The 72,089-nt window shown below is 40.6% G+C and overlaps 3 protein-coding genes across 3 annotated transcripts in view; 1 reads left to right on the forward strand and 2 right to left on the reverse strand.

Moving 5' to 3' along the window:
- The window catches only part of LOC143299636 (intraflagellar transport protein 122 homolog), a 40,513-nt gene extending 33,246 nt beyond the window's left edge, over positions 1-7,267 (reverse strand). Inside the window, exons 1-10 of the mRNA XM_076612936.1 lie at positions 7,122-7,267; positions 6,264-6,494; positions 5,808-5,884; positions 5,351-5,484; positions 4,497-4,576; positions 3,914-3,989; positions 3,174-3,365; positions 1,814-1,952; positions 902-960; positions 1-103 (exon numbers count right to left, since the gene is read on the reverse strand). The exon at positions 1-103 is cut by the window's left edge and continues 41 nt beyond it. Of these exons, the coding sequence (XP_076469051.1) occupies positions 1-103; positions 902-960; positions 1,814-1,952; positions 3,174-3,365; positions 3,914-3,989; positions 4,497-4,576; positions 5,351-5,484; positions 5,808-5,884; positions 6,264-6,494; positions 7,122-7,180 (1,150 nt within the window). The 5' untranslated portion in view covers positions 7,181-7,267. The remainder of the gene's footprint in view (positions 104-901; positions 961-1,813; positions 1,953-3,173; positions 3,366-3,913; positions 3,990-4,496; positions 4,577-5,350; positions 5,485-5,807; positions 5,885-6,263; positions 6,495-7,121) is intronic.
- A 6,248-nt stretch (positions 7,268-13,515) lies between these two features.
- LOC143299416 (uncharacterized) lies at positions 13,516-40,048 on the forward strand. The gene is made up of 23 exons (XM_076612599.1): positions 13,516-13,587; positions 16,241-17,034; positions 17,938-18,164; positions 18,971-19,090; positions 19,638-19,891; positions 20,935-21,051; positions 21,617-21,750; positions 23,647-23,735; positions 24,121-24,297; positions 24,781-24,895; positions 25,153-25,380; positions 25,573-25,750; positions 26,095-27,012; positions 27,532-27,650; positions 28,500-28,603; positions 29,549-29,648; positions 30,099-30,304; positions 30,893-30,966; positions 31,867-31,968; positions 32,580-32,740; positions 33,412-33,545; positions 34,099-34,356; positions 37,348-40,048. Exons 2-23 carry the CDS (start codon positions 16,286-16,288, stop codon positions 39,927-39,929), a joined length of 7,146 nt encoding a protein of 2,381 aa, XP_076468714.1. The 5' UTR covers positions 13,516-13,587; positions 16,241-16,285; the 3' UTR covers positions 39,930-40,048.
- A 21,359-nt stretch (positions 40,049-61,407) lies between these two features.
- LOC143299392 (ras-related protein Rap1-like) overlaps positions 61,408-72,089 on the reverse strand; it is an 11,175-nt gene continuing 493 nt past the window's right edge. Inside the window, exons 2-8 of the mRNA XM_076612566.1 lie at positions 70,140-70,230; positions 69,624-69,692; positions 68,910-68,966; positions 67,868-68,008; positions 67,385-67,525; positions 66,557-66,663; positions 61,408-65,964 (exon numbers count right to left, since the gene is read on the reverse strand). Coding sequence (XP_076468681.1) covers positions 66,571-66,663; positions 67,385-67,525; positions 67,868-68,008; positions 68,910-68,966; positions 69,624-69,692; positions 70,140-70,196 — 558 coding nt within the window. The 5' untranslated portion in view covers positions 70,197-70,230 and the 3' untranslated portion in view covers positions 61,408-65,964; positions 66,557-66,570. The remainder of the gene's footprint in view (positions 65,965-66,556; positions 66,664-67,384; positions 67,526-67,867; positions 68,009-68,909; positions 68,967-69,623; positions 69,693-70,139; positions 70,231-72,089) is intronic.

Genomic DNA, 72,089 nt, shown 5'->3' on the forward strand with positions numbered 1-72,089 from the left:
TACACTCAAACTTCTTGTTGATCTTTTCCTTGACGCGGTAGTGCATGTCTGCCATGTCATCAGAGTAAAGCTCGTAGACAACAATCCTGTCGGGCAGTTGCACCTGCCAAAAAAAAAAAAAATTATGGCAATGTTAAGTGAGGCAACTTTGCCTTTTTGTAACCTTGTTTCATCAATAGGTTTTATAGCTTTGAAGGAAATCTGAACTCAATTTCAATGTATACGACAGTCAGTCGTGTCCGACTATGACCATCAGAACAGCAGAGAAGGCAACTGCTGTTCCGACATTTGTTTGGGCTAGAATTTGATTATAGTGGAGAGTGTCTTGCCCAGGTTACATCCCCACTCTCTTGGCGAAGAGGCTTTTAGGACAGTCGGCGTTGGGATGGTTCCCAGATGCCAACTAGCACCCAAGGCTGCAGCACTAAGAGCCAGTGCAACTTTGCCTCCTAGTTTGAGAATCATAGTCCTTCAAAAAAGACTTAAGCTGTAAATGATTTCCCACTGACTGGAGAAACCATTGATAATACAGCTCTCACTTTGCTGCTGGCCCAAATGTAAACTTATGTCAATCTGTGATACAAGCCGAGTGTTGGTGCCTGAAAGCCAATGTACTGGTCTTAATTCGAACAAAATGCAATGCAAAAACAACAGACAAAAAGTGAAATGAATAAGAAGGTTAAAGTAACCTGAGATTTATCACTTTCTGCTGTCAAGAAAGCACACACATATACATAAACATGCACACACACACACACTCACATACACACACAAGTAACACACACACACACACACACATCCAACTTCACACAGAGAGACACATGAAATCTAAGAGACAATGATGGACCAAAAGCGAAAAAAAAAAAAAAATGGAAAGGAGACAGAATGTGAGTGTTCATACCGCCAGTCTGTTTCTGTAGATGGCAATCTTCTTCACCAGATCTCGACACTTGATCCGCACTGCACATTTCAATTACAATAATAAGAATAACATGCAGCACATTTATAAGAAAGTATTCAATAGTCAGTCACAGAACTGATGTACTTGATACTCTATTCTTTTAAGACAGAATGTTAATGTTAGTCAATTCAGAATGTCACAGCATTCCTGCAAAAAGATATAAAAAAAGGGGGGGGGGTGAGGGGGAGGGGAGGGGAAGACTGCATACAGTAAACAGAAAGTAAAAAGAAATAGATGTTTTGCTGTCTTATACTGATGTCTGTTTTTGCTTTGGGGGGTTTCCCCCCTTTCTTTTAGGGGCAGGGAGGGAGGGTGGAGGTGGAGGAAAGGCTGGGTCTATGTATGGAATAGAAGAGGGTAAGAGTTCTTAAAATTCATTTCCTTTTGGTTTGGGGTTGTTTTGTTTTGTTTTTATCTTTGAATTTAACACACCTCCCTCCATTCCAGCTCCCTTCCACCTTACCCTTCTTTTGATCCACCACAGCAGGTCGTTCCTTCTTTTGTTCTAACAGTAACAGACAGTTGTTCCTTATTTCTTTTGTTCTACCACAGTCTGCAATTTTTTTCCTTCCTTCTTTCGTTCAACCATAGTCTGCAGTTTCAGTAGCTCAAGGAGGCGTCACTGCGTTCGGACAAATCCATATACGCTACACCACATCTGCCAAGCAGATGCCTGACCAGCAGCACAACCCAACGCGCTAAGTCAGGCCTTGAGAAAAAAAAAAAGAAAAAAAAAATTAATTAATTAGTCTGCAAAGTATTCCTTCTTTCTTCCATTCTACAGCAGTCTGCAAGTCATTTTCTTCCTTTCTTTAGTTCTACCACAGTCTGTACAGTCTGGTGCACCCTTACCTTTCTGGTCGGTGATGAGGTGCTGGATGATCACATCGGTCATGTTGTCCCTGTAGGCGTAGCGGTCCTTGTACAGGCCATGCACTGTGCTGAACATGAGCTGATAGAAGGCCAGAGTTCCATCCTGGCACCCCACCGCCTGTCAACGCAGATTACAAAAGTAGAAGATCGCCTCTTATTCATTACTTACTTCCTACCCAATATGCGTGTAGGGCAGCAGCAACAAAGAACCGCTACTCTTGTTTGGTTGGGCCAGTATCTGAATAGTACCCCTAGTGTGTTCCAAGGTCTTGAGTTCTCTTTCGATCATGACCAGTGCACTCCCCCCCCCCACCCCCCCCACACACACCCTCCCCCGCACCCTCCTCCACAAAATTATGACAAAAGGGACTTAATGAATGTTTTATTTCCCCCTAATACTTACCCGACTACAAATTTAAAAAACAAGAATTTTGTTTCGAAAAAGGTCAGACAACTGTCTAAACAAGTCTGTGAGCTCAGTGGCGAAGGCTGTGGTATGGGATGTTATTCCATCTGACAGACGAGAAGAAGGAGGCTGTTATTCAGGATGAGTCTGGACTGCAGTTGAACCCCCAGTTTTACTTTTCTTTATTTTTCCCCCCATCAATTAGTTTGGTTCTCAAATGGACTGAGTGTTAATGGTAGAGTGGTAAGGTAAGAGGTTACAAAATCATTCTTATGGTGATTTACAACCTTCCTCAGTTTTAACGCTGCATGAAATCACACACATACACACACACATTCACAAACATGCACACATGTACACACAAACATGCAAACTCACGCCTGTGATCACTTCAAGAAAAATGCCAATGATGAATATTATCACAATTTTTTTCAGTTTGACTGGTTTTAGAAAATACACCCATGAAGCAATACATTAATTTGAATACTTGTGTCTTAAGTGATTTTTTTTTTCATTCGGCACTTTAGCTTCCAATATTCTATTACTTTGTTTTTTTATCCAAAAGATATTTTCCTTCTGAAGTTTGTGTGTGTGTGTGTGTGTGTGTATGTAAAGAGAGAGGGGAGAGAGAAAGAGAGAAAGGGAGGAGAGAGAGGGAGAGAGATGGAGAGAGAAGGAGAGAATGAATTAACTTTTTTTTTCAAGGGAGGAAAACAATAAGGGAAAATGGAAATCAAAAATCTTCTTTTCATCCTGCCCTCATAAGATGGGGGAAAATATAACAAACATTGATTGGGCCCTGCCGTCCCGGTTCTGTGTGTGTGTGTGTGTGTGTGTGTGTGTGTGTGTGCATGTGTGAGTGTGTGTGTGTGTGTGAGTTTGTGCAAAACTTTAAATCAATAACATAACTTCCCATTCTTTCCCCTCACTTACCACACAGTTGGCGTCCGGCTTGACGGCACAGCACCACACCCACGACAGCTGTTCCCCAACGACACCCAGCTTCACACCTTCCTTTGTGTGAAGAGTGCACTGCTTGTTGGCGCCCCCTACCACCACATACTCCCCCTTGGAGAACCAGTTGAGGCAGGTGGGGTCGTAGCCGAGCGCTCTGTCTTTCCCGATCTGAAACGGAAGGTGTGCATTGATTGCTTGTTTAAAGATGTGTGGACTTTGGTTTTGAACTTCTGTGTACATTCGTGTGTGTGTGTGTGTGAAGGGGGAGGGAGGGGAAAACGGGCACTATTTGTGCATAACTATGTTTGTGAAGTCGTGTGGTGCACAACTGCATTTTGCTTGTACATGTGTGTGTGTGTGTGTGTGTGTGTACACCTGGGTGTGTGCAGATACGTGCTCACACATGTGTAATGAGCGTGTATATGTGTATGTTTGTGTTCAAACGTGTGTGTGCTCATACACATGCAATGAACGTTTATAACACAAGTACACTTGTGACTGTTTGTTATTGCACACAGATATGATGAGCTTGTAACTGTGTTACAATTTTCTGTACTGCAAACATGTATTTTGTGAAGATCTTTCAATGTATGCAAAGCATATGTATCACCTTGACCTTGTCAAAAGATCATTTCTGCTATGATCTTTTTTTTTATAATTTCAATGAAAAGAAGCCCTCCCCGTGACACACACACAGACTGACACCTGTGACCAACCTGTTTTCCTGACAGCTGGTAGAAGGACATACGCTGAGCCCAGTCAGCCACTGCCAGCACATCATAGGGCTCGTCCCTAGCAAGGTGAAAACAAAACAACATGTACCAGAACTCATTCCTCTTCTGTCATATTCACCACCAAAGACTATTTGATAAAATATTGCTTGCATCATCAGCAACATCAACTATGGTTTGCAGCATGAAGAGAGAAGTGTGCTGGAAACTGCTTTTATCAAAACTGTTTGGACAGTTGACATATGCTGTGTATATACGTGAAAACATAAAAATTTCCATTACCAGCTTTAAGAATTAAGACTACACTAAGGTCACTTTCTGATAAACTGGGGGGGAAATGGACAAATGGACAGATTCAGTACCTTGTTTAGTTGTCAAACTGAGAAACCAGATCTACATTATATGCATTATATTATTCCTGCTCCACAACAGCATAAAGTAATATTAGTACAAGAAAAAGGACTTGCATTTTACCAGAATAAGTTCAGATTTCCAGAGGCAAAAAATGAATGAAGATCGTCCACAAAACAAAATCAAGCAAATACCAAAATACAAACTGGATACACACTTGTTTGGATTCCAGGAAAGAGACCAAATGGGAGCCAGGTCAGCCTGAGGTCGCTCAATCTTCACTTTCTCCTCTCCAGCCTGAACAATATAACCAAAAGGAGGAGTCTGTATTATGCTCCATGTTTGGTGATACATATACTTACCATGTCAAACTGATGCTAACTAGGCCTATCGGTTTGCTCTGCTTGGCCAAATTTCGCACAGCTAACAGTGAAATGACAACCCGTCTTGCCCAGTCTGCTCTTAGTCAATCAAATGCCTCTAAAAATGACAAGCGCTGAATCATTCCTTTGGTAAACTTATATGTTTCTGTGACAAAACAAAAGAGATGAAATACAGGAAAACCAAACAGATAAGTGTCATTAGTCAGAACATCCATGACTAACTGTACAACAGACTGCATATCAAGCAAGCTTTACAGTAAATCACTAAATGTCACTGTCATAATATCTTTTGCATAGCTGTTTGCTGGATATGTTCCTGTTTTATAACCTGCCAAACGCTGATACTGATTATTAAACTGAAACATTAATCATGTGCTTACATACATATACGCAGATGATTGACACACAAGCATAATATGCGAACACTTATCTCAAAAGTCTTTTAACCAGCTTTGAACTGTTAGCATTCAAACAAGGGACATCACACAGCCTGCATAAAGAAGTTCAGTGTCCAGCCCATTCGGTTTTTGTTCCCATTAAAATTTATTGTAAATTTGATCCTCACACGGACAAGATCTCTCAAATACAGACATACAGACATAAAGCAATGACAGCTTTCTTTTTAAAGGACATATAATACAATAACAAAAGACTGAACATGGATCAAAACAACCACAGGCAAACACACCTTGTTGCGAATGCTGACCAGACCATTGTAGAGGCCCAAAGCCAGGTACTGTCCATCGTTTGTCCAGCTGCAGCAGGTGATGCGACTGCTGACCTTGTGTTTGGACACAGATTTCTGTTCTGGGGACCACAAACCTACACAGAACACAGCCGCGTTACACCACAGTCAACCAACAGTTCTGAAATGGTGCTTTACAGAATACTGAAATGCTGCTGCTATTTTTGGCAACAATGATCTGTTAAAAGTTCCATACGTAATGTCTAATATAGAAGATTTCTTAACAAGGGAGGCATTAGCAACTGGAGAAGATAGTATTTCAGAATGTTATACAGTCTATCATTCTAGAAAATGACACACAAAACTAAACAACAACAAAACCATCACTGTTGTTGTTCGTGTAATTGCAAATAAACCACCAACAAAAATTAAAAGCAAATATGTTATATCTAACACTCACCAAAATCACTGACAGCACAGCTGGCCAACTGATGAGTCACTGGGTTGTACGACAAGCACTGTATGGCATCATTGTGTCTGTAAATGAAAACACCAAGATATTGAAATTACCATTTGTGAACAATAATCTAGCAAGTAATCCTTTTCAATGAATTCCTTGATATCAAATGTATGGATGAAAGTTTGGTCTGAAATAAAAGTCTCATAAACAGAGGGGGATATGATATTGTTACAAGTTTTAGATACTTGAAAATGAAAATACACATCAACTAGAGTTAAAGGAGTATTACCTTGTATTTGACAACTTATTACCTTTCAGCCAGAAATATTTCTTTTAATTATAATTCAAATAAAAACTGGATAAAAGCTGAAGAAATGTATGTTTCACCCAATGATACATAGAAGAGACCAAACCCTTGCCAGCATCATACACCCCAACATGATCAACATGTCTTACGTGTACTTCAGAATGCCCTCAAGCTTGTTTGTCCAAATGATGACGCTTTTGTCTGCTGAACCTGATGCAAAACGTTTTCCATCCTTGGCGTAGGCCACACAGTAGACAGTCTCTTTGTGCCCCTTGAGAGGCTGAACCATAGTTCCATCATTAGCATCATAGACAAGCACTCGGTTCCCAGCAGCAACTATCAGCTGACTGCCATCTGGTTTGAAGCACATTCCCCACACACTGAAAGAATAAAGATTATTGGTCATGATTACGTCTCATCCAAAAGATTATTTGATCTGTATGTTACTTTGGTGATGCAGTTTTGTGTGACAGCTTTCAAATGTGACGAGTGATATAAGTTAGTTCAAGCATATTTCAAATGCAAACTCAAAAGATGGTGGTTATTACTGACAAATGTGTGTGTGTGTGTGTGTGTGTGTGTGTGTGTGTGTGTGTGTTATGCATACATATGCATACAAGTTGTGCCCATCATTTTTATACTGAAAAAGCCAAGCAGCTTTATGATTTCTGTCAGTAGTATGTGACTTGATATATATGTTTCTTTTTTTTCTTTTTTTTTTTTTTTGGTTGATAAATACAATGTTGGAAAAATACCCTTCAATATTGCAGGATCTGTGACTGACAAAATACTTCTAAACATAAATATGCGACAGCAACTCATCTTGTAAAGGAGTTGTGATTGGAGAAATATTATGATGATCTGATTAGGAAATTTTGACAATTACATATGTTCGCAGATCCAGTCGCTGAAAAAAACCATGATCAATGCAGTGATTGAAGAAGAGACCAAAATGAATGATTTTGTCAGAACATAAACTATGTTATGATAAAAAGTAATAATCATACCATTGATCAACTTTATCCCTGTCCACCACTTTGTCCACCCAAGTAAGTATGGCTTTCATTGCGTTGATCTGGTTCCGTAAACAACAAACTATAACTGTTCGATCAGCACTTGGTTACTGGCGGCGTTCTTAGTTGATGGAATTTACCGGAAGACGGCAACAAGGCATGCGTCAACTGCATCAGAAATGTGTTGTCTTTTCACTGGAACGAAATCGAATTACATGTTTCCGGATCTGGATCTGGTCACAGACACTAATATCTCATTCTAGTGTCTGTGATCTGGTAGTGTACGTCGCAGACGCCACTTCTGGCGATATAGACGCGACGGAACCAGGAGGAAGCATGTACCTAGCAGAAAAAAATAGGCAGAGAAGGACCTAAAGAAAACTGCCGGTCAACCCTGCCGTCGGCCGGTCAACTGACTGATTAACTAAGACCATCAAAACACCCGCGGTTCGGTCCAGGCCCCACTTCCAGAAGCAAGATTATTGAGAGAAAAAAAAAAAGAAAAGAAAGAAAGAAAGAAGAAGAAGAAGAAAATAAAATTTTAGTGGTTGCTGGCAATAGGCTCAGATGGTGATCTGGTCAGCGCTGATGAAAATGCGCTGACGGAGCCTGCGGTAAAAGTGGCCTCACTCAGTTGCCGCCGGGGCAGTTCCACTGATGACTGTCCTTGTTTTAAAAACGAAACCCACCCCTCTCAGCCTCAGCACAAGCAAAAGAACCCACGGCAACTCATAGGTTGTCGCTGACTAAACTCTTTACAAAAATTCACTTTGACAGTAGATCAAAAAATGTATGAGGGGGTAGTGGTAGAAGTAGACATAATAAGACACTGGAGTGTAGGAGCCCTTATACGCCAGTTCTTGAGTATGTTGTTGTTCTCTCTAGGCTGATGTTGTTTTCCCGTTCTCGACACTGGCTGTTGCGTTTGCAGTGGTTTCAGTTCGGTGGTTTGCACTGTTCACTGTCTGAATTAACTTTTCATTTTTTGGTCGAACCGACGGCGAACTTGAAGTCAGTAAACTGGTTCACTTATCAAACTGCAGCCGAGGTTGCATATTCAGATCGTTATCGACAAGATTTTGACTGTGATAACTGAAAAAATAGGTGCAAATTTCATCAGTATGTTTTGTTAGTTAGATTATCATAGTCCCAGTCGTCGGATAAGCGGCCGAAAAAAAGTGAACATGTGATGCATATTACTGATGCCCTTCCACACGACCCCATTAATAGGCTGGCCTATTCAATAGTTTTATTGACTGTACTGTTCACTGAGTATTTGTTTTATAGTTTCTGAAGATAAATAAATTACACGGTTTCGCTTCTAATTGGTTAGTTTTGAAGCAGCAGGTCACAACCGCCTCATTCAGTAGACTGTGATTTTTTATCCTTTAAAAAAAAAAAATCTTTGTGTGTGCCGTGTGTGTGTGTGTGTGTGTGTGTGTGTGTGTGTGTGTGTGTGTGTGTGTGTGTGTGTGTGTGTGTGTGTGTGTGTGTGTGTGTGTGTGCGTGCCGGTGCGTGGAGGTGGGGCGTGGGGGTGTGGGGGTCAGTTGTCATCTAGTTCGTAAGCTTTAACTTTCGTTTTCAAGTCAAGTTAGGCGTCACTGAGGTTGTCAGTCGTTGATTGCTATCAACTCGCACCACAGTGACCAAAGAAAATGGAAATGGAACCACGATCGGTTTCTATTTTTCTGATAACATCTTTTCTTCAGTTCATAGTTATACTTTTGAATTTGATAGAAAACATTTGTCGGACTCGGACAACTGAGCATTATAAACTACATTTTTGTCCGTATGACATACATTCAAATCAAACAATTTTCCACCAAACTTTTATTTCAATAATGACAGATGATTCAACAAACTTACTGATAAATTGTTTACTCTTTAAAACGATCATCTTACCCTAGCCAAAATATACATGTTGGCATTAATTTTTACTTCAGTATTCATTTGATTTTTGTGTACGCTTTAAAAAAAAATTAAAGCGAAGACGTCTTCAAAGTTTGCAGGTAAATATACAGTTTGATATTCATTGTTGTGTCAATACTCGTGTCTCACGTCTCAATAACAAAATAAACAAACCCGACTGAAACTTTGATACTTGAGTGTCACAGTGGAATGAAGATGATTTACTGAGGTACAAAAATAACTTGAACAAACGGCAGTATACCAGTTTTTATACTGCACTACACAGGTCTATATCAGCACCGATATTCAAGTTATTGCGTGTGGCCAACTGAGTTTTAAAGTAAGCTTTTTTTTCTCTTCAGTTTATGTTATTGCTTTTTGAAAGCTCCTATTTTGTTAACTATTCATATTTGAGAAAATGTATGTAAAGCATCAGTCCTGTATTGAATCTTGGGAAAATTGCTTTCATTTGCCTGATCAGTTTTCATGCAGTTTTGCCAATTTTTGAACTAGTGTTGGTCACTATGATGAACTTGAATCGGCATTTATGTTTTCAGTTTCAATGATCTATTTTATTGTGTAAATTCCGATATCCTGCCAGAGTAAACTGAGGGGTTATTGTGACGTCATCCGACCATGAACTCAGTGATGCGCATTTTGAATAAAGTATTTCAATTTTACACACACACGCCGCGGCCGGGCACACGCCGCGGCACTACTGGCAGAACGCACGCCGGCGCGCGCGCACACACACACGCACAAACACACACGACACACACACAACCACCACCACATGTAAACATCTGATATCCATGAAAGCAGATTTGCTTGGATGTGTTTTGTGACCGGATTTGGAACTGAGACTCAGTGATTTTGGTTCAGCATGACTGACGACTGAAACTGTTTGGAAAGTTTATCAGTTCCAGGTGATAGGGTCGTGATATGACAAGGCACGCTGTCCTTGTTATCCATTTCAACTATGTGGGATACAGAGAACATGTGCAGACGGTCAACGTCACGACTCAGTGCCATGGTGCTCATATTGTTGACTGGCATAACAGGCTTCACATCAGACATACAATATAGTTCATTGACATACTTTGTTTTAATGCTCTCTTCTAAATACCTAGTAGGTATAATTTCAGTGAAAACCACAACCATGTTTCAATGTATGGGGTTATGCTTTCTGTTTTTGAGATAACGTAAGCGATACTTGATTTACTGCGTTCAGAGCTGCCTGCACCGGTTCAGGCTGTCACAAAATTAAGGGAGGTTACTGCGTGCACTCCCTCAGAACATGCTAACTCATTCATCGTTGAGCATGTAATACTTATTTTTGTTTTTTGTTGTATTTTTCAAGCGCGGTGTGTGCGCGCGTGCGCGTGTGTGTGTAGCGTGTATATAGTGGCGTATGTGTGTGTGTGCGCGCGTGGGTGCGCCAGTGTGCATAGGGACGTGCATGTGAGTGTGCATGTGTGCATGTACCAGTGTGCATGGTGGCCAAGGCTAGTCAATGCAAAGAACAAAAAACACCGGCATGCATGAAGAAACATGTGTTTTTTTTTTCGAAATCAAGATTTTGTTTTTACAATGGTAGTTATACTCATGCACGTATTTAGCCTGTATAAATGCTCGTGCGTGAAGAAACGTGTTTTTCGAAATACAGATTTAGTTTTTACAACGGCCAGTTCATGTAGAAGCCTAGTTTGCTCAGTTTTTCTTCTTTTCTGTTCATTTTATCAACTGAAGATGCTGTGTTTGGGCAAATAGTGCAAATCCGTTGAATATTTTTTGTAGCAAAATCCACCACTAACCCAGTCCCCGCTTTCTTCTTAGTTTGTTAAAAACAAAAACAAAAAAACATCATTCCTTGTAAGGTCGCGGGTTTTCAAGTGAAACCACTGATGCTTTTTAGCCATATGGACAAGTCAGAATAACTGTTGGTATTTGCCGGTGTGATAACCTCATGCTCAAACAGTGACCGTGAAGAACTGAACTTGAGAAAGATACTGAAGAAAAAAAAAAAAAGGGGAGGGGGGGGGGGGGGGGGGGGGGGAAGAAAAAAAAGAAAAAAAAAAAAAGAATAGTTCTTCCCTGTCCGATCATCAACATGAGAATCAAGAGTTTCGATTGTTATCAGTTTGCTGGCATCGCTGGGCTTAATAAAACACCAACAAGACATCATCCAACGGGAAAAAAAGCATTATCAGTTTCCGGCAGCTGTACTGCCGGGGCCAGTGTATAGTGCGTGAACAGTTATTCGGATGGCTGAAAACGAGTTCAGTTGTCACACAATGTAGCCCGTTGTTACACACTGATTTCGTGAGCTGAACTGATCGGAAAATGACCCGGGTTTGGGCGGGCCACCTAGTGCAGCCGGTTTTCGGACACCCGGTGGCACTGAGGCTACGCTTTCAACTGACTGAACTTGACTGAGATGATGACTTACCCCCGAAAACGGGGTATGGCTGCCCGGGCCCAACATGGCGGGGTAAAAACCGTGGTCCAGTGCACTGAGTGACGTAAAAGCCCACTCATCGTTTACATACAAGACGACGGACGGCGGTAGTTGCAGCCCACGCACTGACGAAGAAGAAGAAGGTTGAGACTCGGACGTGAATGCCGGACGAACTTGAGAACGCTAATCATTTAAATAATAGAAACAGTAATTAGATGGTAATAACAATGCCGATGATGATATAATACATGATGTGCGTTTTAGTGGTGCCTAACTTGAATTGGCTGCAGTCGGACTCAGTGGTTTTCTTTCAGTTGGGCCAGCCGGAAAAAAAATCACTCGATCACTGACTCCGGACCCTGCCGGAGCACCCACCCTTCAAAAAACATAAACAAAGCATAATCCCCCCCCCCCCCCATGCCCCTCTCCCCGTTCCTATTCAGTGCGGCGTCAATGTCACTGAGTGCCACTGACGCCACTGAGTGTCCTCTCCGGCAACCCGGGCCCGGCTTTTACCACTAGCCACTGGTCAGTCAGTGTTTGCTCGGCTGTTGTTAGTTCTCACCACTGAAAGGCGGTCATTGAAGCCTGTGCCTCAGTCTCAGTCACTGTGCTCATGTCCTCATCAATTTTTGTCACGCATAGTAGCAGCCTCCGGGCAGTACTGCCTCGTTAGGGGACTGTGCACACCTCTCTGAGTCACCGTTGGTGAAGTGAAGAGGCACGCCCTGTCTGTCTAGGAGACTGATAGTCCAGGAATATTAGTGCAAAAAATCGGCTCCTGCAGCTGTCCATGCAGCGGCGGTATGGCCTGTATCAGTCACCGCTGCTGAAACTGAAACAGTCACGGCCGTGCAGTGGGGTCCGATCTGACGCCGGGATCAAGTTGATGTGGACCGGCGGTGGACCCGGCCGCCCTGACTCAGTCGGTGAGGATGCGAGACGCCGCCGCCCCGGGACTGAGAACAACTTCAGCAGCACAGAAAAGAAGGGGGGAAAAAAAGAAGGAAAAACAGAACTCGAGGGGAAAAAAAAATCAGAAGCGGCAAATCGAGACTGATGTGCACACGCTCCACTGAGGGTCGATCCGTCCGTCTGGGCAACCTCAGTCAAGTTAATTGGCTTTCAAAATAATTAAGGCTGGCAAGTTAAATTTCTTGATAATTCAGTGTTACTGATGAGTTTTAGGCTATTTCTCAGCCGACTCCGCGTCGTGATCGTTAGTATGCCGCGCTTTACTGTCTGTAAAGCCGCACGGCGGCTTATGGATAAGTTTCAGTAGTCTGCCGTCAGTCTTAAGCGACTCTGTAACTGAAAAGACTGTATGATAATAATAACTTGAATGACAAGTTCACTGCTTAAGTTTCATTTTTAAGCACCCTTGTCTTTGATAAGTCTAGTACAACGACACTAAGTTGTTTTCCTCTACTGACTTGGCCGCGGCGGCCACGGTTTGCTCTATCATCGTGTTGTACTCACTCGTCAGCGAAGGTGGAAAGATATTTGAGTTTGGCCGGCAGAGAGAGAGAGAGAGAGAGAGAGAGAGAGACGCATTCGGAAACAAAGATACAAAGACAGGAAGACACACCAGGCTATCAGAGAGAGAGAGAGAGAGAGAGAGAGAGAGCCAACAAGTTTAGCCGCAACAACAGCTTTCTTGAAAACACCAATCACAAACCAAAGTCATGTGTGCACACTGCTCTCTGTCAAAGCCTTTGCAGCTATGATGACGATCAATGACAACGGTAGCCCAATCCCAAACGCTCACATGTCTTCTTTTTGTGACGAGCTGCCTGGATTGGTCTGACTAGGGTTTTGTCCCTTTGAGCGACTTATCTACCCGTGAATGAACCTCCTTTTGCCCACCCCTTTTCTCTCCACCCACACCCTCTTAATCTTCAAGTCTAACTCCGCCTCTTACTCTTATAAAACACCTGTCAATCAAAACATTAATCTATTTTTAGATCCAAGCTTCGCACGGACAGCCAATCACCCACAATGCAATTTACCGGAAGACGATAGCAAGGGGTTTCCCGTATTTTCAGCCAGGTTGCATCTTTTATTTTGAAGATTTTGTGGATTATTTAACAATGGTAAGCAATTGTGCTGAGCCAGATTGTTGTATTGTTGTTTTATTACAAATCTACTTGTTGGCTTTTACTGACAGTCAAGAAACTGTTGAACACATTGGATATGTTCGGGAGGGTCGTCCGCTTTGCGTCCAGAGAGCATCTGCCTCTCCAGATAATTCGCAGGAACACAAAGCGCCGTGGTTGGATTGGACCGGCGTTGTGGTGATCACTTATCGTTACTCGATTATGCGGCCTTCTTTTTTTGCCCCCCTCCCAAAGCGTGTCAGAAGCAACGTTGTTATGGAGTTTCAAGTTGATTGTTGAGTGTGCGGTGTCCGAGTGTGAGTGCAGACAGGCTCTTGCATCGTGAATGAATGCTCGTCACGTGATTTATGCGGTACCCTTAGCGGACGGGATGCATTATGTAAGGCGTCTACAAACAATGGACAGCGGCACTTGACCAATTAGCACATGTTTACAGGGTACACTGAGTGCGCTGGAACCAAGTTGCTGAAGAGTTTGTGAACAGTTCCAACTGAATTTACTGCTAATGATAAAAGTTTGGGATAACATTGACGGGAAGCATTGACAAACAATAGACTGCTGTGACAGAAGTTGTTAAGCATCAAAATTAATGTTCATGGATGCTGATGAGATTGTGTGTGTGTGTGTGTGTGTGTGTGTGTGTGTGTGTGTGTGTGTGTGTGTGTGAGAGAGAGAGAGAGAGAGAGAGAGAGAGAGAGAGTGATTCATTTGTAATAAAATTGGACATTATTTATGCTGATAGTTGACACAAACAAATTGGCAGAAGCGAGATATGCATGAGGCAAGCAAAACAAGTTAGTGTTGAGCAAAGTTGCTGATACAGTATATATTGTTTTATTCTTGGATTTATCAATCAGTATTTAGCCATTTTATATTTTGTTTTTAAAACAAGATTGTTTGTTGTTGGAATATTTGAATAACTCTTACAGCCCTAGTGTTGTCAACAGTTAAGACTAAGTCTACTTTCAAGTTGTCTCCACTAATAACTATTCATTCTGATTAAGACATAAGAAACTGCAGTTACAGTTGTTTATACTGTAGCTTATTAATTGATGCTGTCACCAGAAAATACCAAATCCTCAGGTACTGAGGTAGTCTAAACAAATGTAAATATGTTATTTCTCTATTTGTTTTGGCTTTAGTCTGTATGAAATATTGTGAGGATCTAGAAATTAGACTGATTGTTTCTGTTTTTCTTTATGATACATTTTTGTTGCTGTGAAAACAAAACTGAAAACTGTGGTCATGTTACTTGTTAGAAAGAGGAATGATTTGGAAAACTGTTTAAACATGTCATTATTAAATGTTGTAAAGCACTGAAAATGATTTAGGAAAATACCAGTTCTAACACAAAGAATGAAGAATGGGATGTTTGTGCCTGTTGTAATAAACTCTAGAAATTTTAAATGCTAAAACTGTAGTATCCTTCTTTAGTTTGATTTCTCTCATTTCCAACCTTTGTAGTGGGAGCTGTCCTGTCAGTCATATATACGTCAGAAGGCAGTACTACTTGCTTAGATAGGAATGATGATGGTTAGAGCTGTGCTGGTCAGGATATAACTGGTCAGAATATGACCTAAGGGACTGATAAAGTGGGTCCTCCTTTTTCCACATGAAAAAAAATGTAAAGTGTTGTTACATTTTGTATAAAGATACTTAAAAATCAAAGTTTGAAGTTCTTAAAACTTACTTGGCAGCACATTGAAGTAAAGTCCAAACTCATTTCACCCCACATTTCAACTTAAATCTTCAAACAAAATGCATAAAGTTTGTTAGAAGTGTTAACAGCATTGAAGGGAAACTTCTTTTCAAAACTTTTATAAAATGAGGAAACCAGGAATGGAATTTGTGTCAAGGTTTATTATGAGTTTTGTTATAGCACTGCAGCGGAGGGGGGTCAAGTAAAAGAGGATCTGTAAATGCTTAGGTGTTCTCTTCTTTCATAATTTCAGCTCTGTTTATAAGCTGTAGAGGCACAGGTTCATGTTAGATATACTGACACATGCACACACACACACACACACACACACACACACACACACACACACACATTAAAAACATGAAGACTTCTTTAATGAAACTGTTTTCATAATTATTCATTTTGAAAGTGATACTGGAATACATGTTCAACTTGAAAAAGGAAGAGATTTGTGATTGGTGGATGGCAGAGTGGTAAGAGCACTGGACTCTTTTTCACTTTTTGGATCTTCAGTTGAAATCCAGAATGGCAGCAGTTCTTGTGGGTTAAGCACGAAGAATTTTAAAGTGTCCTGGTTAGTATGAGCTGACCTACAAGTGCCTACCTCCTTTATCTATGCTCTCACAGAAGATATTTTGAAGACCCCTTTAACTTATTGGAAATCACTGGGTTGCAGGAACACAAACATACCCACCATTGAAACTTAAAATGTAAATAGTTTGACTTCTCCAACAGATTTTGTAATCTAATAAAATGATGTTAATTCCTCTGGATGTGTGCGAGTTGTGACAGGTTTATAGAAATCTGTGTACTGTATTGTATTCCTCTTTTTTGTCACAAACAAATTTCTCTATGTGTATCATATGATTTACTGTTTCATGATTATCTGATAGATTTGAGTTGATATTCTTTCTTTTTTTGTCTTCTCAGATGTCACTGCATTAGGAGGTGATAGTGGACACGCCGTCTACCAGAATGGCAGACTGCAGTGATGGAGGAAGCCAGGTGGACTCGGCCGTGTTGCCCGATCATCTGAACCTGGATTCCTTGATGGCATCAGATCAGATGAAAGAGGATGACGAGGAAGGGGAGATACCGGGTGAAGAAACGGGTGCCAGTCTTCTTGGAGATATTCTGGAAATGGAGGGAACGGAAGCTGATTTGAAGGAGGAAGACGCATCTCTTATGGAAGCTTTGGCTGAGTGTGAAGGAAAAGATGATGATGATGCAGACTACGGGAGTGGGGATGAGGAAGGAGATGATGAGGAAGAAGACAGTGATGACGAAGATGATGGGGACGATGATGCTGAAGATTCTGATGAAGACAGCGAAGAAGGAGGAGAGGAATTTGACCAGAACAAAGGGGCTGAGGAGTCTATAGATTTTGGTGAAATGCCAGATTTTTCTTCCATGATGGAAGCGGATGGTTCTTCTTTGGAAGGCGCTGTGGCTGGTGACATAGGCCTGAAGGCATTACAGGAATCAGAACTGATGGATGCAGACTCCAATCCTGTGAAGCAAGAGCCAGAGTCCAGCTCTGAAAAAGGGGGGTCTGCCAAAAAGACGTCTCGGAAACGCAAAAAGAAGATGTTGAAAGAAAAGGGAAAGAGATTAACCAAAAGACTAAAAAGAGAAAAAAGAAAGAAGAAAAAGGCCAAGAAAGATGATGAGTCCAAAGTAGATCCAAGCACTCTGAAGGCATCAGAAAGAAGAAGGAATATCAGGTAAGCAGATCTGACCTGACAGTGTATAGTATGCTAGTAGTAACTATATATGTTGCTTGTTAAGGTTATATATTTTGCAAGCTTGCTAAGATAAAGTTCAAACATTCCAGCTAAAACCAGAAATGTAAAATAGATTGAACTGGAATTAATTACTAGCACTGCTTTTGATAAAGGATTGATGCTTTGGGATAAAAATGGGTGAGATCAAGATAGTAATGCAATGTTTATATATATATATATATATATATATATATATATATATATATATATATATTATATATATATATATATATATAGATATATATATATATAATCTCACCCACTGCACCCTCCCACTCTTTTCCGAATCACAGTAGAAATTTATTGTCAGTCAGGTGGATGCAAGAATGTGAAAGTATCCTTTTCTGGGATACTACAGCCAGTCAGACTGTCTTTGATTTTTGTCATGGATAGTATCCCCTTCTTTTTGGAACTTAAGTGCATGGATTTTCCTCATTTCCATGATTCCTCCGTTTTGGGGTCTTTTTCTTTTCTCTCTGTCTTATCTTCACTTCACTTTCAGCCTTCCTGATTAACTCACCTGGGGTACATGTACATGGGTGTGTGCTAGCAAGTGTGCTTCATGTTTGCTCATTGGGAGGGGAGAAAAGGAGGGGAGGGCAAGTGCAGAGATGTCTTTGTGCCTGTATTTTGAGTTTTTGCATAAGCTTTGCAGAAATCTTGGTTGCTTTAGGAGGATAATGAAGTCTGAATATTTTTCCCACCCAGATGTGGTGCTCCACAGTAATGTTCACACCCAGTTTGTGCTTGTATTTTGAGTTTTTGCATGCCTGCAAGCCTTGCAAGGAAATCTTTCCTATTTTATGCGGATGTAATGAAGTAATGTCCACACCCAAATTTCAGGAAAATCCTGGGAGAGAAGGACCTGGACCAGGAGACCCTGGATGCCCAGAAGGAGGAGTTGGAGAGGCAGCAGCGACTGAAGGAGCAGATGAAACATGCCATGAGCAGTCAGGCTGCCGCTGCCAAACCACCACCTGTCTCCAGCATTAGCACCGGCACTGCCACCACCAGCACCAGCTCTGCTGCGTCAAAGGAGCAGGATTCTCAGCTCAAGTCTCTTCTACAATGTGAGAGTTTTTATTGAGAGAGAGAGAGAGAGAGAGAGAGTCTGTGTCTTTGTGTCTCTGAGTATGTGTGTGTTCTACAGTGTGTGTGTGTGTATGTGTGTGTGTGTGTGACTGTGACTGTGACTGTGAGTGTATGTGTTTGGCTGGTGTTTTTCTTCTTAATTTTTCTTTTTTTTTTTCTTTTTTTTTTCTGAAAGTGATATCAGGTGAAATGAGGTGTGGAGGGGGTTTTCTCTGTGTTGTGTGTGTGTGTGTGTGTGTGTGTGCAATTTGAGAAATTGGTGCAGTATGATTAAACTTTCCTATTTAAAAAAAAATATTGAAAACAAAAATCTAATCCCTTGGATCTGTTGAAGTACATCAGCTGGTTCAGTGTCTGGTGTGAATGTGTGTGTGTGTGTGACAGTGTTTGTATCATGTGTTTGTGTGGTGTGTGTGTTGTTATTTTTGTGTGTGTGTGTGTGTGCATGTGTGCGTGCGTGTGTGTATGCGTTTGTGTGTGTGTGTGTGTGTGTGAGAGAGAGAGAGAGAGAGTACTTAGAACTAGGGACTTACAGTAGTTTTTTTGTGGTGTATATGTGTGTGTGTTTTCATGAAGTAATGTGCTTGTATTATTTATTCATTTTATAAAGTGTGTCTGTATGAGTGTATGTATTTACAAGTGCTTGCAATTGAAAGTGCTGTTGTGAATGTGTGTGGAATGCTTGTATGTGTACACATCTGTGTGTGTGTGTGTGTGTGTGTGTGTGTGTGTAGTTTCCTACTAAAGGATATATATATATATATATATATTCTTGAACCAACAGCGGCAGAAGAAGAAGCAGATAAGCAAGAGAAGAAGCAAGCAGAGAAACAAGAAAAGAAACAAGCGGAGATCAGCGTAATGACAGAGATCAAGAAAGAAGTGCAAGTGAAACAAGAAAAAGGTAAGAGTACTTGGAATTCATAAGGTTTAAACAAATTAAAGATGTGATCATAATGTTTTCTTATGATGTTACATGTTTGGTTTGAGAAGATTTTTTGGTCCTGTATTTGATCCCAGTATTGGCACGTATTAGATTAATGGTGTTGGTTTTTGATCTCTCAGGTCAACATACTTGATGGTGCCTGAACTCCCTTTGTTTGTATATATATATATATATATGTATATATATATATACATGTACACATTCAAAAGATTGACATGCATGCATGGATCTTCAGTCCATGTCTGCATGTGGTGGGTTATGGAAACATGAAATATATGCTCAATGCATACACCAGAAAACGAGTATGGCTGCATATTTGGTGGGGTTGAATGGTCATACATGTAAAAGCCAAACTTGCAGATACAAGTGAATGTGGGTTATACAGTCCATGAATGCAGGGAGTAGGCATGTCTGACATGAGCATCAGCACACACACAGGACTACCACACATGTGCACTCAGACATGCAGCATGAAGCAAGTGCAAGTGTTTGATTTTGTCCCCAGTGGATGTGATAGAACTGAGCAGTGACTCTGAGGATGAGAGCAACGAAGACGACTGCGTGATGGTGCCCAGCACAGAGGAAGAGGACGAGGAGGAGGTGGAGGCTGAGGACCTGAACGATGGGGGAGCTCACATCAATGATGAATACAACCAGCGGGATGACCAGGGGCGTGTGCTTGTCAATGTGGGGCACACCAGTGAGGATCCGGACGTCTTCTTGTCACCCCAGATGGCCAAGGCAATCAAGCCTCATCAGGTAAGTTGAAGCTTTATAGTGCATTTGTGGGAGAGTCGAAAATCGATAAATGTTTGTGTGTGATTTTCGATTTATGTTCGTATCTTGTTATGTACTATCCCCCCAAAAAAATTACTTGTGACCCCGGTACACTTGGTAATAAAGACATATTCTATTCTGTTCTGTTCAAAGCTGACTGCTTTTGGTTTAGATAGTAATAGAGTCTGAGGGTTGAAGGGCAGAAAGTTTACTATTGTCGCGGGTTAGCTTATATATATGTATGTATTTGTATGGAAATTTGCAAGTGTATAAGCCACCTACAAGTGTAGAAGCATGCTGAAGATAAGATAAAACATGCATCAAGATCCAGTCAACCATGTTGGTGTTATGGGGATTATTGAACCACAGACATACGGAGTATGTCCTGTTCCTGAAAACTCAAAAAATTTTTCTTTTATTTTATTTATCTGATTGCAGTATGATATTGCTCGTCAATATGCGAGTTAGCATCATTTATTTCAGATTTATGTGAAAGTTCTGTTGTGTGATTAATACTATGGATGTATTATGAGTTACTTGAGGTGGGAGTATTTATGTTCATTGATTAAAGAAAAACAGTCTGGGGATTCTTTTCGATAATACTGTATTTTACAGTTTTCCCAATAGGTTCTGTATAGGAGGAATAGAAAGCATATCATCTGTCATTGAGTAAGATTGAATTTCCATGAGACATGAAATGCGCCTCAATAAAATGTTGTAATGGTTCAGTAGCTATGACCTAGTTTGCTGCACCACATATTAACCTTTTTTTTTTAAATCGTCTATTCACAATCAGGACTTGACAGAAGAAATGTTTCTGATTTACATTTCTTCCATAATTTTAGTTTATTGAATTTGGATAAAGCCACTAAATGATAGATATAAAAACCATTAATCAGCTGTGTTTTTTTTTTGCGATGTCTGTTTTGCATTGGCTTGAATATTAAATGGGCCAAACTTATGAATTAGGAAGAGTGTATATGACAGAGTTTTGGTATCATTCTGTTGTGATGTACCTTACACAGATTGGTGGTGTACGGTTCCTGTATGACAACTTGGTGGAATCCCTGCCACGTTTCAACACCAGTCAAGGCTTTGGCTGTATCCTGGCTCACAGTATGGGTCTTGGGAAAACTATTCAGGTAGGTGCCTTTACATTCTGTTCACAAGATACAGCATTGTGTTGCCAGGGATGTATCTTCCATTCTCCATAGTTTCTTTCAGGGAGTTTTGTGTGTTCTGATACACGCTTTGGCACTAGGATATGTGTTATTCTTTCAGTAAGTTATGTGTGTTTTTATACATGCTTTGGCGCCAGAATGTGTGCATACATGGACACACAGACCCACACATATGAAGAAGAGTTTTTCATGTCAAGAGGCCATTTGTGTTGGCCAAAGCTTGAGGAAAATTTTTTATTGCTAGGTAATATGATGAACCAGAAGAGAAAATATACATGCATATGAATTTGCTGTTTAAATTTGAATCAGTCGTTATTTTAGATGATTTTTTTTTTGCTTTGAAAAAATACTTGGCTCAAAGAATTTCAAATGTTTCATTAAAGAAAAAAGATTTTAACATTGAGTTTGTGTGTCCTGTTCTCAGGACTTACATGAATGTTTATGTTGTAAGTTGTTTAGCTGTTTCAGATTCATGCACACCAGAAAATCGTACTGACCTGCTCAATATTACCCTCCTGTTTTACAGGTGATTGCCTTCATTGACATCTTCCTGCGTCATACGTCAGCCAAGAGAGTGCTGTGCATCGTCCCCATCAACACATTACAGAACTGGATGGCAGAGTTCAACATGTGGGCCCCCAGCAAAGAGAAACCCCCACCACCTACCCCTCCCCCTCCCCCCAAGTCCAGAGACTCAGAGAAGAGGGCCAGGGACTCCGAGAAGAGGGCCTCTGAGAAGAGGGCCAGGGACAGAAGCAAAAAGGACAAGGACTCCAGTAAAGACTCCAGACAGGGCCCCAAGGATGTGCGAGGTCCTATTCTCTCTTCAGGGATGGGCCCCATGGGACCTGGAATGGGACACATGGGAGGCCCCGGGATGGGTCACATGGGGGGTCCAGGAATGGGTCACATGGGTCACGGTCACGGAATGGGCCCGATGGGCGGGCCTGGAATGGGCCCCATGGGAGGTCTGATGGGACAGATGGGAGGCCACATGAACCCTATGGCTGGCATGGGGCACATGGGGGGCCATGGTCCTATGGGCAGACCGATGGGACAGATGGGGGGGATGGATCCTATGGGTAACCACAGCATGGGACACGGGGGCCATGGCATGGGACACATGGGGGGCCCTAGCATGGGACCTCCTGGCATGGGCTACATGGGGCATATGGGGGGCATGGGTGGCATGGGGATGCACAATATGAACTACATGGGCGGTGGCGGGGGACCTTTCATGGGCTCCATGGGCATGCCGTGGATGAGCTCTTCCATGGGACACAGTCAGTACGGCAGCATGCATGGATCATTGTACGGACCTCCCAGACCAAACCACATGGGCATGGGCGGCATGGGGCCCCCTGGAATGGGTCCTATTCCCCACATGCCTCCACCTACCTCAATGAACCAGACTCCAGGCAGTGAAACATCCATGAATCCCATGGGAACACCCGGGGCTGAACCTATGAACACTCAGCCACCAGGCAGTGCTGCTTCCTCAGACAGCCTGGGTGGAGCTTCAGCTGGCAATCCAGCAGCTGCCATGTCAACAATGAATCCAATGGGCACTTCAGGAAACACGATGAACGCTGGCAATCCCATGGGCACCCCACCTCCCCCCAGCTCCATGAGCAGTTTTGGAGCTCCCATGGGTATGGGGAATTCCATGAGTGCTGAGAATCCCATGGGCACCCCTCCACCTGTGAATCAGTCCATGCCAGTGGGAGGCAGTGCCATGAGTGCACCACCTGGCAGAAGCATGATGGGCCCCATGTCCATGGACTCCATGGGGCCTGGGCCTGGCAGTGGGAACCCAATGGGGCCTGGTGCCATGCCTGGAAGCTCCATGAACATTGGTGCTGGCCACCCAATGGGGCCTGGCTTTGGGAATAGCATGGGTGGTGGTCATGGAAACTATTTGAATTCTGGTTTTGGTAACCCTATGGGTAATTCTGTGAACCCCATGAACTCATTGTCTGCAATGACTCCTCCGGTGGGGAATCCTTTAGGGGCGTTGTCGTCCTTGAGTTCGCAAAGGAACGCGATGGACAGCTCGGGCAATTCCAGCATGTCGTCTACCATGCATCCCATGAACGCTCTGTCCTCCATGAACCCAATGGAGACCTCAACGGCCAGCACCAGCTCGTCATCTTCCTCGCCAGCAAACTCCATGAACAGCAACAGCTTGTCCTCCATCAGTTCTGTGAACACCACCACATGCTCCACCACACTTCCATCCAACATGCCTCAGACAAACACACCCAGTGACTCAGGGTGCGATAAGTCTGCTACAACATCCACAGGAGATGCTTCCACCATATCAGTGACAAATTCACAAGCAACATCATCGAGCAGTGTTTCTGGGGAGAAGGAGACTCCTAAGGAAGGCATGAAGACAGACGGTGAGGTGAAAGGGGAGGCGTCGGCAGAGGCAAAAAGTGAAGGCAAAGAAGAGAAGACGGAGGCGGGGAAGGAAGGGGAGGAGAACGGGGCAGTGAAACAGGAGGACAAGAAGGACAGCAAAGTGTGGCCAGACGGCATTGAGCGGGAGGAGGGAGACACGCAGGAAGTGCGACACCGCAAGTACAAAGTGTTTCTCCTCAGCGAGAACCTGAAGACCACTGCTCAGCGGGCCAGAATCATCGGTGAGTACACGCTTATTGCTTTTTTTTTTTGCTTTTTTTTTTCTCCATGCCCTGGTTTCTTTCTTTTCTTCGAAAAACCCAACGAAACAAAAAGCAGCTTCCGATTACATCTTATATTTTGTTGTTGACATGCATGTTTCAGTTCAGCAGTGAGTCTTTATCATCCTGTTCTTTGCCAACAATTTTTGTTTGCATGTAATCAGCAATGTATTGCTTTTCAGTGATGGTACCAAGAGGAGTTCTAAATTACAGTGTCTTTAAAAAACAACAAAGAAACTAACAAAACAGTTATTTTTTATTTGAGTGTGTGAGTGTGTGTGTGTGTGTGTGGTGGAAGAAACTTCTGTCACTTGTTCTGATGCCTGTGATATTGCTGTTCCGACAGGGGACTGGAAGGAAACGGGAGGTGTGTTACTGATGGGCTATGAGATGTACCGACTTCTGTCATCGCGTCGTTCCTACACCCCCAAGAACAAAAAGAAAAAGAAGAAACCAGAAGAAAAGAAAGACGGAGACGTCATTGATGTTGATGAAGAGGACAAGAACAAAAGTTTGATGACAGGTGGGCAAGTGCTTTCGGTTTGGTGACAGTAAAATTAAAAAAGATGGTATTATGCACTCATGGTCATACAGGGGCATGGATGTATTGTGCACACCCGCAGTGGGGATAGTCTTTCACACGTACTATACACTACTTGCAGAGATGTGCTCAAACATGTTATACACATTGAATGTTTTGAGTAGCCTATTTTCATACTTTTTTGAATGTTTTTTTAAACAGTCAAAAGAATGAGAAGTTTGTATGAGATATGTTGTCTGAGAAGTAGGACAAAATGCACTTTTCTTTTCCCTCAAAGTTTACCATTTCAGTTCCATTGACCATCTAGTTAAACGAGTTCAGGGGAAAGGTTGTGTCCTGCTATTGTATCATTGTTTGTTGATATTTTGTTCTGAAGTCTTGCTGTTAGTTGTGACAGTCCAGAAGCCCCATAAAGACCTTTGTGTATAAATTTCCTATTGATCTCTTATGTCTGCTGTGTTCCAGACATGTACGGAGCACTGGTGAACCCAGGACCTGACCTGGTCGTCTGTGATGAAGGCCATCGCATCAAGAATAATCATGCCAGCATCTCCCAATCCCTGAAGCAAATTCGCACAAAGTAAGAGAGTGTAGTAGACAGTCAATTTAAAGATTATGTAATGAAGATTGTATGATAGACCAAAAGTGAAATAGTGTTGTAAAGAAGTGCCTTTTATGGTAAGGCCTCCATCCTGTAAAGATAGATGCACTTTGACAAGTGGCTTGCAAAGAAAAATGAAGTAGATTTTAAACTGGTATGCTAAATTCTTTTCCTTGTTTCACTGATGATGTTTTGCATGTGTATGTAGTGTATGTGTGTGTGTGTGTGTGTTTCAGGCGGCGTGTGGTGCTGACAGGGTACCCCCTGCAGAACAGCCTGATGGAGTACTGGTGCATGGTGGACTTTGTGCGCCCCAACTTTCTGGGTAACAAGACGGAGTTCAGCAACATGTTTGAGCGCCCCATCATGAACGGCCAGTGCCAGGACTCCACGGCTGAGGACATCAAGATCATGAAGCACCGAGCTTACGTGCTGCATAACTTGCTGGAGGGCTTTGTGCAGAGGTAAGAAAAGAATGACTCATGTCCATCTTTTGGTCAGAGACCAAGCACTTCTTTTGGTCAGAGACCAAGCACTTTACAACCACAGAGTCATTTGCACAACAGGCTGCCTTCCTGGTTAGAGCTGAATAACAGCTGCCTTTAGGCGCTCATTTTGTACAAAAGGTTTGGTCACATATTCTTTATATTTTTCAGGCGTGGACACACTGTGCTTCAGCATGCACTGCCTTTCAAGCACGAGTACGTCTTCCTGGTTCGGATGAGCCCCATCCAGCGCAAGTTGTATCGACGCTACATCGACTCTCTGGAGGAGTCCACAAGTCTGGCTCAGGCCAACAGCAACCCCCTGAAAGCTTTCTCTGTTGGTTGCAAGGTAAGTGAACAACAAGATAATCAAAACAAGTACAAGCTGCAGATTGAAATTTAGTTCAGTGCAAAACTACTTTAGCTAGAAATGGAAATTTTGATTTGAGAAATCTTAATCAGCACAAATACACAATTATTGAGTTATAAAACACAAATTCAGCAGCAGTGTTTGGTCTTCTTGGAAAGATGGCTGTCTCATAACTGACATTGCAGAAGAATAAACTTGAATGTGGTTGGTGTGAGGTTGACTGAGCAGTTTCGTTTTCTCTGCAGTGGCATGGTTTATTTGACTTGAAAATGTGAGAAGCATTTAGTTCTTCAGTTTGATTTAAACTGTTCTTTCTGTTCCAGATCTGGAACCATCCTGACATCCTGCACAAATCAGTCGTTCTGAAGAAGCCTGTGATTGAAGAAAACGACCTCGACATAGAGTCCAGTGAGGTAAATGGAGGCAAAAAGAAACTGAAAAAGTCTGACTCTACCTCGTCCCTAGCATCAACAGCATCCATGTCCTCTGTAGCTTCCTCCATGTCAAACATTACTGTGGGGTCCAATGTGTCACAGATTCCTGGTCTTCCAGACAGTGTCAGCTCATCCAATTTTGCAAGTGATGTGGCGGCAGCAAATGGTGCACCTCCGAGCTTGTCCTCTGCTGATGGTGCTGATGCCAGTGTCCCTGACAGTGATGCCAGTGCTACTGGTTTTCCGACAGGTCCTGTGAATGGTGAGGTCCCAAATGGGACAGGAACAAACTCTGGTGTGTCTCCTGCTGGAAACGGGAAAACAGGGGGCAGTGTCACGTTTAGTTTAGAAACGGGTACAAATTACAGTACGGGTGCCGATTCCAGCACTGGTACATCCAGTGGGACTGCCATGGACACAGGTACAGGGTTAGGCGTCAGCAGTGACACTTCCAATTCCAACAGCATTTCCACAGGAACAGGGCAAGACACTGCCATGTCCACCACCACCACCAGCACCGACACACCAGAAACCTGCACCGGTGTGTCCAGTAGCACAGACACAAACATGGGTGTTTCCACGGGTACAGACACAACTACTTCTGGTGTTTCCACTGGCACAGACACCACAACCTCTGGTGTTTCCACTGGCACAGCCACCACAGCCACTGGTGTTTCTACCGGAACAGAAACAAGCACTGGAGTTTCGACTGGCACAGGGACCACAGAGACAAGTGTTGGAACGGGTACAGGGGAGAATGAATGCAGCACTCCTTTGCCGGACAAGAAAGAAGACGAACATGCATGGGTAAGCGACAGTTATAGTTTGTCTTTGGGAAAAAAATTCACTATGCTGTGTATTTAAAGGGAAATTAAACCAGCAGTAGTGTTTATTAGACCTTTTGCAGCTTCATCAAATAGCTATGAGTCCCAGAATGGATTCTTGCACCAGTTACTTATGATTTACATTTTTTTTCTGGTCATTTTGATGGACATTTTGGCAGAGATTGCAATAAGCAGACATTAACTTATGTGCAAACTGGCAGAAAAAGTATGTGAAAATTGGAAAAAAGGATTCAACTTCTTGTTGGCTGTATCAGTATATGCCTGTGTGATAATTAGTTGGTTGAAGATGACAATATATTTTGGAGTAAATGCATCGTAATTTGTATCTTTCCGTTCAGATTTTGACAGTAGTTTAGTCCTGTATTCTCTGAACTCCCAACAGATATAGTTAATAAGAATTTGATTTAAATACTGTTGACTTAGCATGTACAAAAAAGTATATATATATATATATATATCAAAATCTGAATGGCTGTTGCAGGTTGGAGATGCGTTTGATGACTATGAAGCTGGAGTTTTGGAGCATGGTCCAAAGATGGTTCTTCTCAACACTGTTGTTGAGGAATCCCTGAAAATTGGAGACAAGATCTTGGTGTTCAGGTTAGTAGATAGAACTTGTCTGTTGAGGTTCTATTTTTACTTTTTTTTTTTTTACTTTTTTTTTTTTTTTTAAACTAGTTGTGACCTCCGCTCCACTTACGCTATATATATCAGCCCCACACCTTGTGTTAGGTTTCATATCCACAGCATTAAACTGTACTCTCATGATCCTGCTTACCAGTATCTATGGATACAGTGACTCCATACAGTGACACAATACACAAAAGAAATAAATGACAAATTACACATATTGTTCTACAAACTTATCATCATGGTTACAGTTGGGAGCGGGAAAGGGTATTGGAAGAGAGGTGGTAGAAACACCAGAAATTAAAAACAAATACAAATAGTAATTGTTTGTATTGTGTTGTATGATTTTCTTAAAACATTTTTTTTCATCTGTAATTCTGTTCAGCCTGTTGAGAAGACATTGTCGTCACAGAAAAAAGTGCCATGGAAGAGATTTAGTGTGTGAGCAAGGAGTTCAAAATATTATAGGATAGATTGGGTGTATGAATGAGGGGTTCAGAATGAGCAGAAATATACATTTGAAGAACCTGGTGATGTATTTTACAGGAGTCACAGGTCTTCAAACATGCGATGGTATTTCTTGTTGATGTGAAGATGCCTGTCCTTTTTGCACCTTGATGTTGTTTGCAATCCATCATATTCACAGTTTGGAAAGGTGATACATGTTAAAAGTTCACTCCAAAGAAACTTACTTGAAATATTTCCATCTTATTTTTCCACCTTTGTTCGCTACATGTTCAGAAGTTGAACCAACAACTTAACAGGTAACAAAATTTTTTTGTTGGATATTGACCTGAACTTGCTGTTTCCAATCTGCAGTCAAAGTCTGTCAACTCTGGACACCATAGAGGAGTTCATGTCCAAACTCAAAGTGCCCAGGCCGGACATGGATGAGAACTGGTCAAAGAACAGGTCATACTTCCGTGAGTATATCTGGGTGCTTACTGTTGTCAGCTTCTTTTTTTTTGGTTATCACTCATCATGGCACTATTAAACTAGTGTCTTTCAATAACTGATATAAACATTACTTTGAATAAACACCCCCATCAACCATAAACTAGTATGACAGTGACTACTCTTTTAATGAAAAGAACTGCTTTAAAACTGGGCATATACTTTAATGAAGGAACAGTTCAGTTGACGAAGGAACAGTTCAAATACAAAGCTGTCAAGTTTCAAAGGATTCATTTTAATGCCCTCCACTCATAGACAACATACCATTATGATGACTACTCTTTTGAAACTGCTATAACAGTGGTTATGTATTTTGTCTGATGAACAGTTCAAATACAGTGCTGTTGGTTTACAAGCTGTCTGTTTAAAAGGACTGATTGAAATTTGAAAGGAAAGTTCTAGTTTTGTCTGATGAAGGAACAGTTCAAATACTGTGCTGTCAGTTTACAAGCTGTCAGTTTAAAGGACTGATTGAAATTGGAAAGGAAAGACAGACGGGCGCAATAGCCGAGTGGTTAAAGCGTTGGACTGTCAATCTGAGGGTCCCGGGTTCGAATCACTGTGACGGCGCCTGGTGGGTAAAGGGTGGAGATTTTTACGATCTCCCAGGTCAACATATGTGCAGACCTGCTAGTGCCTGAACCCCCTTCATGTGTATATGCAAGCAGAAGATCAAATACACACGTTAAAGATCCTGTAATCCATGTCAGCGTTCGGTGGGTTATGGAAACAAGAACATACCCAGCATGCACACCCCCGAAAACGGAGTATGGCTGCCTACATGGCGGGGTAAAAACGGTCATACACGTAAAAGCCCACTCGTGTGCATACAAGTGAACACAGAAGAAGAAGAAGGAAAGGAAAGTTTTCCCAGTACAGCCCCTGACACTGACCATCTGTGTGCTGTATTCCAGGTCTGGACGGAAGCACCTCCAGCACAGAGAGGGAGCGTTTGATCACTGAGTTCAATCGTTCCACCAATACCACAGCTTGGATGTTCCTCCTGTCCACAAGGTATGGTTTTTGTTCTTGGACATTCTCAGAAGTGCGCAAAGGTTCAGTTAATTGAACAGTCCCAATCGACAGTGATTTGAAGAGAAGATGGCAGTAGCTGGACTGTGTAGATATTATTTCTGGTGTGATATTTTGATGGCTTAATGTCTCTGGCATTTTGAGTTAAAAGTGCTGTCAAGACACTTGAGTTTTTTTTCTATTTTTCATATTCTTCGTCAAAGCCTGATCAGTGTATGTGAAGGTCAGGAATCTGCTGGGTTTTTTTTGGGTTTTTTTTTGTCAGCAGATGTAGTATAGTTTATATGGGTCTGTCCACACACTCTTACGCCACCTTGATACTGAAACTGTTTTGTTTGACTTTATTAGAAAGAAGAAAAAGAATGAAGGCTGCCATCACCCAGAACCTTTAGCTTGTCTTTTTAAACCATGTCTTCCAATGTTTGTGACAAGGGCTGGGTGCCTGGGAATCAACATGATTGGTGCCAATCGTGTGGTGGTGCTGGACGCCTCTTGGAACCCCTGCCATGACTGCCAGGCTGTGTGTCGTGTCTTCCGCTTTGGCCAGACCAAGCAGTCCTACGTGTATCGCCTGGTCACGGAGAACACGCTGGAGCGCAATATCTATGATCGTCAGATCACCAAGCAGGGAATGTCAGGTCTGTGATTTTCCCTTTTGCAACATGTTCTCGGCTGAAAACTTTTCCATTAATTTCTTATGAAGGAATATAGGCTGAAGACGCTGTAAAAAAAAGATCACTGAAAAAAATTAGCAACGCAGTGTACGTTTATCAGCTTGGTGTTTTTCTTATAGACCAGCCAGCTGCTACATTTTGAGAATTGTATACAGCACTGGGATTCTGTTTCACAAAAACTTAAGTATGATAACATTTGCGTTGATTGATGTAGCTTACATGTTTGTGAGAAATACATTTGATTTTTGTGTTTTAATAAAAAAAGATAGGTATCTACTCTCTTTGCCTAAAAAAAAAAAAAGAAAGATATCTACTGTCTTACACACACCCTTCCTAAACAAAAAACACAGCCTTCCACTTACTCATCGGCAACCTAGTGTTCAATTGATTTAGTCTTTTCCCACTCGAGTTGTCATGAGAAACGATAAATTATCTATCTTTAATCTACATTCGCTGTGGCATGCCAAGTGCTGGCGCTACTCCCAGAGATTTTGTTTTGATTCTGTAAAGTGTAGTTAGGGGTTGACAGGTGTGTTTTTGATTGTTGTGCAGATCGGGTTATTGACGAAATGAATCCAGACAACCACTTTTCCAAAGGGCAGATGGAGAATTTGTTGAAAAATGAGGTATGTGTTATGCATCTTGGGCTTACTGTTCATAGGTAACAATCAGAAAATTCTTGTCTCTCCCATAATTTGTTAGGTTGAGGAGTACAGCGAAGCATAATATGCATCATAAGAAAAACCATGGTTATATATTCATTGACTAAGTGATTGTTGTTTTGCAAATAGTGAATTGATCAAATGATGTGTTAATTTCATAGTTGTTCACAGTGTGTGTGCTGTTATGTCTTGTGTAATGTGTAATGAGTGATCCAAATGGTCGTGTATGTTGGGTCAGGTTAGGGTGATTTGAGTTTCAGTTTCAGTTTCAGTAGCTCAAGGAGGCGTCACTGCGTTCTTTGAACCAAGGGATAATGCAGTTTGGAACAATGCCAATTATTATTGCCATGATTGTTTGGCAGGATTGGTTTCCTGCCCATAGCTTTGGCTGTGTTTATATATTTATTTCTCTGAACTGCCCATTAGAATGCTCTGTAGCACTAAAGAACTGTAAGCTCGTAATGGTCTTCAAATGAACTGACTTGTGCCATAAAGTGTGGTGTGTATATATGTGTTTGAAGATATGTTGCTTGCTTGCTTGTAAAATATGCAACAGTGTATAGTTTGTTGTATAATGTATGAGAGCAAAAGTAATTTGGACTGGGTTGCACTAGCAATCTCAACAGCATTAAGTTTGCTTTGTGTTAATTTTTTTCCCTAATTCTACACTGATGTCATAGACTTGAAATTCTTAATGCTAAGCATTCTGCTAAGATTGATTGTACAACCAGCCCTGGACTGATTATGAGGAATAGATCCCTATGGAAAAAGGGGAAATAGATAACTAAATATCATTGTTTCATGTCGTAAGTTAGCAATACCGTTGTTGTGAATGATAATGATTATCGTATGTTTGATTGTCAGGACAAAGATTTTCCATATCTGGACTTCACGAACTGTGATGACAACTATGAAGACCCGGTCATGGTCAGTGTGTTGAAGAAGCAGGGACAGTGGATCACCAAGGTATGTTTTCATGTGGACTCCGTGTTTTGTGCGTAGCACACAGAAACATGAAGCGTTTGTTTTGGAAGCTTGTTTTAAACTACTGAGGAAGGGAATGAAATACTTTTTGCCGTGTGATCTTCATTTTGAATGTCTTTTTACAAATTTTTATCTTGAAATGTCATAAATTGTGTTTGTCCGAAAACTTAGGCCTCTTTCTGTTCTTGACATTTATGACTTCCACTTTGACAGCTGTTACTCAGCTTCAAGAAACATGTTTTATCAATTTTTTAGAGGAATCATTCAATATTTGGGCTGCTTTTGTTTTGATGTTGTCCAGCACTAATTTGGTTGCAAGGACATCAGCATGTGCAGTACCACCTGTATTTATGAACAGTAACCTGTCATAGGTTTACATCAATATGTATTTACTGAACAGGAATTAGAAATTAATTCTTTTTTTAATATCTTTTGGAAAAGCTCTAATTTACACACTTTAGTTGGGTTTTTTCCTTTTTTGGCTGTAATTAAGCACAAGATGATGATCTTGTGAAATTACTATTTGAACTTTTTATTGCTTTGGAAATACAAAATGTAATGTTTTCTGTAATTTGTTGACCTTGGAATTTCAGGAACCATTCACCCACGAGTCACTGCTGATCGATCGCAAAGAGCTGCGCATGAGCAAGAAAGAGAAACTGCAGGCCAAGGAGGGCTATGCTCGTGACAAGCGGATGAACATCACCTACAGCAGACCTTCCTATGCTGCCTATTACCCAGGCGGGGGATCACAGTATGTAGTGAATGCTTTGGAGCTAATGAGCATTGTGATGGAGGAATTGTTGTATTTTAACGTTTTTCAGGGGCAAATGCTCAAACACTGTGACAAGCCCTTTCACTCATTAGTCAATTCATTGTCAAGGATTTGGTTGGCAATTTTGAAATATACAGGAATGAAATGAAAGCAGTGTATAACAGGAGTGGTATTTACAGATTTCTCATTGTAGACTGTATTAATTTCCTACTATATTGTATGACTTCATAGTCACAGTTGATGTCTTTGTAAAATTCAGTCCTGGGAAGAGCTCAACATACGGCTGTGCCATACCTTTATTTTTCTCTCTTTTTATTTAGACTCAGCATGGACACCTTCACAATTTGATGTAAAGTCACAGAATGTATTAGTGTCAGGCGGTAACGTGCCTGGTTGAAAAACAGTAGTAAATAAAGCGTGCCTGTCTTGCCATACATACTAGTTGAGTTATATGTTTTGCTGCTGTTGGATTTGAACGTGAAATTATGCTTTATTCTTTTTTTCTTCTTTTCTTTTTTTTTTTTTTTTTTTTGCTGTTGAGATTGGTGATAATTCTTTTTTTTATTTTATTTATTTTTTTTTATAAAGGATATGAAAATTAAACTTTGTAACTGGAAGAAATTGTAAGAACTTTAATCCTCATTGACCAGGATGTACATCCGTCGCGGGCCGGTCTCTCGTCCAATCGCCAGCGTGCGTCCCATGATTTCCAGCTCCATATCTCGCCCCACCGTGCAGGTGGTCAAGCCAGGTGTGACGGTTCATCAGGTCATCACTACCACAGGTGAGTCATATCAGCTTGGAGAAAAATATAAATTTACAGTCATGCTTGTAATGACTGGAGCTGGTTTATGTATGCTCATGACTGCTGCCACACAAACACAGATGCAGCATGTAGGTACTCACACACTGTTAACACAAACACACCATCTCTTTTTATCTCTTTCTCATTGGTGGAGGGGAGAGGTCGAGAAGGCAAAATGTATAAAGGTAGCTGATAAAGCTTGACAGATTGAGGTTTTCTTTATGTTGATTCAGCAGTTGGTGTGTTTGAAATAAAACATGTATGAGGGTAGACATGAAGAAAGAGAATTGCATGTACACGCACATGTGTATATTTTTTATTGTTTTTTTGGTTGTACTGCATATGGAGCACAGGCAGGAATTGCAAAAGTAAATCAGATGGGTCCTGATGGTGAGAAACAGTCACATAGTAGAGGCACTCAGTTCTTGATGGTGAGAAACAGTCATTGACATAGTAAAGAGACATTCAGACATCATTCATACCTGAGAGAAACTGGGCAGCTCTGTTAAATCTTTTTAATGTACATTTCCAGACATCCTGTTGCCGGGCACGAACACAGCCACATCAGCAGGGGGTGCAGAACCAGCGGGTAAGATCGCATCGGGGCAGAAGATCCTGGTGATCAAGACACCCAAGGGGGTGTACATCCGCACCAATGATGGCAAGATGTTCGCCGTTCGCTCCAAGGTTGCAGGCACGGACGACGCCACGTCTGGAATCACCACAACGGCGTCGACGGTGGTGGGTGCCAACACCACCACCACCACCACAGCCACCACTGTTTCTTCAGGTTTGTGTGCTTTGTGAGTATTGCTCTGCATGGCGCCCTTTTAGTTTCCTTAGTTGGCTTCCTCTGTTGCATGTTCTTTTATTTCTACTTTTTTTCTAAAAAAAAGAGAAATTTTTTCAGTTTAGTTTTTGAGTGCAGTGGCTGACTCATCTGTTTGCTGTGTCCAGAACAGTTTGTTAAGTTGGATGATGCAGGCTCTGTTTATTTACTTTGATGATAGGCATTTAGTTTGTATAGTTAACGTCCCTGCTTTATATATAACGCTCTTTATCCTATGTACACCATACGTCCACTCAGTTGTTTCGTAAATATCTTGCAATTTTATTTAAACATCAGAGACATGCAAGTGTATACATATAGTATACATTACATGCATATATGCACAGACAAGCACATCAGGAAAACACAGACATGTAGACACACTCTGACATACAGATGAACGCTCACAACTAAAACCACAGTGGTTGAGGGAGACTGGCGGGAAAACATACGTGATCTTGAAGATTAATGAGTGTGCTGATTGGCCATACAGTTTGGCTTTGACCTCCGAGAGATGGATTTTGTGATTGGTTCAACTTCTCAAGGCTTACGCCCTTTCTGCATGAGAAAATGATGTCAGAATGTAGACTTCTTTGCAGGTAATGCATGGATTCACAGTGGTGCATCAGGTCATCAGCTGATCAGTTAATGCTAACAACTCATATTTGTGGAGTCTTCATGCCTGTAAACTTTGGCTAAAACTAAGCTTGGTTGGAATTGCATGTGGATGTTAGAATTTTCTTTTCGAAAAAAAAAAGAGCATTTTTAATCTTTGTTGTTGTTTTTTTTGATGGATTATTCAGTATCAAGAGAACTTTAGTCTGATGGTGTTGAAAACTAACATGGCATTTGTCAGAGCATGTAGGTATTTACTAATGATGACATAGTACAAGTCTGCTTCAACATGTATTCACTAATATGGAATGAAATGTATATCGATTGAATGTCCTTCAGAAAAAAAGCAACACAGTATTTGGGTTCAGTCGTTTGTTGTGATAATAGTGAGATAGTTGGAGAAAAAAAATCTGTTTGTATATCTGATTAACCCTTTCATTGCCAGGAAAATAAGATTTAAGTGAAATATATTTGCCAGGGTTTTTTTCACAAAAAAACAGGTATAAATTTTCAAAAAATTCTGTGCTCTTTGTTATTAAAGTATATATTTTCTGAAAGGTAAATGAATAAAGAATACAAAACATGTGATGTTTTCCCATTTTATATATTTTCAGTGACATGCTGTTGTTTTGAAATCAGTGAAAACAGCTGTACAGCTGGCATCACTTACTGATAGTCGTATCTTGGCCACTCTCTTGATTGCTCCCTTTATTTTCTATTAAATCGTCCTATAAATGTTCATCACTGTCTTCTCCTTCGAATTTAGGCTTCAATTCTTACTGAGCATCAGCTAAAGAAAGCAGTCTTGGTTGATTTAGTTCACCACGATCGCATGTCATGAGCACGGCATCAGTCCGACATTTTGTTGAGCGAGCGAGGATAGGAGTCCGGCAAACACTGCGGCCAGTAACCCAACCAAAACGTTCAAATAAAGGACTGCCTCATGATGTAGATAGTGTTTCTAGCTATGAATAGAATCTAGAAAGATTCTCCAAGCTAAAGCTGCCATAATTTTTGTCAACGAACTGAATGCAGACCAGGGAAAAGTCAATATTTCGATGATGAGATATCTCGTCATTGTGGCAGCGAAGCGTACATGCTTGCGCTGACGAGTTATCTCGTTATATAGGCAGCCTAGGGGTTAACATATATAGTGGCTGGAATCATCTGTCTTGCTCTGTTACTTGATATGTGTCTTCTTCATGATTTATTATATGCATTTAAATCATTTGCCTGAGCTGTTCCTTTGTTTATTTGGTGTGCATCTGTGTATGTGCATGTGTGTGTACTTTGTATCTAGGTTTTGTTGATTTTCCTATTCCTAATGTCATATTTGATTGGTATGAACTTTGTTATGTGTTTGAAGTTTCTGACAGATAACTATCCAATAAAACATAGCATGAAGAAGGCAGTTTACATTTAGATGGAATCCAAAGTTGAGTATGTATCAACAAGCTTTATTTAGAGATCTCAGGAATGCAGTGTAGATAGGTTGGTACAAGCTCCTAGCCCAGCCTGTACCAAAAGCCAGTCACACCTTGCACTAGTTGAATGCATTTGCCTTTTTATATATTCTTTGTTTCAGTGTTGGGTTTCTTTCTTTGTATACATGTTCTCTTAATATACGGAATTGGTATGCTGATTCGATATATTTTGCTTTGTAGACATGCTCATTTTATGCATGGAATTGGTATGCTGATAGGTCATTTTGTTGATTTTAAGTCATTTTATGTAAACATTTTTCAGGAAAGAAATTTCTTTCATAATTCTTTTGTAGGAATTAACAATACTGTGGCTTATTTAGTGAATTTTTCAGTCTCACCCAACTGATGATACAATAGAATGAACGCTTGAATTCTAACATGGGCCTGTAAGAGACTGGCTCACCTTCCGATTTTGCAAGAGGAACACATCTGAAATAAATCAATCATTCTATTTAATACTGGCTGTGCCTCCTTCTTCGTGTGTTTGAATAGATTTATTGTGATTACTCGAGGAACACATTTAAAATGAATGAATCTCTCCATTCATTACTGGAGAGATTTTCTTTCAAGGTCATGCCTCCTTTTTTGTGTGAACGTATTGACCATGATGTTTGTGTATTACCAGAGGAGCACAATAAAAGTGAATGAATCTTTCCAGTAATAAGAGATTTCCTTTTTAGGTCATGCCTCCTTTTTTGTGTGAACATTTTAGCATGATGTTTGTGTTTTACAAGAGGAGAACATTTAAAGTGAATGAATCTTTCCAGTAATAGCAGAGAGATTTTCTTTTAAGGTTATGCCTTCTTTTTTTTGTGTGAACATATTGAACATGAAGTATGTTTGTGTGTTACAGGGACCAGGGTTGCCCTCAGTGCACCACCGCCGCCTCGCATTTTCTTCAAGACGCCCGACGGGAAGTTGACAGAGAAGAACCCGAGTGATGTGAAGGGTGGGGCTAGTCTCCTGGCCAACATCTACCAGCAGACGGGCGGGGCCAACACGGTGTTCAAGCGCAACAATAAAGGGCAGATCATGCGCGTCCTTCCCGCCGCGCCCATCAGGACCCTCAACAGGCCTCGGCCAGCCATTGTGGCGTCAGCTGCTGCCACCAGCAAGGCCAGCAAGCCCCCGGTTGAGGTGATTGTGTACCCTCGCTCCAAGGTGATCTCCACAGGGAGAGCCTGCAAAGTGCTGGACAAGCCCGGGGAGACCTCAGGAAAGTCGGCGTCCACGGTGGTCGTTCAGCCACAGGACTCCATGATGACCTCGGTCTCAGCCTCCACAACCACGTTGAAGAGAATTGAGCCTGCCCCGGCCAAAGCTGACTCTTCGACGTCCCCTCCGGATACCTCACCGAAGCAAGCCAGAGACTCCCAGGTGATGAAACTACTGGCTACGGATGATGAGGAGAATGTAGGCAAGAGTGACCCCCTGGCCTCAGCTCCTGAGAAGAAGGATGCTGGTTCTGGGGAGAAGATGACTGTTGATGGCAACAGGGAAACAAATGAAAGTGCTGATTCTGGCCGACCCAGCAGTGACAAAACCAGCAACGGAAGTGGTGGAAAGTTGACAGACAGTGCACAGTCCAGTCCATCTGCTGCTGATTCAGGCAAAACTAGTTTTCAGGAGCAGAAAAAAGACTTTGCTGCTCCTGCGCCCCTGCCACCTGTTACCTCGCATTCACTGGATATACCAAGACAGGAGAGTTCTAGTCAGGGCAGTTCCAATGCCAACGCAGCATCACAGCCGCTGGAGACGCCACTACCTCAGTCTCAGGGCATGGTTCAAGCCCCTGCCCAGCTTGCGCCTGTCTCGCAACAGTCTAGTCAGCCCGTACCACCTCCCGGTCAGCAGGCCTTCAACTCGAACCAGCCTGCCTACAGTGCGAACAACCAGCAGCCTTTCAACAGCCAGCCTCATCAGCAGCCCTTTGGGAACCAGCCTGCTGCCCAGCCAGGGAGCACAGGACCGCCGTTTGCTGCACTGTCGTCCTCACAGCAACAGTCGTACAGCGGTCAGCCTCCTCAGCAACCCTTCAGCCAGCAGCCCCAGCCCTTCTCCAACCAGCCAACCAATCCGGCTTTCAGCCATCACACACCTCAGCAGGCATTTAATGGTCAGCAGTCGCATTTCAGCAACCAGCCCAGCACCCAGCCGCCACATTTCAGCAACCAGTCCAGTGCTCAACCGGCACAGTTCAACCAGCCCAGCTCTCAGCCGCCACATTTCAGCAGCCAGTCCAGCTCTCAGCCACCGCAGTTTAACAACCCTCCCAGCAATCAGTCACAAAATTTCAACACTCCACCCAGTAGCCAGCCATCACAGTTCAGCAGCATGACTTCCTCTCAGACATCACACTTCAACCAGTCCAGCTCTCAGCCGCCACAGTTTAGCAACCAGTCTGTTTCTCAACCACCACAGTTCAACAACCAGTCAAGTTCTCAGCCACCACAATTCAACAACCAGTCAAGTTCTCAGACGCCACAATTCAACAGCCAGTCCAGCTCTCAGACGCCACAATTCAACAGCCAGTCCAGCTCTCAGACGCCACAGTTCAGCAGCCAGTCAGCTCTCAGACACCACAGTTCAGCAACCAGTCAAATTCTCAACCACCACAGTTTAATGCCCAGTCAAGTTCTCAACCACCACAATTCAACACCCAGTCAAGTTCTCAGCCGCCACAATTCAATAACCAGTCCAGCTCTCAGCCGCCACAGTTTAACAACCCTCCAAGCAATCCGTCACAGAATTTCAACGCTCCACCCAGCAGCCAGCCACACAGCTTCAGCACTCCACCCAGCAGTCAGCCACAAGGGTTCAACGCCCCAACCTGTCAGCCGCAGAGTTTTAACAGCTCAGCTGCCAGCCATCCACATAACTACAACAGTCAGGCTCCCTTCGGCAGTCACCCAGCTCAGCAGTCCTTCAACAGTCTGCCTGGGCGACCACCATATGGAAGCAACCTCTCATCTTTCAGCAACCAGCCGCAGCCAACCTCTCTGCAGCCACAGCATGCCCAGATTTCTAATGCACAGCAACAGCAACAGCAGCAGCAACAGCAGATGCCGGGGCAACATCCGTCACTGTTGGCACAGCAAGCGGAGCCACAGCAGCAGCCGCAGCCGCAGCCGCAGCCTAACGCTCCGACGTCCCAGCCCCAGTACCACAGCCAGCGTTCCGACTACATGCAGGCTGGGGGGCACGTGCGACAGACACCCCCGTCGTCTCAGTTTCACCAGCCGTGGGGCCAGCAGCACTCGTCCTACATGCCGCCTCCATCATCATTCCCTGACTACAACCCTTACCACTCCCAGCAGCAGCAGCAGCAGCAGCAGTTGCAGCCGCAGCCTCCACAGTCACAAGCCCAGGCACAACCGCCTCCACCACAACCTCAGCAGCCACAGCCACCACAAGCTTCGTCGCAGGGGCAGATGATGGCAGGCCATGTCCCCCCACAGCAGCAGCAGCAGCCGCAGTCGATGCCATCGTTCCCCCACACCCAGCACCAGCAGTCTGGGGGCTCCTCCACCTCAGCCTCCCCCTTGGTGAATGCTCCCTTTGGCTTTGGGCCGTCCAGCCAGCAAGGCCAGGGGTCTGCTGAGAGCCAGAGCCAAGGTCAAAGTCAGAACGAACTGGCTCCGACTGCCAGACCTTCTGCGTTTCGACCTCCATCAGGTTAGTCTCGCAATTGAAAAAAAAAAAATTTTTTTTTTACTGTCTTCTGTCTTATTATAATAGCTGTAGATTGATGTTTAAAAAAAATATTAATTAAAAAAAAAAAAAAATTAATTTTAATGTTGAGTTAACTGTTACACATTTCTCCCATTTTCATACTGTCACAAGTTCAATATTTCTAGGTAAATTTTTCTTGAATTTCTACTCTCTCACCGCCATCCTCATCCCTTCCCCCCCACCCCACCCCATTCTGCCCTTCCCCCTCTTTTTAATTTTTGTATGATTTTCTTATAAATTTGCTGGTGGGATTGTCAGTTGACTTTCATAAGGTTCACCTTCCCAAGTATTTAGATTGTATGTCAGGAGAGTTCAGTATGTTGGGAGTAGGGGTGGGGGCACTGCAAGGTGCTCTTGTTGAATTCATTGGGCCAGTCCTTGACACCTGTAAACAGATGAAAATGACAGGGAACGCTTCTAGCTTTGACATCTTCCCCTGCTTCATTTTAGTCACCGCATTTTTGTTAAAAATTTCTGTTTTTTTAATATTTTTTTTATTACCATCCCCATTTTATCTTTCCGTGTTCTATTTTTTCCCCTTTGGTTGATCATCTGTTGTGCTTATGCTGTTAGAATTTCCATTGCAGATTTTATTTCCTTTTTCTTGTTCCTGGTCGATGAAAATATGCTTTGTGTTTATTATTATATTTTTGCTGCATAGATTTGTAGCTTTCTTACTTTGAACATCCACCTGATGTATTTTAGTTTGATTATTTTTTGTCACTAAGACTGATGACTTAGTTAGCTTGACATGTGGATGTCTGACTTCCAGTTCATCACTGGTTTTGTAAAATATTTGCATGTGTGAGTGTGTGTGTGGAGTGGGTGGGGGCACGTGCTTGTGTGAATGTGTGTGAGACTCAGAGAGCGTATGCTTCTGAGTTTACACTTTGTGCCCAGCTTGTAGAACTTTGCCATACTGTTTTGCTTATAGGGCAATCCTTATTTATTTGTATGTTTATTTAAGTTCTGTTTTGTTTTCTAAAAAGCATGTGTGTAAAATTTTTTATTTCTTTTCCAGCATTTCTTACTGACACAGGGAATGCATGACAAGATTGAAATGTATTTAATCCACTTTGGGGTAACAGATATTGTGGTGGTCTGTTTTGTAGTCCTTGCACTGAATATCTTGTCTTCTGTTTCTCACCGGGCTTTGTCTGTTTGGCTTTGCATTGTGAGATGGTGCATCCATTTAGGTGAAGACAATTAAAACTTAAAAAATGAAGTGAACACAGACAAGTTAGTATATTTTAATGGTGGGAGTAGAAGAAATGTCTGGGTGGAAGAAAAGGTGTGATAACAGTGGATGTTTTGGGCTTTCATTTTATGGCAGGGAAATACTTAAGTACTATAAAAAGTGATAAACGTTTAACAGGGAATGAAGTCTATTTCAGGAGAAGGAACTAAGTGCAACATGATCACACAGATGCATCAGAGAGAACGAACTGAATGCTTTGCTGATTCTGTACTTCTTTTTGTTTTGTTCCAGCATTTTTTTTTTTTTTTGAATTGTGAGAGTAACATTTCTGTGAAGGTTGTAACTCACTGGCTTAAATTGACTTGACATCCAAGGAGATTACAAAGATTTAAGATACATATTTCAAGTTCAGGATGTAACAACAATTATAACATTCAAAAGCAATTACATAGGTAGTTGACAAAAGCCTAACTATTGCGTGTAAGTAATTAAAAACCTTTACAATTTTGATCAGCTAATAAAGAGTAACAATTGATAAACATGCATAAAAACACTTTAAGATAGCCATTGAGCACGCATTTGAGAGGCTGCGCTAATATGTTGATGGCATAATGTTTACAAAAAGTGGGCCCTCATACAGTTCTGTCTTTGATGTCTGGTTAACTGTTTTGTTCTCTGTTGTGGGTGTAGTCCTCTTTTTAATTGTGGTGAAGTCTTGGTTTTCCTGTTTCATGTTGTCATTTGACAGTTTTACAGTGTCTGTTTTCTCTTTGTGGTTTGATTATTTTGGTGAGTAATTTGAAGGTTTAAGAGAAAAATTGCAATTAAGCTGGATCAATACACAGATTAGACAGCTTCATTTGTTTGCCCATATCAGCTATAACATCTATTTTCTGGTGGTTGGAAGAGAAAAAAGAATTTATGTTAGAAATCAAACGCTTTTCACAATCAAGAAGTGATTGGTTAACTTTCTTATTCAGGAATTTTTTATTTTTTATCAGCATACGTAAAGCACAGAAATAGAGAAGGAAAGAAAGGAAAATAACTTTGTGTAATTCCGATTGATCGGAGTTTGAATATGGGCATGTGCCCGGTCTCAGTGTCTGTATGCTTGTCTTTTAGTTTGGTCAAGATCTGTTTTCTTACCTTTACATATCATCTGTTTTGTAGCACTCATATTTTGCAAAAATGTGATTGGATAAACAAATTATCAAGAAAAACCAAACAAAACACATTTGAATTTATCCAAGTGTGCTATTGGTTCTCAGCAAAAGATACTTGATCATAAGGAAGAAAAGGAATAAGTCTCTCAGCTCTGCCAAGCAGAAGAAAAGACATGTAATGTAGCCTGCTCTAGTCATTTTCACATGCTGTCAACTAAATCTCCAGTGTCTCTTGTGGCAGTTCAGACCAAGGACTCTCTGTGGCAAACTTAAAACCATGTCTACTTCTTGGTTTGAACTGGCTGAAGGGACTCAGAGAGGAGTTGATAGTCATATCTGGAAAAAAAGAAGTCTTTTCTGAAAATGCATGCATGCATTCCAGTGAAAATGCATGTTTGACATATTCATTGAAACATGTTTGTTGTTCATCCAGGTGGCACAGAAAGATCCAAAGGACTGGAGATGAAGAGCAACCCAACACCGCCCGTAGAGCGGGAGACTCAGCGAGCAACTCCTCAGCCCACACCACCCTCCCAGACACAGTCCACCCAGGCTGTGCCTCCTCCTCCCTCCCAGCCCACCCCGGGTCTGCCACCCACACAGCCACAGGCTCTGCAGCCCTCACAGCCACAGCAGCAACAGTCACTGCCAGCCGCCGCTGCCTCCTCACAGCCCCTGCCCCCTGCCCAGCCCATCGCCCACCCCACCCCCCAGCACCCGGAGGGACGCTACCAGGACAGCTGGTGGTCCTCCACTGGCATGCCAGGCAGCAGCAGCGGCAGTCATGGCGGCCACCATGGGATGAGTGGGGCCACCTCTCTGCCCTCATCCTCTTCCACCGCCGCCACTCCGGCTGCCTCCTACCAGTCGGCCCATTCCGCTTTCACCCCGACCAATCCTTCCTACTTCCACCCAGGTCTGAGCCCCTTCGGTATGGCCCCCCCGCCGCAGAGCAACTTCCCCATGATGGGCCAGGGTCTGGGTATGCCAGGGTCTTACCCCTTCCTGCCCAGCTTTCACCCGGGGTTCATGGGCAGCCCCTTCAGCCACCAGGGTCTGGGTGGGGCGGGCTCTGGCTTCAGCAGCAGTGCGGGAGGAGGGCCAGGAGGCTACGGTTTTGGGGGACAGGGCTCTGACAGCATGGGAAGCTTCCGGTCTCTCCTGGATGAAACGGCGGAGCGTAGCTCGCTGCCAACTCAGCCCGGTGGAAGCGGCGGGATGGGCAGCAGCACCAGCAGTCTGCTCCCAGAGGCAGGAAGCAGTGGGATGGGTCTGAGCACGTCCAGCAACCCCACCAGCAGTGTGGAGAGCGGCCCCAGCAGTACGGGGACCTCCCTAGGGGCAGGGGTCGGAGGGCTGGGGATCGGCAGTGGCAGCATGAACAGCTTGGGCCACACCCCTTCCATGTCCATGCCTTCCTCCACGTCATCGATGTATGGGAACTCAGCCATGTCGCTGGGCTACCCGGGTCTGTTCCCCATGCTGAACCCCATGCCCAACCCCATGTTCATGCCCATGATGCCCTCGCCCATGATGGGCCAGCACTACCCCATGCAGCCCTCACACGCCCCGCAGGGCCCTGGCCCCCTTTCCGCTATGGGCCACATGGCCTCCATGGGCTCTCACATGTCGGCTCCTGCTCCAGGTCTTCCACCCCCCTCTGGAGGTGTGCCCTAGACGGACTTGTCAGCAGTGGTTTCCATGGACAGTAGATCCTGAGAGGTTATTTTCTTTTATCTGACAGTGGATGGATAGATGGATATGGATACTTAAATAGCGCCTTTCCTTGGTTGGAGACCAAGCTCTAAGCGCTTTACAAACATGGGGTCATTTGCACAATGGAGGAGATTGTCTGATTGTATGGAGTGCACTGTTCCTGTCTGACACAGCATTCACCTGGTTGACTTTGAGCTTTCCAACATTAAGTGATTGTGGCAAGCAGTGTATTGGGATCTGCGTTTACAAATCCTCATCAAAATGATCAACTTGTGTACGATTTCACTAGTACAAGAGCATGCAAGTTGCTGTAGTTTCGATGGATGACAAGGTACGTGTGACCAGGTTGGATTTGTAAGATAACGTGTGTGTGAGTACTATAAGTAAACATGGTGATACGTATGGCCAGTTGATTAACTGTATTGGCGTTTGTCCTTCAAGTCTTCTTTGTTCTCTTTAAACAGGAAGTTCTGTTTTGATCTTGCGCTGTTTCTTGTCCGTTTTTCTTTGTTGATCTGCTGGTTTGTTCACCTGTGAATTTCTAGCCTCACATAGTTTTCTGAGATCTATCACATTTGTATTGTTCGTTTCACAGCCAAAGGGGAAAACAACTTTGCCTTTGCAAGCGTTTAGGAATGAGGAACTAAATACTTCCATCTCTGGTGTGGTAATGATTGGATGAGTAATTTGATTGAATAAGGTTAGGTTTTCTGAAGGCAAAACGTAAAAGAAAGCAAATAATTTATTATGCACTTTCTGCAGTTGTTTACTTGAACTACAAATTGACCAATGAAAGAATGGTTTGATTCCCTGTATTTTTGAAGGTTTATGAATTATTCATTTATTGAAGATCAGTCTGGTCTGTCAGTTGGTACAAATTACAATAACCAGTCATGAAATGCCCGCAGATAATCATTATTGAATATAATATGCATGATTACTTTACCTTCTGCACGAAATATGGCTTAGAATGTGGTGACTATTCTGTACAATTTTGTTTGTTACTTTATGTTTGATGGAATCCCGTCCCGCTGACCAGTTTTAAAAGGCGCTAAAAGTGTACAACTACGAGGAAAAGCTCTGAGCCATGGCACTTTTCAACCAAAGGAATGGTTGTGAGCACACTGCACTTTAATGAATGATGTTTGCCCCAATAAACCTGCACGGTTTATTGCGGGTCACATATCTGCTGAACTGTCTTGTGTTGCTTGTCAAAGATGTACAGCTGATTTTGTACTTACCGTATGTTATGATAGTTTTTGTGCTTGCTCTGACAGCTGTTTATGGAAGATTTGCCATCTTGCTTACTTGCCACACAACAGGGTTATGAGTCACTGACAAAAAAAAGATGCATTCCATCTGTACGGTGTATGCATTTCTAGGTACTCGAGTCAAAAGCATGGAACTTGGAAGGTCAGTGGCATAGTCTCCATGCTTTCAGCTTCGACCAGTCATAACATCTTCACTCTTCTGTGACATTGACGACACTGATGGTCGCTGACATAGACATGACTCTCGGGAGCCAAGTGACATGACAATTATGTGATCACATCAGGAATTGTTGAGCTTTACTTTTGATACTGCATCATATAGACATTTGACACTGAGTAGATTGATTTACAAAATTTTCTGCTTGTATTTTTTTTTTTAATGAAAATTTCCTATTGGATTGATTGATGGAACTGATCTTTTTTTTTCAAGGGTGCTTTTCATGATTTACAATAGAACTGGCTTTGAGAAAAGGTGAAAAGTTTTATCATGGAACAAATTCAAATTATTAATGCATGTTTTTGAGTCAGATTTGTTGTCAACTTCATTAGTATACATTAATTTGCATTGTGTGAATTGAAACCGAAGAAAGGTCATTATGGCAGTTATGCTAAACATCCATTTCACACCACTGTTTTGCTTTGTTGATTGGTTTTTGTTTTGCATATCATGTAAACGATTTTGGCTGAAAAGGTGTGTATGTTTGTGTAAGAATGTGTTTTATATTGAATGTTTTACCTCATGTCTTGATCTATTTTATACATTTTGAATTTCTCATTTGAGTCCCTTATAAGAATGCCAAGGGCTCTTTCAGTATAAGTAGTATCTCAGCCGTCTGGAAATTCTGTGTTAGAAATTTCTTGTTTTCTGTTGCTCTCTGTGTTTCTCTTTTTCTTTCTGTCATCTCTTCATTTCTTATTTTCTGCCTTGCCAGTCCATTCACCTATATATGTTTTTGTTGTTTTTTTTTTTTCCTAGGAAGCCTTGAATATGAATTAACTTTTTTGGATTTGATAATTGGGCATTTTTACTCAGTTGAATTCTTTTTGGGACATAGGACATGCAAGTTCCTGCTGAATTTTTTTTAAAAATAGCTTTTTTGTCAGTTTTTGAATGTAGTTTTGTGTATTATGCAAAATCATCATATGGTGTTCAGGTCACTTTTTTTTTGTTTAATCCTTTATTGAAAAATTAATGGAATGGTCAAAAGTCAGATGCATGTTACAGCTTTATGTGTATAACGATGACTGTACTTGTGCCTGATTTTCTTTTCCAGTTTTTTTTTTTTTTTTTTTTTCAGGTTTTACATGATCAGTATGAGCTGTTTTCTGTCATGGCATAGCCATGTTTGGTTGGTTGGGTTGTAAGGCAACAATGAAAAATGAAGGAATCAGTCATGCCATGTCAGACAGTAATGTGTTCTCGTCTCTTAATTGTTCCATCCTGCATCGTAGAATATTTCAATCTTTACAACAGTATCCAGGCACATTATAGATTTGGACAGTAAATAACCGAGGCATATAAAACTTTTAAAAGCACCATAGTTTGGGTTACGTCTGAATGTGTTTTGTTCGTGTGGACTTGCTTTAACGCATCACTGCCATGTCAAAATGTAGATGCAAAGTAGTTGTTGACATATTTTTTTCTTGCTTTGGAGAATATATCTTTAATTTATGTATAGTTGAGGGGTTTGTTGTTTTGTTTTTTTTAAATAGTAATTTGTGAAATTATGTCTGTTTTGTTGTTGGATGGATGTGAATCAGATGACATTTTTTGGCCATCAGCGGTTTATCAATTGGACTATGTATGGGTATTGTTGAGCTCTGTATTTTTTTCCTCATTTACAACATTATGGTCTTTCTCATGTTCGCTCCTCTTTTTCATGTCTTGCACACTCTTTAGTATTAATATTATGATTTTTAACAATGAAGCTTTAATATTTATCATTGAATCATTTTGAATGCAGACAGATAACAAGGCGCAACACCTTTCAACGGGGAAATAGATGCTCTTTAAACTGCGGAAATTTGGTGCCATTTGTATTACGATGAATTGTGTGAATTATCAGTTAAGTGTTGACAGACCTGTGGAAATGTTGTTGTGAGACGATTGCAGTGAATCCTTCAAACTCATTTGAAGAGATTAAACTGTCGAAATTGGACCAGCCATCTCTTGATAACTGTTGACATTGCTCCAGACATATCTCCCGGTTACTAACCAGGGTTCGTCACTAACGGGAGCGCTGAGCGGAACGCTCTGAAAAAACAAATTGCGCTCTGGAAAATTCCTTGACTCAGAGCGCTTGCGCTCTTGATTTTGAAAAGACATAAGCATACACTGCTGTATCTAAATTGTTATTCCATTGTCCCTCACAAACAAGAGTCTAAAGCGCAATCGTTTTGCATTTACCGAAGTTTGAAAGCCGTCTGTTTACGTTTTGTTTGTTCAACCGGAAGTAGGCCTAGTGAATCAGGGGAGGCTATGCAAAAGAGCGCTCTTCAGACTTGAAGAGTAGAAAAGTGGAGCACACGATCGATTTCGCGGCCGTGCAAAATCAAAATGCTGAAATATTTGATCCCAAAAAGGAAGGCTGACGGTGAAGGGGATGGCGAAAAGAAGAAGAAGTTTTTAGTGTGCGCTCTTAGTTTTCAATTTGCGCTCATCAAAATTCTGAAACTAGAGCGCAGGCGCTCATGTGAAAAAATGTTAATGACGAACCTGCTAACTGTTGACACCACAGACACCTCTCAATTAACTGTTGACATTACGAGAGACAGAAATCTCACGATAGTGAACTGTGGACATCTCACCAGAAAATAACATACAAAAAGAGATGCAGTCTTTAAAACTACACATGTATGTGTACACACACACTTTTTTTTTATGCTTTTAGATTGCCAAATCAAAAGACACCGAATCAGTACAAGCTAATTCACATGCTGATTGCATAGCTGTTGCCTGTCATTTATCAAGAATCACCAGCAAGTTTTTAACACTTTTTGAAGTCAGTTCGTTTTGGATGACACTGTGCCACTTGTATTTTAGTTAAAAAAAAAGAAAAAAAAAGAAGTTTTTTTGACAAGTTGGACTGAAAAGAAAATATATTAGAAAGTGGTTGACTATATTTTTCAGACATACTTTCCTCACTTGGATAGCTTTAGTTTTTAAAACCATTTTAATCCATAAGTTTCTCTTAAAAAAAATTGCTAAACAAATGAGCATAAAACTTGTCATTGGTCACAAGTCTTTTTAAATTTTTAAAAATTTTTATACTTCTTTTGTTGTTGTTGTTGAAAGGATTACAAAAGGACTTGCTTTCAAAAGATGATTCCACTATGTGCAAGTGTACGTATGTATGTGTGTTTATGTGTTCGAGAAAGAACACATTGTTGCACCACGGTTGAATTATCTGATAAAGGATTCAAGTTGATGCTATGAAGAGTCAAATCAGGTCTGTTTTACTCGAGCTTTTTGCCATTCAAAATGCCAGAAAACTGACTATTGGCCTGTGCTCAGCATAGACCACTGTTCCAGATGGAATTAGTGTATTCTGCTTTGCGAGTCTCGTGAATCAGCGTTGATCAAGTAATAATCTCTCAGCTTGAGAATGGCGTCTAAGAGTGATGGGATGGATTGAAGGAGAATTGATGGAGGACAGGGGTGAGATAGAAAAAATACTCTTAATCTGATGTCACTGTTAGCTGCAGATGATGTCTGAGTGTATGTTTACACAAAGAAAACACTGGTACAGAGCCATTACAATTTATAGTGAAATATCAAAACTGTACTGTACCATTACAATTAATAGTGAAATATCAAAACTGTCTTCCTATTTCTTTCCCACTGATGCATAGTAACTCATCATTATTGCAGCACAGTGCTTTCAAACAACGTAAAATAGGATGGTGGGGAGATAGGGGGATCGCATCAGCATCTCACTGATGAAGTCAGGGTGTTGGGGAGGGGGATATATGGAAGTCGTATCCAAAGCTGTTAACACCACTTGTCTCTTCCCTTTTTTGATCAGTGGGTAGTTCTTGTAGGCAGTTCTGATGTCTCTGAATGCTTGTCGCTCTTTTCTCACAATGTCACCTTATCCTCTCTTAGACACATCTTCATTATTTATTCTCATGAGTTAATATGATTTGTGGTGCGAGTATGTGTGCACATGGCCTACAGATTATTGTTGTTTACTTTGCCAAGTGTTGCTGTGTTTCATTTTTTTTTATTTAACGTGGCAGTTATGGTTGAAATTGTTTGGAATTTTTACGTGATAATGTATATTTCCTTTCTGGATGGATACCCAAGCTGTGCTTGATTGGCTGTGTGTTGTAAGAAGTGGGAACCCCCGAAAGCGGAGTATGGCTGCCTATATGGTGGGGTCAGAACGGTCATACACGTAAAAGCCCACTCGTGTGCATACGAGTGAACGTGGGGGTTGCAGCCCACGAACGCAGAAGAAGAAGAAGAAGAAGTAAGAAGTGGGAGTCAATAAATTCTGAAGACAAAGAACAAAATTGTGGGGAAGTCATTCAAGTTAGAACAAATGAATCATGTTTGAATTAGATTTTATGCATCATTGATGATATATATATATATATATATATATATATTCTTAGATATATTTTTTCTTCGTTGTGCTATTTTATTTTCTAAGATTTTCTATGACCTGATAACTGGTGAAAGGAGATGATATTTTACTCATGATTGGAAAGAATTCTGCATGAACAAAGATGAACCTTTTGCGATGATGACTGTTTACTTGTTTACTTGAAGAACATTTCCTGTCAGATTTATGTACCAAATTTTTCTCTTTTTTTTGTGTGTTTTCAGAATATTTGGTATTGTTATTTACATTTGATACATGATTTAAGGGCAGTTGGCAAGTTGAAAGCACAGTGTTTAAAAAAAAAGAAGATACACTATACACAAAATGTTTTCATGTGAGTAATGATGATGTATTGTTACTTTAAGGTAACAGAGAGCAATGTCATTCCATATCTACTGTGACCTAGTCATGCACTGATGTAGCACTGATGGTAAAGTCATCAGTTGGCTGCTTGCCAACTTTCTGTCAAGCATTCTGTATATTAAGGTACTGATTTGCATGTTGTTTCTATATGTTTGTTTCGTGAGTTTGGGGTTTTTGCTTTTTTTTAAGGGGTGTTGGGGGAGTATATTAATTGTGTGTGTGTTTCTTTTTTTTTTTTTTTCTCGTTTCTTTTTGAGGGTGATGAGGGGGTTATGAAGGAGTGTGTAAAATCCTTATGGATATTGGCTGCATGATGTTGAATACAGGAAGGGAGGTGGTTTCCTTTCTTTGTTTTTTGTCCAGATGATTATGTCGCTTTCCATTGCTGATTGCAGCATGGCATTGAATGTTTCTCACGTTTCCTGATATGTTTTTGTTATGTGCAGTTCTGTGGATATTTTGCTGTGTTTGTTTATGCTGCGAGTGTATAATGAACATGATTTTTTTTCTTCTCATGTTGTAAGTGTATGAATATGATAAACATATCTCCCTCCCAACCCGAGTTTGTCACTGGGTTTGTCAGAAATTGCATAGACTGTAGGTTGTGTTTTATTCAGCCTGCTCTTTCCAGTGGGTTTTTTTTTTTGTGTGTGTGTGTGTGTCTTTTTTTCTTCTTTTTTTTTTTAAACTACCAATTCCTTAAGATAACCTCTTGGTACTTGCTGGGTGAGAATAATTTGCAGGATGTTGATGTGTTTTGTATTGTAGAAGGTTCGTTTCTGTGTCTGCCTTTTCCATTTGACAAGTTTTATGAAACGGACATTTTTGTTATTGTTCTATTATTATTATTTTGTTGTTGTAGTTGTTTTTTTGGTTGTTTTTTTTTTTAATTTTTTTTTTTACCTCCCATTGAACTAAACTAAACATGTCATGAGCACAAATCATTGAAGAGCAGGTGGTGGTAGTGAAACAAGGAAGGGTACAACAAAGTCAGTCTAGTCCATGAGTTTTTTTTGTTTGTTTGTTTGTTATTGTGTACATAATGTAAACTATTTTGCATGCTTCTTGGTGTTGTCTTTTTCTTTTTCTGTTTTCTAGAGAGAGAGAAAGGAAAAAAAAAAGAGAGAGAGAAAGGGCTGACTGTCTACCTGCTGTCTCTGTAGCCATTTTTGGGTCTGGGTACTATATGTTTGTCGTTATTATTATCGGAATGTGGAAAAACCTGTATGTAAATAGTTCTTCTGCCAGTATAAGTTGCTGTTGCATCTATTTGTAGGTGTCAGCAGTATGGTGCTGCCAATGAACTGCTAATCAAGTGTTTTTTTTGTTTTTTTTTAAGATATTTTTTTTCCCCAATCTCTTATTCTTCTGTTGTTTCTTTCTCCTATCTTCCTGGTCTGTATCGTGATCCCTCCCTATCTTTAAACATTTTGTTGACAATATGTCGTTACCATGAGTCTTTGAGTGAAACTGAATACAAAAGATAGAGAAATAAAGTCATTCAACAACAACAAAAAAACAAAAACAAAACAAAAACAACCCCCAAAACATACAAAAACTAACAACAAAAATGAAAAACGAAAAACAGACAAACAAACGAAAAAACATGTAAATTTGGTTGTCAAGACCAAAGCCATTGCTTCGCTCCAAATTACTTATGGAAAGAGTGATAAGATTTTTGGATGCAATTAACTGGACTTGAATTCTGAACATGAGCCTTTAAAACAAACAGTATAAAAAATAAAATAAAAAATAAATAAAAAAAGGAAGGGGAAAAAAAGTTGAAAAAACTTACAATTATTTTGTTTTTCTTTTTCTTTCTTGAACGTTTCATGTGAAATGGTAAGTTATAAAAAAAAAACCCTCAAGAAATACACATAGCACACACTAAACAGACATGACATTATTCTGTGTCAAAGAAAAGATAAGTGTCCAGTTATTTTGTATCAACTTATGAATTGTTTTGTGATGGCCTTTACTTAATAACTGTTTTTGCTTCCCGTCTGTGTTGCGTTAAACGTACTGTGGTGGTGCAGTTTTCATCTTCATTATTATTATTATTATTATTATTATTATCATTTTTAATGTATTTACAAAAGGTAAGATTAGATTGGATACTTTATTTACAGGAGACTTCACCACTGTTCCCTCCCTCCGTCCTGTCAATCCAGGGGTATATATACATCTGTTTATATGGGACCACAAGTTCTGTTTTTTTGTGTTTTTTTTTTTAATTCCCGTGACAAAGACAAGACTTATGGTTCACATGTATCTGTTACTCTTATTTCCTATTTCGTCAGGTATGCAATGTGCTAGAAGCATATCTTTTTCACAAATTCAGAAATGTTGATAGTAGTTGCAAATAGTGTAAGTGATAAGCAAATACAAGACATTTGATATTGTTTAGTATTATAGAAGTCAAGTTTTATTTGTTCTTTTAGTGATATAAACATATACTGCATCACCTTCTCATGAGAGAATTCTGAGCTGGCAATGGTATATTAAGTAAAGTGGCTGATATATTTCTTGTTTCCAACACTTTTGTCAGCCATAAGGTTTACTAGTGTAATCAAGGTCATTGATTGTTGTTTTTGGTTTTATTGATTTTTGTTGTTTTTTTGTTGTTGTTGGTTTTATTGATTTATTTGTTTTCCCAATATTTTAAATGTGGTTTCTGAAAATTTTTAAGATATATTTTTTAAACACATTCTCAACCCAGAAATGCTGAATGGTTGGCTGGTCTAGAATCAATCATTCAGTAGGTTCTTGTTAATGGAAATAACTCCTATAAATATATCTAGAAATATCTTTAATGTATCATGATTAAAAAAAAGAAAAAAAAAAAGAAAAGACAAAAACATAATAAGTATTATAAGTAACATAAAATTCTGAAAGTATATTTGTTGGATGGAGGCTGCTTTTATTTTTTTTCTCAGTTGAAGAGAAAAGTTCTTTTGGTCAAGAGTTTCTGTTTTGTTCCCCTCAGCAATTATATTCAGATTGTGCACACATCGAATTAAGATTGTTAAAGTATTTTCTCTAAAGAATTTCTCTTTCTGCTGCATATCTTTAGTTCTTTCCAATTCACATATCTTTCCCCCACCATCCCCCTTTTTTTCTCTTTTTTTTTTCATACCTGCTGGGTTCTAACTTTTCTGAGTATGCCCCCCCCCCCCCCACCCCCAACTTCCAAACCCAAGTCCCAACCAGTGAAGAAAACAAACAAAAAACAACATTTGGTGTCATATACTGTACCATGTCAAACTGATGCAAACTAGGCCCCCCTTTTTCTCTTTTTTTTTTTTCCATACCTGCTGGGTTCTAACTTTTCTGAGTATGCTCCCATCTTCCAACACCAAGTCCCAACCAGTGAAGAAAACAAACAAAAAACAACAACAACAACAACAAACAAAAACAAAACAAAACAAAACAGCAACAAACAAACCCAAACCCAGGTAACACTAATTCTATTCTTGAAGCTTGTTCTTCATTCAGTGGATCAGTTTCTTGGTGTTTTTGAATAAACATGTGGATGTTTGAAAATCACAACAGCATTATGTGACAGTATTGATTTGATGTCTGTGACCCGCAGGAAGCTCTTATCGGGGACACACACACACACACACACACACACAGAGTCCTGAGTTTGGTCTGAATCTGATGCAGTGTGCTGAAGAACCAGCCTCTGTTTTGGATGTGGTGGAACAGGGTTGGTGAGGTGGGGATGGGGAGTGGATGTCTTTGGGTGACCAAAAGATCCCTTGCGTTTCTACTGGGAAGCCTTTTGTATTATCATCTTTGTGTACTAAAACCATGTCAAGAAGGCATATTGAATTGTCATTCCTTTTGTGCTAAAAAAAACAAAAACAAAAAAACCCCAAAACAAACATAAACAACAAACAAACAACAACAACAACAACAACAACAAAAACCACCCCCAAAACCCCACCCAAACCATGTCTTGAAAAGCCTGCTGAACTTTGTTGATCTGTGTATAATTGATTTTTACTATTTGTTTGTTGCTCTTTGTCTGTCTGTTTCTGTGTTTTGTTGCAGTGGATATGTTGTGAACGTGTTCTCAAGGTGCTTTCAAAGCTGGGATGCATTACATTTGCCAGGGATTGTCTCTGGTTACCTGTTCAGCAGTCAAAGTTGATTTTGTGCAATAATGAAGGAATCAGGTTGTATCTGCCATCCCTCCCCCACCAGCTCCCTCTCCCTTATCATAGTTCTTTTTTTTTTTTTTTCATTGTGAAAGACTAGAAAGGGATAGCTGATTTGAAGTCAGTGAATAATTAGTTCTGCAAATAAATAATAAATGAATTGTAACTTTTTAAAGATATGATTAGTTGTCTTTGATTGGACTTTTTCCTGTAAATCATTGTCAAGAAGTACAAAACCCAAACCTCCAAACGTCACAATATTATATTGTATTGACTTGATCATGTAAAATGTGGTACAGTCTGGCAGAAGATGAATCATAGGGACTCTTACTGTTTGAGAATCTGGACTTTGCTAGACATCAGCCTTCTTTCCCATCGTCGTGCAGACACCCAGACCAAGATCAAAGATTCTTGCGTCTCGTCTTGACTTTAAAAAAAAAAATGACAGTGACTGGGGACGCATAAGCACAAAATAAACTTTAAACATTCCAGAACTGTTGCTGTCGCAGAAATCTTTTGATTAAACACCATTGAACTTGAGAAAAGAACCTCCATGCAGAACATCACTACTGTGACCAAGTGAAGAAGATGGTGCTGGATACAGGACATGTCCTTTGAACGCCACCTTGTATTTATATTTGTATTTCTCTTTTTATCAGGGAGAGCACATCGCTACACTACAGCGCCACGCATTTTTTTTGTATTTTTTCCTGCGTGCAGTTTTATTTGTTTTTCCTACCGAAGTGGATTTTTCTACAGAATTTTGCCAGGAACAACCCTTTTGTTGCCGTGGGTTCTTTTACGTGCGATAAGTGCATGCTGCACACGGGACCTCGGTTTATCGTCTCATCCGAATGACTAGCGTCCAGACCACCACTCAAGGTCTAGTGGAGGGGGAGAAAATATCGGTGGCTGAGCCGTGATTCGAACCAGCGCGCTCAGATTCTCTCGCTTCCTAGGCGGACACGTTACCTCTAGGCCATCACTCCACTTATACACTCCCAAGAGAAACCCCTTTGTTGGACACCAGACAGAAAAAGAGTGTGAGGAAAACCAAGGGAGACATGATGCAGAAAAGTTGAAAAAGAAGTGAAGGAGAATGGATATACCTGGGGGAAGTGAGCGAAAGATAGGACAGCAGTGGAGATCTGTGATGGTGGCCTTATTTGCACGTGCCAGGGGGCACGAAGAGGATTGACAATGTCATGAGACAAAATAGGCACAAAATGTTGTTGGAGTGATTTCCTTTGATTCTGTCCAATGTTAAATATGGTGGTATTCACGAGGAGATATTGTAAGTATTTGAATAGTTTTTATTTTATTTTATAGAAATTGTTAATTTAGAAGAAGCAGTAAAGTCATCTGTTTTGTACTGATGATGTGACTGTTATTTAGGTATGATAAGGATTTAAAAAAAAAAAAAAAGTTAGCAGCTGGATTCTGCCATTGTCATTTGTATCCTTGGGTTTTTTTTAAATTTTTAATTTTTTTATATATATAATTTGAATATGTACAATGGCTTGAACTGAATGTAATAAGCACAAATTTGAAGATTTTTGAGGCCAGGCAACTTGAAAGCACACAGTTTGGCTTTGGGTGATTACTGTTTTGAGTAACATTTGAAATTGTATAATTTCAGTTTCGCTCTGATTTTTTATTTACTTTAGGAAAAATGTAAACTATTAAACAAACAACAAAAAGGGCAGTTATTTAAGACATGAGATGTTATTAACATAAATGAAATTATATGGGATTGTAGTATTTCTGCTATTTCTAGAATTCAGCTCAAGAATGGACTTTTAGTTGGCATGTGGATGCAGTATGCTTTTGATTGGCCCTGTTTCTGATTCCATTGAATTCGACAATGTTCCTGGTCTCAGCACTCCTTGAATCTCTGTTACTTCTTATTCAGTCCTGCACAAGTATTGGACAAGCCTTCTGCTTTGTGATGGATAACATGACTTTTGCCATCCCTGGTAACCACATGTCACCCATTTGCAAAATATTGCATTTACACATTATCCTGTTATTTAGCTATTGTCTCTTGAAACCAGACAAATCTCGTTGTCACATTTGAAATGTTACATAGTTGTTTAGGTCTGAGGAAGCATAAATAAAGGAAGAGATGTCGAGTGTGTGCATGTGTGTGTGTGTGTAAACTTTGAAAATTGATTTCCTCACTCTTTCAGTTTCAGCTTACCTTTTCTTATCCCGACAGAATTTGTTGCATTTTTTTATGAATGGGCAGTGGAAGCAAGAACATATGACTGCATTGAAATGAGGACATTTAAAGAAAACCATTGTCTTGAAAAGTGGAGAGCAATACTGGATGACTCCGTTAGTACCCTTGCTGACAGCATTGGAAAATGTAATTCAGGGTCAAAGCTAAAAAATCTGGCACACTTTAATGGGCACAAACTGAGAATCAAAAAGTGGATGTCCAAGATGGAACTCGATATGTGTTGAATTATTTGTGTTAGCATTGGTATTACTCGTGTCAAATGTTGGCATTGGTGTAATTTTAGTAGACCTGTCACTTGTACATTATATTAAAAAAACAAAAAACAAAAAAAACAAACTATTACTTTCAATGCATGGTTCTGTGTAGATCATGTACTTAACTTGTTTCAGTCCTGTTTTTGTTGTAGTATTGGCTCTCAGCCAGAACTGCACCATGTATGTGTAAATATGATGTACCACATATTCTTGTTTGTTACCAGGTCAACAGTATAAGATGACGCATGCCTTTAGGTTTTCATTACTTTTTTTTTTTCAGGCAATTGTGCGATCAGTCAGAGCACTTGCCCTCCTGTGATCTTTGGATTTTTCACACTTGATAGCAGTGCTAAGAAAGTTGAGTGTGACTTTCATGTGACATTTTTTGTTTGTTTGTTTTTTGAAAAATTGTTTGGCTCCCTCAATAGTTAATATTTGCAGATGTCCTTAAATTTCAGTTCGAGTCCTAAATCGATTAAGATAAAGGTGTAATCTAGGCTATGTTTGTGTTTTCTGAATTGGAAGTGTATCAAGACTTGAAGCTTTTTGTCTTCCATTGTTTTTATCCCATTAAATGAGCAAAGGCACAACTTCTTTGTCCAATTCCACTAGTTTTGAGACCCATTGCTGTTACAGTCTAGCTTATGTTGGATTCAGTGTTGTAAAGGAATGTAATAAATGGTTATATGTGTGAGTCTGGAGTTCTTTTTGTGGGTGAATGTGAGCTTGTGAAACTGGTTTGTGGTGGGAAGAGGAGGTGGGTTCTCATGGCATGTAGTATTACTCGAGTGTGTTTATGCTTGCTGGAGTTGTGAAGTATTTTTTGTTGGTGGTGAGGCAGTGTTTCTCCCTGAAGTGAGGCTGTTTTCTGTACACTATAAGGCTGATTCACAGTGACCGTAAATTAAAAAATTGCAGAGTAATTTGGCAATCTTTGAAGGTCAGTCTAGAAAAAAGGGAACAAATGAAACAAAAACAAAAGAAAAGAAAAACGACAACAAACGTTTCATCTTATATGTTCATGTATTTATAGTCTTGATCAGTCTGTTTATATATGTATACGAGTGTGTGTTTATATGTGAGAGAGCGGGTTTGAGGGGGACTATGGGAGGGGTTGGGAGATCGACAAGGCTTGTCATCTGTGTGTATCGTGTTGTATGTGACAAAGAGATTGATAAAACCGAAGCAGTGTGTGTGTGTGTGTGTGTGTGTGACGAGTATCTAAAATAGTAACAGAATGGAGTTGGGGCAGATGCTGTCTAGAGAGGAAAACAGGTGTGCAGACAGCAGTTACAAGTGGTTGCATGGAATCCGAGTTGTACCAGGCCCATCGATTTGTCTGGCGCTTCAGCAGTACTGACACTGATTATGAGAGCAACATCTCCGACATTATTTCCCCCATAAAATTACTTATAATCTAACATACTTAGGTGATTCTGGCAGCTGTCTGATTCCTGTCCTGTGCAAACCACCTCTCTGCCTAGGCAGAGAAATTGAAAGCAGGTGCAGCCAGTAACTTCCCTTTTCCTTGCCTATAGGCACCTCAGAATTACATGTTGAGCGAGCAAGCCTGCTGTCTGTGTCAATCAGTGCATGCCTAACCTAACTTGTAATGAGTCATTGCTTTTAATCAATTGTCAAATGTTGTGGTGGGTCATAAGGTGCAGTGTAATGTGTACCGCAGTAATATATTATCTGTGTGGATTGGTCTGTGATGTTTCCTGGATACCAAGGACGCATTGCTCAATCAACAACAAACATGACTTTGCATGTTTCTTACTGCTGAGCTAGATTGAATCTTCCCCATCCCATCACATCCCACAAGCACCTTTCTTGCCGTTCAGTTCTGCTTGTAAATTTTATCAAAAGAAAGAGGGGGAAGGGAGAGAGGGCAACGGTGAAACTACCACAGAGGGAGAGAATAAGGAAAAAGAGGAGGATGAGGGGAAGAGAGAGAGACAGGGTGGCTGTGCATTTGTATTATTTTTGGTATTCAGAAAGGATTGTATCCAGAGGTTTCTAGAACATTCATGATAGCTGTTCCTTTTTTTCCGTTAAGAACAATACTAATACAACACTTAGAATACTCAGATCAATTAGAGATTGAGAGAGTAATAGCACAGTATGGAGAGGGGAGTGAGATGAGCAATGACTGATGGCTCAGCGAGTTGTGTTTTCAAGTGGTTTCCCTTCCTGCTGTCAGATGTCGCTGGTAATTGTTTAACACCAACAGGCCATGAACTTTTTTTGCTTCTGGTCAAGACCACTGACATAAACTAGTTATGTCAACAACAAAATGATAAATGTTTTTTTCCACTGCAATGGGAATTCACTTACAGCTTTGTCTTTTGTGAAGTACTCCGAGTCTCAAACTAGGAGGCAAGATGGCTGGCTCTTAGTGCTGCAGCACTGGGGGGAAGTTGGTCATAGGGGACCATCCCAACACCAACTGTCCTAAAAAAAACCTTGGCAGAGAGAGAGAGTAGGGATTTAAACTGGGTACAACGCTGTCCACTGTAATCAAATTCAAGCCCGGAGGGTCGGGACAGGACTTGCGTCTGCTGTTCTGATGGTAGGACATTACTGACAGTCATACATCAGCTGATGAAGCTCCAGCAGCACTGTTAAAACTGTGTGTTGTCAAAAGACTTGGCCAAGGTCAAATCAAGGTATAGCTGTATTGCAAAAACAACACTCGATATGGAAAAAGCTACATTCTGGTCTGTGGTTGCCAAATTCTTAAGGGAAGACGGCAGTCAACCTGCTGTTGTTTTCAAAACGTGTCGCTGTGATACACAGGGATTAAATCAATGCATCGCTTGTCATTTTTGTATGTCATTTACACACTACAGGAATTATGGGAAACACTGAAAGAACACACCAGGGGGTGAAGTAATTTAATCGCAGACTTGAGACTAAGAGGATGAAGGTTCCAGCCCCATCAGAGGTAGATTTTTTCAAACTGTGGCTGGCTCCAACCCACAGTTGAGGGCGCAACAGGCCTAAATAGGAAGGCTATGGTAATCTACTTCACAGATGCACCTTTGGAATGCTACTCAAATTTCCTAACCAACACTGCAGGTGTCCTCAGGCCTGGCTGGCATCAGGATGAGCCAGCATAGAATGCTGTTTTAGCCTAGCCACATAGCCCTAAATCTAAGGAGACTTCCAAAATGGTGTTGCCACCCCCTCATTATCATTAGAATGTCAAAACCTTCCAAATTATGGGGTAACAAAAATTGAAGAAAAAAACTGCAAGAATGGTGAAGGATCGAAGTCAGAGCAATTTTTTTCTCCAAAGCAATTTTTCTCTCCAATGTCATACACAGACGGCCTGTCTGATGGAATAGGAATACTAATTGAATGTTCAAACCAGCAACCCGTACCTATTGCAATATAACAGAGAGATGTCAGCATTCAATGGAGGGGTTGGGGGGCGCATGATTATCACATTTTGTCAAAAGAGAGGAGTTAACTACTCACTTAGCCCTCATATTTTCGTGCTTATATTGCATTATCATGAGAGTCGCATTTCAACAACTTGTTAACTGCGTTATGGGGAAGAGCAAATGTCACAAATATTTATTTGAAAGTGAACCCAATGATGCTGATGACCACCTTCCACTGATTCTGAAGTACAGAACTGATGTTGCCTGAGGCAGGAATATTCTCGAAACGATCATGACCTTTCTGCATAATTTGTTGATGAAACTTTTGACAGTTCCACCCTGACTTTTCAACATGATCTGTTGTGGAAATAGACATCTGTGAAGTCTTTATTGTATATATCTCTATTTTAGTTTTGTTGCAGTCCAATTTTAGCACAACCCGGTCAGTCAATCTCTGGAAACACAAAATAATAGAAGTTCTTTTGACAAATGCAGGTTTGAAACAAGATGTGCTCAACACAATGGACCTCTTTCATTCAAAGCATCACGGTGAACACTCTAAAACAGTGTGTTCCACTCCATCTCATTGACATTATTCACAGCATGTAGAACTGGTGTAAGGTTAAGGTGATATGACTAGTAGAAATAGTCTAGTGTTCTGTGTTGCAATGTAAATGACTTTGTGTATGACTACTGCATACTTCTGAAGGCTGGGAAAAAAGGTTTTAAAAATGTATTAAAAAAAAAAATCAAAAAAAAAAAATCATGACACCCCAAAGGGAAAGTCACTCTCCATCAATGTGTAGTCGAGCAAATCATATTTCATTAAATTTATTGCAACCAATCAGTAAGAGCATTATGGGGAAGAAAAATGCAGGTGAAAGTGTCAAGACCAATCAGAATGCAGTCCAGAACTGTGCAAAATAAAACATGCAACACCAGTTGGCTACCAAGCCACCAAGAGCCAACTTACGTCTGGAAGTCCAACTTAAATGCCCTTGGTTCTTTTTCATATATTTTTTAACTCATTATATCTGCCTAGCAAAAAAAAAAAAAAGCCTACCAAAATATACCTTTGGTAATATATAAATTAGCTTCTATCAATGCACAGTCAAGTGGCTCACACATATGCGGCCCAGTTAATGCAAGCCCATGACACACAATGTACAGGAATAAAGAGAAAAGAAGGGGAAGAAATCCACTATTTTATTCCCACTGAAGCCATACCTACCAAAGTATTTTGAAATAAAATAACCAAAGTAAATAAAGCACGCCATATGTTTTCAAGTCAGTTTACCAAAATATTTTCTGTTCATCAACAATTTACAGGCTAACTGATAATGCATCATCACCCTTTCCCAACCATCCCCAATCCAGAAACCTTCAGAGACGACAAATACAGGCATACTGTTCATCATTAGGGAGGAACATTGTGCAGGAAATGAGGGCAAACATCTATATCTGAATCGCTGTGAAGAATTAACTCAGTTGGTTACTGTATTAAAAAAAAAAAAAAAAAAAAAAAAAAAAAAAATCTTAAGTTACACAGAAAAAACAGATAGCATTATATCATTAATGTTGAGTTAGCCCGATCATTTTTCCCCCAAAAAGCAACATGTAACAAGTAACCAAACAACTAGTGAAATGCCAATTCTGATTCCAAAAGAGCTTTTTTTTTCCTTTCTTTTTTCATAGTGTGACTAACTATTCAATACAAGTATCTGACATTTTACAGGGTAAGGAAAGAAGGATAAAAAACCCAAAAAACATTACATGTTGAGACTAGAACAGGAGCTTCAGAAGCCGTCACTGAAAGGAATCCAAAAGGGCAACAAAAGCGCGCAAAAAGACCGTACTATTGCAATGTGCAATCCCAAACACAATAACAACACACTAAAAAATACAGTCCAACAGAAACGCAACTACTCCAAACTGCAAACAATACAGCCATTCCACAAAAGACATGCAATGAAATCATTACATCCAAAAACATACGGTTGGCCTGATGTAGGTTCCACTCTAGGCTTCAGTGCTTGCTCTCTCTCTGTGGCTTTGACAACAGGTTGAGTAACACAGCTGTTGAATCTTACGCATTTTCTCCAAGCCATTGAGCAAGTTTTGAGAACCACCAGGCACAGCAGACTCCACAGTTGAAGCTTAGCTCTTGCTAACGGAAACCATTATAAGCAGCAGATCATATTTGTCATGACACAAGATTTCTTTTGGCAAGCTGCCTAAACTTATTTTTCTTTCTGTACAAACCCAGGCTTGATTTGACCTGTCCAGAAGTCAGCACAATATTTCAGAAACAGTGGTGGTGCAGTGCTTTTCTTTTGTCTCATTGGTTTTTTTTTTTTTTTTTTTTAAATTTTCAAGTGGATTTAACATTACCTTGTCATCAGATTTTTATTAATGGTTTGTCAAACAGACTGAATATTACATCACTCTTTGTTTTTCTTTTTTCCTACCTGTCTAAATTCACTCCACTATGTTCTGCCAAGGGCAGCAAAGTTTACAGTAACAGAAGCATGTGTTAAACTTGTGTCCACTTTTTATTCCCAAGTGTGTCAATATTTTTACACCTCTCTGAAAGCAACACAGAACATGTCCTTACGTGTCCAAACAACACATGCACACACATACGCCCACCTAACCAAAACAAAAACACTTCAAAATCCTGGAGAACTATCACACCAACCATTTACAAGCGTGTAATAAAAGTAAGTAAAAAAAAAAAAAAAGTTCTCTCTCACACACACAAAAGAGCAAACGCAAGTGTTATGTGCAAAGATACTATTGAGGCTTTATATAATTACGGATGTGAAATGAATATACACACAGAAGTCGTATTCAGACTAAAAAAAATCCAACATACATACTGACAAGCTGTCCTTGCTTCATGCACATAAAAATGTTAAACAGAATGAAAAGATTTCATACACTGAAACCACCTAGCTTTCCTCACTCGCCACAAAATGGATTTTGTATTCTGAGGACAATTATAAGCTGTCACTTTCTATGGAATGAAAAATTAATACTCATTAAAAATTACCGTTCACAGAAAAATGGTAAGCCAAAGCATTTACATATTTAAAGTCAACTGAAGCATTTACAATCATATTTTGAACTTGAAGTGAGCTACAGCATATACAACCTATTTACAGGGCTTCATGGAAAAAAAAAAAAAAAAAAAAAAAGGAGAAAACTAGGGGCTTCTGAAACTCCACCCCTTTCAGGGCCTCGCGGAGTTCAGAAGCGGTCAATGCAACAAAAGGACACGGCCCAAAAAGAAGTGACCCAAAACTGAAGGCTTGAAGAACCAGTACGGAAGACACACAGAGGGAGGTGGGCTTTCCCAGTAGTCCCTGCCAACCTCCACAAGCAATATGAAACACTGAAGTCATTCTCTAACAAAACTGTGCTGAGCAGAAAACTGATCAACCTTTCACTTGCCACATAACAGAAAGTGTCCTTGTTTGTCTGGTGAGAGGATCTCCATACAAATTTCAGACACATTTTCCAAGTTCTTGCTTTTTTTGACAGCTGCTTTGAATGACTGCAGACAGCAAAATCAACCCGCACAACAGCTGAAGCCAAAAAGGTTAACACAGTTGACTACCACACAGATTTATGTTGATACTCCTGTATCAGACTTGACAGTCATGGCATAGGTTCCCCTCTGTTTCAGGCAGATTCGCGTCATCTGTTATCTTGTCTCCTGGTTACGTCATCTTCTGTTGTCTTGCCTCCTGGTCAGTTCACTGTACATAACTCTGCTGTCATGCCCTCACTTGTGTGCAGTGGTACCCACTTCATTATCACAAACAGACTGGTCTCTCAGCTGCAAGGCACACTTCCCCTCAGGGCATCTGCAGGTCCACAAAGCTGTATTCCCTCCCTTTCTCTGTACTCAACTTGTGAAAGACACTTCCTCCGCCACCATTCAAAAAAAGATTCTCAACCCAACTGGCCACAGATGCGTACCAATTTCATGTGCCACCTCATAATACACTAGCACCAACAATACCAATCTTCTTCAGTCTGTTTACAGGGGGGGATACAAAGCACATGCTCACACGATACAGAAGATAAGGTTTGTTGGAAGAAAAGACAGGCAGGATTAAAAAAAAAAAAAAAAAAAAAAAAAAAAAAAAAGCTGAAAAAGGCTGTCGACCTTGGCAACAACAGGCAACACATGGGAAGTCAATGGAAAGTGTAGCAATAATCATGCACAGCATAAATGGCCAAAACAGAACCATGCCTCAGGGAACATGCTCAGCAAATGACTTAGGGTCACTGGCTAACAAAAGGCTATACAAATTAATGTGACCCAAAAAAACAAAAACAAAAAAAGCAACCTCAAAACATGTAAGTTTGAAACCTGTTCCACAGTTATGTCAGACAGAACAGAAAGTTATCCCTTCTAACAAAATAAAAGTTTATACATTACAGACTGTACACAAAATCAACAAGACTGCCACACTGTGTGGATTTATTTTACAGCTTGTTGCAATACCTTGCTGTAAAACAAAGTTAAATATACATTTGTTTTTCTCAAAAAAGAAAAAGACAAAACCTCTTTAGAAAACTGGATCAACATGGACGATGAGAACTGGAGTAAAAACAAAACGAAACAAAAAAACAGGTTAGTAAACTGGATAAATATTGACAGTTAAAAATAAAAAAAAGAAGAAGAAAAGATAAGAAAGAATGGACTTAGCACATCTGGAAAATGAAAACCTGATAATTCAGAACAGAGAACCCTTTCCAATTTCAACATCATTTGAGCCAATCTGAACAGTACAAAAAAACAAAAAAAAGTGTTTTAGTTAGACCCACCCCCACACACCCACAAAAAAGGCATCATCATCACCAACACACAGGGAATAATAATCCTCAATTTCTTTTGTGACACACAACATTCTCTTCAATAATTACAAATGACTGAAAGCTGTTCCGTTCAATCCATTTCCTTTTGCTGGAGGGCGATGGAGACAGAATTGCAGTGTCATAAGACAGTGGGGACTTGAGGGGGGTTGGCTGTGACATCCCTCACAGACACAGGAAAGGGGCTGGAGGGAAGGAATTGCTGAAGGGAGTTCTGAGATTGCTGGAAGAGGAGGAGGAGGAGGAGGAGGAGAGGCGATGCTCCTGGGTCAGGCAGTGTCCAGACTGGGGGTCCGAGGAACGGAACAGAGAGGGGTGGAGATCACTGACTGACTGACAGATGTTGATCCCTTGCTGTGATGATCTAGGTGCGGCAGACCCAGCGTGCTGATGGTCCATGACTGTCCTGCTGAGGTGTCCACAAGGAAACGACAGAGTAGTGTGAAGAGATTTGAAGTTTGAAGAAAAAAAAAAAAATGGTGATGCTGCACACAAATGCCAAGTCAAATGTGAAACAAAGTCAGTTTATACAATGACTCACAACACGAAAAAATAAAATAAAATAAAAAGGAGAGAAATAGAGACTCAAATTCAGCAGCTTTTATTCATCATAGTTTAAAAAAAGCAACAAAAAAAAAGAAAAAAAAAGGAAAAAAAAAAAGCAGTCTTTCATTAGCACAGGCAAGGGCAGAGGTGGTAAACGCCTCATAATTCTGAAAATGAACTGTCACCCTAACAGCGATCCTGAACTTCACTGAGGAGTTACAGGAGCAAACATCAAATCACTCTCCCGGAAACCACCCTACGTATCTTCCAGACTACAAAGTTTTTGTACAGCACCTGGACAATTTCACTCCAATATCCAACAGATGAATGAAAACATTGAAACAGTTATTTCTCAGAATGTCAGCAAGAGACAACTGATGGTACCACACAACTGCATTTGTAATCCACACAAAAAAACAGTAACGAGAAATGTAAAAAAAAAAAAAAAAAAAATGCACAGAAAATATACTTCTTGACAAAATGTCAACCTTGTCAATGTGTAAAGAGGGCAGTGTTGTTTGAGGCACTTACATCAGTGGTGATGTTCACAGGACTGTGCAGCCCTTCTTGGGTTTTTGTCGTTTGCCGTTTTGCTCTGGGCTCTTTTTGTTGATCTGACGAACCAAGTCCATAAAGATCTGCAAATGGAAGTGTGAAACAACTGCACTGAACTTCCAAGGCACACTGACACAAAAAACTACAGCCAGACGAGCATCTCATGTTATCTCCTCTGACTTTCTGTAATGCTTATCTAGCTGCATCTTGACAAATCGGTTTTGACCTGAACGATAAACTGGGAAATGTTCAATGTGATCAGGTTAGTTTTGTGGTCCACTGTAAAGACTATCTGTTTATGTAATGCAGATAAAGCTGAATCTTGACCAATCAGTTTTGACCTGAACTTACATACTTGAAAATGTTGAATGTGATCTGGTTCGTTTGGTGGTCCACTTTAAACCACTATCTTGTTCGCAAGCAACAACTTTAAAAGCTGACTTAAAAAAATTATCTGAACTGTATCTTATTTTATGAAAAAGCTTTGTGTCCTATCAACCAAACAATCCCTAACAAAATCAGTCCACAGCTTTGAAAAAAAAAAGGGGGAAAAAAAAAGACTTCAACAAAAGTAATCAAAATTAAGAAAAATAAAATGAAAAAGATGTGAACCACTAGCACAGGAATAATCTGAAAATATCTGCCCATCAACCAACATATATTGGACAAAAAACAACAACAAAAATCTGTATCTTTTAAGACTATTCTCCCAAAACAAAACTCCTTCAGGTTTGTGGACATGGGTCCAGAGAGAGACGCTAATCAACGTAAAAAATCAGACTCCAAAGAAGAAAGCACACTGACCTCACTGACATTCACCCTGGCTTTTGCCGATGTTTCCAGGAAAGCGCAGTTGAAGTGGCGTGCCAGGTTCTGTCCCTGGTCTTTTCCGACAACTCGTTCGTCTTCCAGGTCACATTTATTGCCAACCAACAACATGGGCACCTTGAACAAGTCAAGCATAAAATGCTGAACTGCTACCAAATTCTAATCGAGAGGACAGCGTCAAAACCAACTGAGACAAAAACTTTTTAAAGTTAAGACAATCAGAAGCCCTGAATCTTAACTCTTATAAAAAAAAAAATTATCATAAGAATGGGTAAAAAAAAGAAAAAAAAAAGAAAAGAAAAAAAAGAAGTAATGAATTGCAATTTTAACATATGCATCTCCAGAAATTTGCCTTTAAATTCAAATCAATTTTCAGAAAATGCAATGGCAAGTGCCCATCAAATCAAAGTACTCAAAGTATTCAAACACATTTTGGCAGCACACAGAGGTGACACTTACATCGTCTGTGTCCTTGACCCTGAGAATCTGTTCACGGAGTTCCTGAAGGTCGTTGAAAGTGGACTGGGCGGTGATGGAGTAGACGAGAAGGAAGCCCTGACCATTCTTCATGTATAAATCACGCATGGCTGTGAATTGTTCCTGTGCACCACATCAAAAAGCCACTGTCACACACTTCACTGAACTAATCACTACTCTTAAACTAAAACAGATACTGAAAAACATGAATTTCATGAAAGTTACATAACAAACAAACTATGTAAGCTTGTAACTGAGTAATTATGCCAACGGTGCTCATCCCTCATGAAATGAAAGAGCAGCACAATAAAAGTTTTAAATTTGCATAGAAACAAATGAATAATAATATCATAGTAACTCTAACCAAGACACACAGAGATGATTCTAATACTTTTTTTTCAGTCTGCCACCACAACTACCACATGAAGTCTTAAATAAAATCCTGCCTTATTTTATCCACCCTTAGTTATGGGGCACTCTCACTGTACAGACATGCTCTCCCTGGGGAGATAAGCCCAAATTTTACAAAGACAATCTTCTGATGAAAGAGTAACACAATACAACATACAATACAATATGATCTATTTTATATCTATCCATCACTGTCAAATTATAATTTACTGTCTACCCCGAAAACGGAGTGTGGCTTCCTTCATGGCGGGGTAAAAATGGTCATACACGTAAAACCCACTCATTTACATACAAGTGAGTTTCAGTTTCAGTTTCAGTAGCTCAAGGAGGCGTCACTGCGTTCGGACAAATCCATATACGCTACACCACATCTGCCAAGCAGATGCCTGACCAGCAGCGTAATACAAGTGAATGTGGAAGTTGCAGCCCACGAACAAAGAAGAGGAGGAGGAGACATTTCACTATCTATATCCATCTCTTTTTGTGTTCACATCTGTCTGTATCTGTCTGTTCACCAGCCTGTCCATCTGATTTCCAATCAACCAATCAGAAATGGTTTGGGGGGTGGGGAGGCAGGGGGTGAGGGGGGGGGGGGGAAGGGGACAATGCTTACAGTTCCTGCTGTGTCCAGGATCTCCAGCATGCACTGCTGTCCGTCCACCTCCACTTGCTGCAACATAAATGGCAACACTGACAAAACCACATCTCAAGAATCAAGGTCTACGTGCTGTCACTGAAATCTTACCACAGATTCGACTCAGTCACACACACTCTACAGTTCACATCCTGCACAGGCATGAACCACAACTTCCAGTCATCACTCAGTCTCACAGTCACACCCACCAACCACATACACTACAGTAAAGGCAACTTTATGCTTCCACAGTTATTGCTCAGTCTCAGTCACATTCAACAATCCCATACAGTCAGACCAAATGCCTCTCCTTGCCACCGCAAAAATCTCACTGCTCAGTGACTGCAGGTATCAAGGAAACACATTATAAAAGATACAAAAGATGGTGGATGATGGAAGAAAAGTAGATGGCAAGGAGGGGTTAAGGAGAGTAAAGTGCAGCAGAGATGTCAAATGGAAAATGACTCAGAATGTGAGAAAGTACATTCAAATAGACGTAAACACTACACAACGTGAGAGAGTAGCAATGGAAGGAAGAGAACAGGGAACAGAAACAGGAAAAAGAGAATGTGAGAGAAAAGCAGAGACAGACAGCATGAGACAAAGCTCTAGACAAACTGTGTAGTACGCCTACAGTGCAGATTAGTAAGAGAAAGGAAAGAGAGACAGTGAGACAGAGTGAGAAAGAATTACCTTTCTGTAGCTGTCTTCAATAGTGGGATCATATTTTTCAACGAAAATGCCTTGTACAAACTGCACAGTCTGCAACAAAAACACCAGGGAAAAAGTCACCAACAATCATCTGAAAGTGAACTCATTTCTCAGAACTTATATACTCAGAAACATGACAATCTTCCAACACTTTTAATATTAGCAACAATATAAACAACAATACTTGTACTACAGTTGTAATTTTAAAACTGCTTTACTAAGCCAGTATGCAATGAGTGGACATTAAATTCAGAAAAGGCAACAGAGAATGAGAGATGATCGTCTTTCCTGCCATACATTCAACAAAGCTCAGAACAAAGTTAACACTTTTCAGTTCACTTGATCACTATAGTAAAACTGGTTATGATGCCAGCACATCACTGTAGTAGAGCTGGTTATAATGCCATCACAGTTTTACTTGAAAATATTTTTTCCAGCACCACCACTGCTGAAGAACAAGGCACAAAATCAAACTGACATCTTTCAAGCTTCACTCACCAGGGCGCTTTTACCAACACCACCACTGCCTAAGACCACCAGCTTGTATTCTCGCATGATTCCTGGTTTTATCCAACACCCACCGCGAAATCTGGAAAAAATAAAGTGCAAACCACACTTGTCTAAATTTGCGTAATTCTTTTCTTCTGCCTGCACACTTTCAAGCACTTGGCTAAAATTGATGTCTGCAGCCTTTTTACTCTTCCAAAATAAGGTCGACAACTACTTCCTGTTTGTCTTTAACATGGCCAGCAAGATTCAATATTATTAGCAAGTGTATTCCACTTAGCTGGTAATGTCATGGCCACACATGGTAACTGAATGTGAAAAATTGTAGAACTTTTTTTTCTTTAAAAAAATGGATTCTAGTGATTGTGTACATTATTCAACCTGATTAATTTCTTCGTTTTCTAAATGAGACTTTTATTGACTGGTAGTGTATATCACTAACTGATGATGGGGCTCCATGATCAGTCATATGTCTCATAGACTGATAAAAAAAAAAAAAGTTCATGCCTCTCATAGTCTCAAGTCTTGTGCATGAGTGTGTGCATACATACCCTAATACTACATTAATACTAACAGAGATCTGATGGAGATTTTAAATGGAAGAAGACCTAGCCCCTGACTGAAGTGCTTGATGGCACATCTATAGATATTTGTTTTGATGGAAATGTTTATATTTGAGTGTCTGCTGATTGTATTTGGCTTGGTGCAGCTGAGACATAATCTGTGACAGGGGTGTCCACCAGTCCTTTGTTCATTTGAAACTTTTATACTTACAGAGCATGGTCCCTCAGCTATCCACACTCCCAGAGACATTTCACTAATTCCAGCACAGGCATTACACAATCCATATTTCGTAATCTGTCACCAGCCTGGCTGCTCTCCTGGTAGTGCATCTCATTTCTCTTTACCTGGTCCATAGTGTGGGGGCTTCAGACCAATGCAAAGTATTTCAGCATAGCTTGTAAGACTAAGAGTCACAATCTAGTAAACTGTTTTTTGATTGATCATTTCTACTAATTCTAAAGATTATGTATTAGGAAGTCAAGCATTCACTGATTCAGTTGGATTTCTTTCTGGTTTTAATAGTTAATATGGTGTACAGGTCAAATTTGAGAACTGGTAGATTCCCATGTATGTTGTCGAGTATTCTAGTTCCAGTGTTTGTGGTTTCATGGTGAATGGATGGAGGTCAGGTTTGCCATTGACACTTTCACTGCTTAGCCTGTGTGAAAAACACTCCCCAGTGCCAAATGATTTTGACTAAAAGCTCTCATTCAGTCACACATTTACTGATTTAGGTTCATGTCAAAACAACACAATGGTCTTTTTCACTTGAAACTTGGTCAAAGGGCAAAGGTTAGTCATTGTTCTATTGTGCATGAAATTAGCTACAGCTGTCAAGCTTTGTTGCTATATAAAGTATATTATATAAGTGATTACTCATTAAACGGTCCTTTTATTAGTTTCAACATGACTTTCAATGTCAACTAGTCACCTATGGCGGTGAACTGTTTGGGCGACTAAAGCTGTGTATGGTGGTGAAAGAGTTTACTTTTTATTAAGAATTCCTGGCATTGTATCAATGTACAGATCAAAGCTATAATTATAAGCTCCCTTTCTATGCACATGTTGGCCTACTGGAGTCGATGAGTTCCACCTTCAACTTACCTCTTTCTAAATGGTGGTACTTACAAAGTGTTGATGACAAACTATGATAATTGACTAATAACATAAAGAATATACTCTACAAATGTGATTTTATCACTTCTTCTTTGTATAGTACTGGTGTAGATGTTATTTCAGTGTTCAGTTGCTCCATTTTTTTTTAATGGAATGGGTTAACTGCATCAAAAATATACCATTATTTGTTAAATATGCATCATATAACATTTTCTGAAATGCAAAACGAGATAAAACAGAATACAACTTCAAAAATAATCT

The sequence above is a fragment of the Babylonia areolata genome, chromosome 25 (assembly GCF_041734735.1).
Source record: "Babylonia areolata isolate BAREFJ2019XMU chromosome 25, ASM4173473v1, whole genome shotgun sequence".
NCBI lineage: Eukaryota > Metazoa > Mollusca > Gastropoda > Neogastropoda > Buccinidae > Babylonia > Babylonia areolata.

Excerpts from the sequence above, each read along its gene's own strand:
- LOC143299416 (XM_076612599.1), top strand. The coding sequence starts at position 16,286 with ATGGCAGACTGCAGTGATGGAGGAAGCCAGGTGGACTCGGCCGTGTTG. Across the intron at positions 17,035-17,937 it reads GAAAGAAGAAGGAATATCAG|GAAAATCCTGGGAGAGAAGG; the intron begins GTAAGCAGATCT and ends CCCAAATTTCAG. Across the intron at positions 19,091-19,637 it reads GCAAGTGAAACAAGAAAAAG|TGGATGTGATAGAACTGAGC; the intron begins GTAAGAGTACTT and ends TTTTGTCCCCAG.